General features: G+C 40.6%; 2 protein-coding genes and 1 long non-coding RNA gene across 7 annotated transcripts; 1 reads left to right on the top strand and 2 right to left on the bottom strand.

Moving 5' to 3' along the window:
• Window positions 1–4699: 4699 nt before the first annotated feature.
• Window positions 4700–47869, bottom strand: LOC125887288 (transcription factor 7-like 1). Its single transcript, XM_049573988.1, has 8 exons — window positions 47727–47869; window positions 28547–29011; window positions 27976–28104; window positions 27393–27454; window positions 27178–27264; window positions 26742–26898; window positions 7548–7655; window positions 4700–4720 (listed from the first exon to the last, which is right to left on the bottom strand). The coding sequence occupies exons 2-8, from the start codon at window positions 28871–28873 to the stop codon at window positions 4700–4702; spliced, it is 891 nt and encodes a 296-aa protein (XP_049429945.1). The 5' UTR covers window positions 28874–29011; window positions 47727–47869.
• Window positions 18645–19638, top strand: LOC125887729 (uncharacterized). The gene is made up of 3 exons (XR_007449198.1): window positions 18645–18744; window positions 19421–19515; window positions 19625–19638. It is a non-coding gene; the product is annotated as an uncharacterized LOC125887729 (long non-coding RNA).
• LOC125887727 (transcription factor 7-like 2) lies at window positions 20964–43430 on the bottom strand. 5 transcript variants are annotated; one of them, XM_049574757.1, is made up of 6 exons: window positions 43333–43430; window positions 24429–24499; window positions 23959–24128; window positions 22823–23063; window positions 22636–22706; window positions 20964–21448 (listed from the first exon to the last, which is right to left on the bottom strand). In XM_049574757.1, exons 3-6 carry the CDS (start codon window positions 24067–24069, stop codon window positions 21329–21331), a joined length of 543 nt encoding a protein of 180 aa, XP_049430714.1. In that variant the 5' UTR covers window positions 24070–24128; window positions 24429–24499; window positions 43333–43430; the 3' UTR covers window positions 20964–21328. The 5 variants fall into 5 exon arrangements, with proteins under 5 accessions (XP_049430714.1, XP_049430713.1, XP_049430715.1 ...); XM_049574756.1 differs by lacking the exons at window positions 24429–24499; window positions 43333–43430 and adding exons at window positions 26214–26253; window positions 42255–42675; XM_049574758.1 differs by lacking the exon at window positions 43333–43430 and adding an exon at window positions 26405–26423.
• Window positions 47870–65421: the final 17552 nt, after the last annotated feature.

Here is a 65421-nt window from a genome sequence, read left to right as displayed (position 1 = left end):
GAAACATGAGGTCAAAAATCTAAACCAGTTTTTCCTGGATTCCTTTTATTAATAATGAATCAGCCTCAACAGTTTCTGCCTAAACAGGCCTCTGTCATCTACAGTGGTTAATACTATGTGGCATCTCTCAAATTAAACTAATAGCTTAATTTTTTGGTCCCACTTTCTGATGACTCAGCATTTGTAAAGGGGTTTCAAACATTAATTAATGGCTTTAGTATTGGTAAAAAGGTCATTTACTTTTTCCTTATAGATAATTCATAAGACATTGATAATACTATATTTTGGTATGCCAATCCTTCATCAACATACTAACATTTCTAACTGCAGACATGATGACTTATTAGAAATTAAGAGACACACAAGCAAATAATTCATATAAACCCTTCTTAAAGGGTGACATTTCAGAGAGTAACTGAGTATAGATGTCTGCTAGCAAACTGAAATAAAAACAATAATGATTTAGAAAAGTGTGAAAAGAAAACAGCTTTCAAAGTTACACAAATTCACCAGGATCACAGATATGGATGTATCTCTTTTATGCTAATTCTTGTGGAGTCAAATGACTGATCTAATGACTGCAGAGACTGACGGACTTTACTGAGCAAAAGTGGCTTACAAGTACAAAGTACTAGAACAAGATAAGTGGCCGACTTTTTATGGGAGCATGGTTGGAAATGTAAGACACTAAATTCTCAGGTGGAGAGTCTCTGCATGGAGAGGAGAAATAAGCATCGCTGGTACACAGCTCTTATAAAAGGGATTATCCTCCTGGCCCTTCATCAGCTCCTGGTGCCTCTGGAAGTCTGTGAAATCCGACAGAGCCTGGAGAAAACCACAAAGATGTTGCGTTACACAGATATAACATCCAAGTTCTCACTCAATGAGGCCTGATCATTTCTAACATGCATTCAAACATCAGATTAACTGCACATTTATGGCCAGACACTGAGACACTACAAATATCTCATACTGCTGTACACCAGCCTGATCCACCCAGAGATCAGACGAGTGGGAGGAAGAAGAGCTCATTCTGGAAGATCAGCATCACAGTCAGTGTTGTTTATGCAGCCTCCTCCACCTTCAGGTTCTAGCAGACTGCTGAGGGCCTGAATCTGCACCTACAGCACCCACCAGTCTGCTTTTATGATGTCTATGATGTATTTTGATGCACTTACTTACGTTCATTATTTATTGTGCTTTATGTTTCATGCTGTATTTTTTACTTTTTATATATTTTATGTGTACTCAGATGAAGTGGATAGCTGCAACAGATGTCACAGTTCAGCAGATCTTACACACATTTTGGTTCTGCCCATCACTGACAAATTACTGGGATACAATATTCAAAGTCTTATCAGAGTCCTTTCTAAATCTAAATCTTCAACCCAGTGCCTGGAGGTGCATCTGTGGTGCTCAGGATGACAAAGATCAAACTTTAAATAAAGGCTTAAACATAAAAACAGTTGCTTTCTCAACCCTTTCGACAGGTAGGAGAATCCTGATGAAATGTATGTCACCTCATCCACCAAATTCTTCAGTGTTCGAGGGATTTAGTGACCAAATCTGCCGGGGGGTCTGGGGTTCAGAGAGAATTTTTAAAAATCAAAACTATATGCGAATACGAATATGTACAATTGGGCAATAAGATGTAGCATATCATAATTCCTGCCTTGGTTTGAGGGAATTTGGAAATAGTAACTGGATGGGGGAATGACTGAGGGGGAGGAAATGTAAAGTGTAGAGTGCATGATTTTGTTCATTGTGTTTTTGAGAGGAAACATAACAATAGCCTTTAACCTACTAAAAAATATTAACAGAAATAATGTTTGTAAGCCTCCTTGTTGTTAATCAAACACTGACTAATTAGTTTTTGTACTGGAAATAATCCGTTAGTAAAGACATTACATAAAAAAACAGACACAAATGAGCAGATGTCGCCTATAAAGTAGGCTAAAATGGAAATACTCAGTCTACAAGTAACGTTAGGTAGGCTACCTTCAAAGTGTAGCTACTTAAGTATAGTACTTAAGTAAATGTACTTAGTTACATGGCAACACCACATGGTTATCAGAACATTTGAATGAAAACAGAGAAAGCAACGTTTGAATTGTCCCCAAAGACGGTGGTTCTGGTACAGAACGCTGAAACTGTATAAATACCCAAGTATCTGATCATTTCATCAGAACCAGTCCGACCTTCACAGAATGAACCACTGAGACATTTTCACAGACTTACCTTCAATTCAACTGTCAACCAGTTTTAAAGTCAAGCCAGCAACCTGCACCGTCAGTGACGCAGCAGCCAACAGGTGAGTTGGTAGACTACATTTGTATGCTTTAGCTAACGTTAACTAACGTCAACTTGCAGTAACAGATTGGGTGCGCAAAGTTAAGGCTAGCTTGGATATTTTTAAGCCTCACATACCAGGACTGTGTGCACATGAAGAGGCCTCATCACAGCTGGTTGTGATGACCACAAAGTCTGCATCGGTGCTGTCTGCATTCACGTGACACAAGGCTTCTTGGCCTACTGTGTGTCCTCATCACGTTGAGATGCAGAAGCTGCAACGACACAAACAAACCAACTAATCAATCTTCTGTATCTTCAAAAAAACTTAAAATTTTGAAAACAAGTTTCTGCTGATTGAATCTGCACAAGGAACATTTAAATACTGATATTAAATCAAACAAAATTGTATTTGATAGGGTCACAAATTCTATTGTAATTCTGTCAAGTGTTTCATTAACTTCTTTAAAAATAACTGACATTAACAGTCGATGATGTAATGTAGTCAAATATAATCCAGTGTTGTCACATGTCACCATTGACATAAAAACACACTGTCACAGTAAAGGTCTTACCTTCAGTCCTGGTGGGAGCCTGGTGGGAGCCTTGCTCCTCTATCTCTTCCTCTTTTTGCCCTACACAAAAACAAACACATTAGACTTTCCATCTCATATCAGCTGATAAAAAACTGTATTTCATCACTTCTATTCAGTGTGTATTGATGTATGAGTTGTGTGCGAGCAGGTTGGACTTACAATGTTGTCACTGCGGGACCATTCTGGGTGTCTCTGGGCGTGGAGCACTCTCTCCGTCTCGGCCTGACGGAAATATCTGGCCTGCTCCTCTTTGGTCGGTGCAGCAGGTGAGGCCAGCGACATGGAGGCTGTTTCTGGGGAAACCAGCGTGAAGGCAGGGCTGACCTCACACAGCTGTGGCAGGTGATGCACAGGCACATGTACAGTCTCTGCAGTCTGTGTGTTTGGCTGCTGCACCTGGACTGTCTGTGTGTGAGGAGCCTTGGGTACCAGGACTGTGTGCACATCAAGAGGCCTCATCACAGCTGGTTGTGATGACCACAAAGTCTGCATCGGTGCTGTCTGCATTCACGTGACACAAGGCTTCTTGGCCTACTGTGTGCCCTCATCACGTTGAGATGCAGAAGCTGCAACGACACAAACAAACCAACTAATCAATCTTCTGTATCTTCAAAAAAACTTAAAATTTTGAAAACAAGTTTCTGCTGATTGAATCTGCACAAGGAACATTTAAATACTGATATTAAATCAAACAAAATTTTATTTGATAGGGTCACAAATTCTATTGTAATTCTGTCAAGTGTTTCATTAACTTCTTTAAAAATAACTGACATTAACAGTTGATGATGTAATGTAGTCAAATATAATCCAGTGTTGTCACATGTCACCGTTGACATAAAAACACACTGTCACAGTAAAGGTCTTACCTTCAGTCCTGGTGGGAGCCTGGTGGGAGCCTGGTGGGAGCCTTGCTCCTTTATCTCTTCCTCTTTTTGCCCTACACAAAAACAAACACATTAGACTTTCCATCTCATATCAGCTGATAAAAAACTGTGTTTCATCACTTCTATTCAGTGTGTATTGATGTATGAGTTGTGTGTGAGCAGGTTAGACTTCCAAAGTTGTCACTGGGGGACCATTCTGGGTGTCTCTGGGCGTGGAGTACTCTCTCCGTCTCAGCCTGATGGAAATATTTGGCCTGCTCCTCTTTGGTCAGTGCAGCAGGTGAGGCCAGCGACATGGAGGCTGTTTCTGGGGAAACCAGCGTGAAGGCAGGGCTGACCTCACACAGCTATGGCAGGTGATGCACAGGCACATGTACAGTCTCTGCAGTCTGTGTGTTTGGCTGCTGCACCTGGACTGTCTGTGTGTGAGGAGCCTCGGGTACCAGGACTGTGTGCACATCAAGAGGCCTCATCACAGCTGGTTGTGATGACCACAAAGTTTGCATCAGTGCTGTCTGCATTCACGTGACACAAGGCTTCTTGGCCTACTGTGTGCCCTCATCACGTTGAGATGCAGAAGCTGCAACGACACAAACAAACCAACTAATCAATCTTCTGTATCTTCAAAAAAACTTAAAATTTTGAAAACAAGTTTCTGCTGATTGAATCTGCACAAGGAACATTTAAATACTGATATTAAATCAAACAAAATTGTATTTGATAGGGTCACAAATTCTATTGTAATTCTGTCAAGTGTTTCATTAACTTCTTTAAAAATAACTGACATTAACAGTCGATGATGTAATGTAGTCAAATATAATCCAGTGTTGTCACATGTCACCGTTGACATAAAAACACACTGTTACAGTAAAGGTCTTACCTTCAGGCCTGGTGGGAGCCTGGTGGGAGCCTGGTGGGAGCCTTGCTCCTCTATTTCTTCCTCTTTTTGCCCTACACAAAAACAAACACATTAGACTTTCCATCTCATATCAGCTGATAAAAAAACTGTGTTTCATCACTTCTATTCAGTGTGTATTGATGTATGAGTTGTGTGTGAGCAGGTTAGACTTCCAAAGTTGTCACTGGGGGACCATTCTGGGTGTCTCTGGGCGTGGAGTACTCTCTCCGTCTCAGCCTGATGGAAATATTTGGCCTGCTCCTCTTTGGTCAGTGCAGCAGGTGAGGCCAGCGACATGGAGGCTGTTTCTGGGAAACCAGCGTGAAGGCAGGGCTGACCTCACACAGCTGTGGCAGGTGATGCACCGGCACCTGTACAGTCTCTGCAGTCTGTGTGTTTGGCTGCTGCACCTGGACTGTCTGTGTGTGAGGAGCCTTGGGTACCAGGACTGTGTGCACATCAAGAGGCCTCATCACAGCTGGTTGTGATGACCACAAAGTCTGCATCGGTGCTGTCTGTATTCACGTGACACAAGGCTTCTTGGCCTACTGTGTGTCCTCATCACGTTGAGATGCAGAAGCTGCAACGACACAAACAAACCAACTAATCAATCTTCTGTATCTTCAAAAAAACTTAAAATTTTGAAAACAAGTTTCTGCTGATTGAATCTGCACAAGGAACATTTAAATACTGATATTAAATCAAACAAAATTTTATTTGATAGGGTCACAAATTCTATTGTAATTCTGTCAAGTGTTTCATTAACTTCTTTAAAAATAACTGACATTAACAGTTGATGATGTAATGTAGTCAAATATAATCCAGTGTTGTCACATGTCACCGTTGACATAAAAACACACTTTCACAGTAAAGGTCTTACCTTCAGTCATGGTGGGAGCCTGGTGGGAGCCTGGTGGGAGCCTTGCTCCTCTATCTCTTCCTCTTTTTGCCCTACACAAAAACAAACACATTAGACTTTCCATCTCATATCAGCTGATAAAAAACTGTGTTTCATCACTTCTATTCAGTGTGTATTGATGTATGAGTTGTGTGCGAGCAGGTTAGACTTCCAAAGTTGTCACTGGGGGACCATTCTGGGTGTCTCTGGGCGTGGAGCACTCTCTCCGTCTCGGCCTGACGGAAATATTTGGCCTGCTCCTCTTTGGTCAGTGCAGCAGGTGAGGCCAGCGACATGGAGGCTGTTTCTGGGGAAACCAGCGTGAAGGCAGGGCTGACCTCACACAGCTGTGGCAGGTGATGCACAGGCACATGTACAGTCGCTGCAGTCTGTGTGTTTGGCTGCTGCACCTGGACTGTCTGTGTGTGAGGAGCCTCGGGTACCAGGACTGTGTGCACATCAAGAGGCCTCATCGCAGCTGGTTGTGATGACCACAAAGTCTGCATCGGTGCTGTCTGCATTCACGTGACACAAGACTTCTTGGCCTACTGTGTGCCCTCATCACGTTGAGATGCAGAAGCTGCAACAACACAAACAAACCAACTAATCAATCTTCTGTATCTTCAAAAAAACTTAAAATTGTGAAAACAAGTTTCTGCTGATTGAATCTGCACAAGGAACATTTAAATACTGATATTAAATCAAACAAAATTGTATTTGATAGGGTCACAAATTCTATTGTAATTCTGTCAAGTGTTTCATTAACTTCTTTAAAAATAACTGACATTAACAGTTGATGATGTAATGTAGTCAAATATAATCCAGTGTTGTCACATGTCACCGTTGACATAAAAACACACTGTCACAGTAAAGGTCTTACCTTCAGTCCTGGTGGGAGCCTGGTGGGAGCCTGGTGGGAGCCTTGCTCCTCTATCTCTTCCTCTTTTTGCCCTACACAAAAGCAAACACATTAGACTTTCCATCTCATATCAGCTGATAAAAAAACTGTGTTTCATCACTTCTATTCAGTGTGTATTGATGTATGAGTTGTGTGCGAGCAGGTTGGACTTACAATGTTGTCACTGCGGGACCATTCTGGGTGTCTCTGGGCGTGGAGCACTCTCTCCGTCTCGGCCTGACGGAAATATTTGGTCTGCTCCTCTTTGGTCAGTGCAGCAGGTGAGGCCAGCGACATGGAGGCTGTTTCTGGGGAAACCAGCGTGAAGGCAGGGCTGACCTCACACAGCTGTGGCAGGTGATGCACAGGCACATGTACAGTCGCTGCAGTCTGTGTGTTTAGCTGCTGCACCTGGACTGTCTGTGTGTGAGGAGCCTCAGGTACCAGGACTGTGTGCACATCAAGAGGCCTCATCACAGCTGGTTGTGATGACCACAAAGTCTGCATCGGTGCTGTCTGCATTCACGTGACACAAGGCTTCTTGGCCTACTGTGTGCCCTCATCACGTTGAGATGCAGAAGCTGCAACGACAGAAACAAACCAACTAATCAATCTTCTGTATCTTCAAAAAAACGTAAAATTTTGAAAACAAGTTTCTGCTGATTGAATCTGCACAAGGAACATTTAAATACTGATATTAAGTCAAACAAAATTTTATTTGATAGGGTCACAAATTCTATTGTAATTCTATCAAGTGTTTCATTAACTTCTTTAAAAATAACTGACATTAACAGTTGATGATGTAATGTAGTCAAATATAATCCAGTGCTGTCACATGTCACCGTTCACATAAAAACGCACTGTCACAGTAAAGGTCTTAACTTTAGTCCTGGTGGGAGCCTGGTGGGAGCCTGGTGGGAGCCTGGTGGAAGCCTTGCTCCTCTATCTCTTCCTCTTTTTGCCCTACACAAAAACAAACACATTAGACTTTCCATCTCATATCAGCTGATAAAAAAACTGTGTTTCATCACTTCTATTCAGTGTGTATTGATGTATGAGTTGTGTGCGAGCAGGTTGGACTTACAATGTTGTCACTGCGGGACCATTCTGGGTGTCTCTGGGCGTGGAGCACTCTCTCCATCTCGGCCTGACGGAAATATTTGGCCTGCTCCTCTTTGGTCAGTGAGTTCCACTGCGGACATACGTCAGCACACTCTTAGCACACGCACACACTAACACACAACTACGGTCTAGCTAGTGCACGTACACAAATGCTAGCATAAAAGCATACAAACAGATACAACGCTCAAAATCCTTTAATGTTCGGTTTCTTCTCTGATTATGAGATAGTAAATGAAAAGCACAAATCACCGTAAAGTTGACAAGATTTAAAGTTACACTGAGTGTCTCAAACATACAGAGCGAACACACTTACAATCTGTCCCAGGACTGTGTTTATGGCCGCACTTCCTCTGCCTTGAAGCTCAGCGCCAACATTTGCTCTGTGCTCTTTCAGGAAGAGCATGAAGGCATTCAGAGGCTTCTTCACGTATGGCCCCTCGTTTGACTGCTCTTTCGCGCTTTCTTTTCTACAGGAAAAACAGAGTAAGAGGTCATGTTACTGATGTTACTTTAGAGAGAAACATTAAGATAAGCAGAATAATACAAACATTAATCCTGTCTGTGCTGTGTTGTTAATTTAAACTCATAAAAGAGACCAATAATAATAATAATATTCATGTAGGCATTTTGGTTGACGCATTAAAGACATCTGAAATCAAACTACAGCTGATAGATATTAAATATAAGATGACTGTGATCTGTTCATGAGTCTGGCGTATTTATAGCCTGTGGGGAGAAAACTTACTTTGAACTGGAGGTGTTCAGTGGAGGAACAGCAGGAACGGGAAGAGCAAAATGTCCCTCTGGCACCTTGTACAACACCCCTCCATTCCTACACAGATAAAGAGAGACAGATGAGCACATTAGATAACAGACAGAGTGTATGTGACAACACAAACAGAAGCTCAGTAACTGTGTACACTTGTGTTTGTTTGTTCTATTTATGTGTGTGGTACTTACAGCACTCCAACGAAGCGCAGGCTCTGGCCGTCAGGGAGTCTAGGCACTGGCACACTGTTGTACTGGAGAGTCAAACACACACACACAGTGCAGGTGATGAGACAAGCTGCAATAATGTCATCTGACCACCAGGTGTCAGGATTTACACTGCATTTAAATTATAAAAACTGTGAAGAATTCTGTGAAGCAAAATCATATCTAAAGAACCTACACCACATAGTTGCTGTTGAGGGTCACAGGGGTCAGAAGTGTATATTCATGGTTAGGTCAGGTGACCACATTTCAAAACACAAGGGCCTATTTAATGCTTTTATGCAAAACCATATCTTTGAGGCACTGAGAGGGAGTGGGAAACATACAGTAGGGAAGTAAAATTCTGCAGCATGCTACAAGTGAACCTCATTCACAGTCACACTGTGTGCGGTTAACCAGGGTCTGCTGTCAGGACATCATCAACAAGACACTGATACGGCAATTGATAATAATCCAGCATTGATAATATCCTTCTGCTACAAGGATGCTACTAAACCTGCTACAACCAAACAGTGAAGATGTTCAGAGTGTGTGTGGTTAACCAGGTGTCTTACTGAGTGTGCAGTAGCAGTAGCAGGCTGACAGATAACTGGTGCTGTCTGTGGCAGGGGACCAGCTACTGCAGGCTGACTGACAACTGCCACGGCTGGGATGTTACCAAAAGGGCAATGATATGGCAGGTACTGTGGAGAGAGAGCCATAACACACACTCAATATAGCATTTCACAAACCAACAGTCAAAACATAATACTGGAAATCTGCTTTATCAGACTGTCCAATGAAAATCATATCGAGCACCACAGGAACATGTTACTGTGAGACTAGAGAGATTCTGTTTGCTTGTGTGTATCATCCTTGAGTATTCAAATCCTCATAAATTCACTCGCATGATAATGAGGAGACTGTATTAGCGATTAACATAATCAAGGATGGGAAAGTCACCATCACCATGTGGGTCATCTACATAAAACTTGTCTGGTTTCTTGCTTATAGAAAGAAACATTCAAATTTGCCTTTTTTCTTTCCTTGTTTTGGCATCAACTATTGACAAGTATCCGTATCAATATTGATCTGATCCTAATGAGTCCTGTCCCTGACCTCTACTTAGTATCTTACCTGTCCCTGGCTATATGCACCGGCCTGACCATGCAGGTGGACTGGCTGCATGATCCCCCACTGAGGCAAAGGTCCAGCGTACATTGTGGGAGCAGCCGTCCAAGAACTCTGCTGCTCAACCGTACGAGGAATTGCTCCCAGGGGCGTACAGTCACTGTGTCCTATACGATGCCTCTCTGCCAGCTGAGGCTGGGTGATGTTTTCGAGCCCAGCGTAGACAGGAGGAGGAAGTGAAGGTGGAGGAGACGGAGGGTTGGGAGCATTGGCCCTGGCAAAGATGCTGTTTGCCGTCTCCATCAGAGTGGACATTGGCTCTCCTCTCTCCATCTCCTCAATGACTTGCTCCAACTCTCCAATAACATCCACTTTGGTAGTGGAGATGTTTTGTGGAGGAGGAGAAGCAGCAGGGTGACCAACTGCTGCTGTGGTTGGGACGCCATTTACAGGCTGCAGATTTGGCAGGTGCTGTGGGGAAAGAGGAAGAGTTGATAAACACAGTCAATATACCATTTCATAAACAAACACTCATCTTTAAATGCACGTAACAGCACAGTCTTTACTGTGAATGGACACAGAACACATAACAACACAATACATCAGACTGTCCAGTGAAAATCAAACAGAGCACCACAGGAACATATTACTGTGAGTGTAGAGAGATTATGTTTGCTTATGTCTATCATCCTTGAGTATTCAAATCTTTACCAAATCTGCTCCCAGGGTGATGAAATCCCCATATTCTTCACCCTGTCTTTCAGCTGACTGAAGCTGGGTGTTGATTCCCAGCCCAGCAAAGACAGGGGAGGATGAAGGTGGAGAAGGTGGAGGGTTGGGTTCGTTGACCCTGGCAAGTGTTTGGTCCACGGTCGCCATCAGAGCGGAATGTTGCTCTCCCTTCTCCATCTCCTCGATGATACGCTGCAGCTCTCTTATGACATCCATTTTGGATGCAGGGAGGTTTGGCGTGACGCCTCTCCTCAGCTTGTCACTGGACCTCGTTGATGGTCACAGGACTCCTGACACACTATTACAGAAAGCTGGTTCGGAGACAAAGAGGAGAAACATTACATATTATAGCCTGTATCGTATTATACTCTTTCAGGGATTTGTTTTATGTTTTAGTTCACTACATTAATGTGACAGTTTCTTTACAAATATGGATTTTACACACAAAATATATGATCTGTTAGGAAAGATTTAACTACTAACCAACATATAAAGTTCTTATGACTTCACCTGGTGCAACTACATCATTAAACTGCTCATTACATGCAAATGCATCAGTAGCTATGTTTCCATCCAAAAGTGATTTGAATAATTGGGAAATGCGCATTAAAAGAAATACAAATCCTGTGTGTTTCCATTAAATATACGGACTTTGGTGAAAACTACGAACTCATTTTCCGCAGAACTGGAAACAAAACAAGTCTCGCATTCTTCTTCTTCTACATTTTCTGGCGGTTGGCAACCAGCTTGTAAATGCATTACCGCCTTCCCGACCTGGAGTGTGTATCACCATGGAGGGAAGTGCGCTATGTCAGACTTCGAACATAACTGTTTCCATCCCCCATTTTGCGAATCAATGTTTTTTTTTGAATCAACCAAAACACAGCTAAAGCGAACGTATTTTAGTTTGTGCGAATCAGGGGATTTTAATTCGAGTTTTGGTGTTTCCATCATAATTTTCCTATTTGATATTTTTAGATGCGCATCTAAACAGACTGATGGAAACATGGCTAATAATACTCCAATATTTTAATGTAGCCTAAACAATACAATGACTCCTCTGTATTTCAGTTCAGTAAGATCTGAAGGCAGCTGTAGCATTGCAAATAATTTAAGTGGAACATCTGAATACAAGTGGTGTACATTTATTCAAATGTTATTTTAAGCTAGTGGAGGATTTCCATGTTTGCGCTACACTGGCTTATATTTTAATTTCAGCACATTTCAGAGGCAAAGTAAATGTTGTTTCCCCCCAGACCCCCCTGAAGGGTCACGGAGGCTGGCCATAGAAAATGGCGCCCTAATGCTGATTACGGCCCTGAGCTGGAGGATAACGTTACGTTTCTGTCGTGAGTAAAAACAACATTTTTAGCTAACGTTAGCTGTGTGTGTTAGCTAAAAGTTAAAAAAAATATCCCAGTTAGCCTTAACTTTGCGCACCCAATCTGTTACTGCAAGTTGACGTTAGTTAACGTTAGATAAAACATACCGTTACTGTAACATTAGTCTACCAACTCACCTGTTGGCCGCTGCGTCACTGACGGTGCAGGTCGCTGGCTTGACTTTAAAATGGTATCGACAGTTGAATTTAAGGTAAGTCTGTGAAAATGTCTCCGTGGTTTACTCTGTGAAGGTTGGACTGGTTCTGATGAAATGATCAGATACTTGGGTATTTATACAGTTTCAGCGTTCTGTACCAGAACCACCGTCTTTGGGGACAATTCAAACGTCGCTTTCTCTGTTTTCATTCAAATGTTCTGATAACCAGTGTTGCCATGTAACTAAGTACATTTATTCAAGTACTATACTGAAGTAGCTACACTTTGAAGGTAGCCTACCTAACGTTACTTGTAGACTGAGTATTTCCATTTTATCCTACTTTATAGGCGACATCTGTTCATTTATGTCTGTTTTTATAATGTGTTACCCACACACGCTTACAAACATTATTTCTGTTAATATTTTTAGTAGGTTAAAGGCTATTGTTATGTTTCCTCTCAAAAACACAATGAATCATGCACTGTACACTTTACATTTCCTCCCCTCAGTCATTCCCCATCCAGTTACTATTTCCAAATTCCCTCAAACCAAGGCAGGAATTATGATATGCTACATCTTATTGCCCAATTGTACATATTCGTATTCGCATATAGTTTTGATTTTTAAAAATTCTCTCTGAACCCCAGACCCCACAGCAGATTTGGTCACTAAATCCCTCGAACACTGAAGAATTTGGTGGATGAGGTGACATACATTTCATCAGGATTCTCCTACCTGTCGAAAGGGTTAAGAAAGCAACTGTTTTTTTGTTTAAGCCTTTATTTAAAGTTTGATCTTTGTCACCCTGAGCACCACAGATGCACCTCCAGGCACTGGGTTGAAGATTTAGATTAAAGGACTCTGATAAGACTTTGAATATTGTATAGGCCCTACCAGTAATATGTCAGTGATGGGCAGAACCAATACGTGTGTAATATCTGCTGAACTGTGACATCTGTTGCAGCTATCCACTTCATCTGAGTACATTTCTAAAAGACCTTTTGGTGAACTATATTAAATATTTATATATATATATATATTTAATATATCATACAACAAATTCAGCTTGAACCTTACAGTCCTTACAGAGCCTTACCAGTCTAGTTTCCACTGAGCTAAATAGCAGAACTGTATAAAATCAGATGCACATCTGTTAACCTTATGTATTTATTTTTAAATCAATTTGATTTATTGACTTCCTTGTGGTCACTGACTGTGCACTGACTTTTCTTTGATATTAAAACATTTGACACAAGAAAATTAATAATGCTTACCAGAACGCCATTGATTGAGCTGATGCTGATGAAATGAAAAAAACAAATCAAAGGTCTGAAAATATGTAACTATGTCCCTCACATGCAGGTGGGATCCTTTGTTGGCCACTGTTTTAGTAAAGCATCCCTTCTGGCTGTAAGGGCAGCAGGGGCAGACAGTGGAGCTGCAGGTGTCTTCCAGAAATTGCAAATGAAATGTGGGTCTGGGATTTACTGACCAGTGGGTGCTGTAGGTGCAGGTTCAGGCCCTCAGCAGTCTGCCAGAACCTGAAGGTGGAGGAGGCTGCATAAACACTATTGACTGTGATGCTGCCCATGTGGAAAAGATATAGATAAATCTTAAAAAGAAAGTTTGTATCCCTTTTGTCTGAAACTTGTATGTAATGCATACGGCAGTGAAACCAGATATAAGATCCTTATTAAATTTGTACAAAATGAAACTTGTGTGATTTGGGTACTTAAAAGAACATTATATGACAGTAATTCCACATACAATATCCTTAGTAGAAAAATGTAATATCAAACTTATATGAGTTGGACAATAATCAGTGAAACTAAACTCTTGTAAGTATGATAGAAAACACTTACAAGATTTACTTGTGGTGCCACAAACATGAAACAACATAATCTGATAATAAAATTGAAGGGAAAAGCATATGAGTTGACTGAAAGCAGGTTTTCAACATGTAATGACAAAGGACTGTTAAAATGTTGCTAAGTTTAGCATTTTTGCTAAACCAGGCATCATATTCTTCTCTCTAAACTAATTAATTTTCCTTAAATTATTACAAGGGTAATATTGTTTAACATTTTAGGAGCAATTATATCCAATAAGTTAGGAAAAATGATTAAATCAACACAGCAAATATTCAAAATCCCTGTCGAATGTATTCAGTGTAACGCAGAAATTGAAAAAGACTATTCATCCCATTCTTGTAGAAATAGTTATATATATATATATACTGTAGATGCAACTCTCAAGAGGTGGCAGGGACCCAACTCTCCAGCACTGGCATCACAATCAATGCCAAGATCACAGAGCTCCATGCCAAAAGTAAAGCATCCCCTTAAATTGAGCTTTGTTGCTGTTTGTTGTGTAATTTCAGTACTCAGATTGTTGAAAACAAACACACTGTTCCATGTGAAATGATTATTGTTCAGCAGTGGTAAATATTAGTCAATATAAGTGACTATGCCTAATTTGTTTTGCGAATAAAGTTCGTTGAATTCAAAATTTGCCTAACAGCCATTTTTCAGTATTACAGGTATTGAAAGACAACATTTATAGACTGCATTTATGTAATTTGAATGGTAGAAAGTAGTTGTTCTGGGAGCTGACCAAGCAGTTAGTGCATTGCTAGTTTGTTACACAGTTTGATCCAATTGCAGTAGTAAAGGGACAAATTAAGTCTTGTCACTTTCATATGTGAGTCATGTGTTTCTTATGACAGAAACTTATATGAAACTGACTGTATAGATTTGTATATATAAAGTATGTATTTTTTATAATCTTATTTCAAATTTCATAGGCTGACATTTAAAAATTCTTATAGAAAAACATATATATGTTTATATAGCCTACTGGTTTTTATTAAATGACATATAATGAGCTTATATAAAGCATATAAATAAAGCATAATTCCCCTGCAAAATATATTGACTTTACATACAGAAAACATATATATATAATGGTATTTGTTCATATATGTAAAACATATGTCTTTAAAACAGACATATAGGAAAAACTGCAAAAATTATATGTAACATGTATGGAAAACATACTTTGACGTGTACTTTCCGTATATACCGCATACATAGATTTCACCTGATTCTTATGTAATTCTTTTTATTTTCTTGTATGAAAAAAAAATGCAAAAGTGGCCACTTTCAAGAGTAAATCATATAAGCCTCATATGATGCACAATACATAAAACATAAACTGAAGGTGATGGAACTTCTTATAAGTTTTTTCTATTTCTTTTCCATATGGCTGATCTTCCAGAAGGAGCTCTTCTTCCTCCCACTCGTCTGATCTCTGGGTGGATCAGGCTGGTGTACAGTAGTATGAGATATTTGTAGTGTCTCAGTGTCTGGCCATAAATGTGCAGTTAATCTGATGTTTGAATGCATGTTAGAAATGACCAGGCCTCATTGAGTGAGAACTTGGATGTTATATCTGTGTAACGCAACATCTTTATGGTTTTCTCCAGGCTCTGTCGGATTTCACAGACTTCCAGAGGCACCAGGAGCTGATGAAGGGCCAGGAGGATAATCCCTTTTATAAGAGCTGTGTACCAGCGATGCTTATTTCTCCTCTCCATGCAGAGACACTCCACCTGAGAATTTAGTGTCTTACATTTCCAACCATGCTCCCTTAAAAAGTCGGCCACTTATCTTGTTCTAGTACTTTGTACTTGTAAGCCACTTTTGCTCAGTAAAGTCCGTCAGTCTCTGCAGTCATTAGATCAGTCATTTGACTCCACAAGAATTAGCATAAAACAGATACATCCATATCTGTGATCCTGGTGAATTTGTGTAACTTTGAAAGCTGTTTTCTTTTCACACTTTTCTAAATCATTATTGTTTTTATTTCAGTTTGCTAGCAGACATCTATACTCAGTTACTCTCTGAAATGTCACCCTTTATGAAGGGTTTATATGAATTATTTGTGTGTCTCTTAATTTCTAATAAGTCATCATGTCTGCAGTTAGAAATGTTAGTATGTTGATGAAGGATTGGCATACCAAAATATAGTATTATCAATGTCTTATGAATTATCTATAAGGAAAAAGTAAATGACCTTTTTACCAATACTAAAGCCATTAATTAATGTTTGAAACCCCTTTACAAATGCTGAGTCATTAGAAAGTGGGACCAAAAAATTAAGTCTGTAGGAAGTCTGTATCAAATTTAAAGAAATTTCCATCAAGTTCGTCTTGAGATGTCTTGTTCACTAGAATTCACAATGTGACCTTTGACCTCTGATCACCAAAATCTCATCAGTTCATTGCTGAGTCTAAGTACAAGATTTGAGGAAATTCCCTCAAGGCATTTTTGAGAATGGGACATATGAATGGACGGACGACTTGGAAACATAATGCCTCCAGCTATAGCTATCGTCAGCACAGAGGCATAAAGATAGTGACATTTAATTTGGAGATGCCTCCAGATGTTGTCACTCAACCTCTGAACCTGTATGAGTATTATGTGATGTGCAGACTGAAAAGATTAACATAGCAACATACTGTAGCCTTTATGCTCTGTGGATCCCAATAGAGGATCACTCCTGATTGGGTTAAATCTCTCCTAACATGAAATACATTTAGCCTACAGGGACATAGACTCACAAGTCAGTCTTTAGACGCTTTGCTTAACTAAAGACTGATGACTTTCTCCCTGATTTTGTGTTTAGATGGGCGAATACAATTTCAGAGTTTAAAAAACTCCCTACGTTGCAGAACCAATAGTAAATCTGCAGGGCAGTCCTTCGGTGAACTCTAGTGCTTGAAAACAGAGTCCCACTAGAAACACGTGTAGCGGTACAAAATGGCTCAGCCGTACTGCAGAGAAAACGCTGTCAAAGTTAGTGGATGTTTGTGCGTTTGCGGCGAACACATTCTCGCCAACTAAAAGAAACAAACATAATCTTTTACAAGGCCATGATTCATTAACTATAGACTATAGAGGGGATCAAGACTATAGACTTGATTGTCAAAGTCAGACTATAGACTATAGAGGACAAGGCGATTTCCTCTATAGTCTATAGTCTGGGTAGAAAACCAGCAGAGCTATATATATAACTTATATATATATATACATATATATATATATATATATATATCTCACATTTTTCACATCACTGTATCACCGTTTAGACTAATCCGATGTTTGTAAAGTCTATAAACACAATGATTGAACGAACATTACTATTTCTATGTGCACGTTTAGCTGGGCTAACCGTTAGCTGTTAGCCCTGTTAGCCGTTAGCGGTGTCTGTAATAGATAATAACTCGTTAAACGGTCCGTGAAAAAAAAATCTTTTCCAGCGGATATCTTAGTTACAACATGATTGAGCTAGCAAAGCAGTTTTGTGTTGCTATGTGTGGTATTTATTCAGTTTTGGGAAATCACGATGTCTAGAAAGCATCAGTGGCTGCAGCTGACAGGGACAGCTAACACTAGCAGCAAAGCTAACATCAGGACGTCATCTGTTAAAAGCCTCCCGTTTTCGGATACGACATGAAACTACTCCAGTTAGCTCAATCACGTTGTAACTAAGACATCCGCTGGGAAAAAAATATTTTCTTCACGGATGAGCACACGTTTGATAAAATCTCTCGGCATCAATTTTCAAGCTCTCTGTGTGTTTGTTTCCTTGCTGACGAGAAAAGGGGGAGCGCACATTTCCGAGAAGGCATGTCCTTTTCAAAAACGCAAGAGGCGTTGCTTTGTTGCCGGCCGTTTTTGCTGGTGTGTTAAACACACTTTAGAAAGGAGTGTCCCCAGACTATCAGAAGGCGGAGATCTCTGATTGTCTGGTGGCCAGACTAGCTGCTGTTAGCCTTTAGCGAGTCTGCTGGCGCTAGCTAGAAGCCAGTGCTCAGCTCTCGGTGTGTCTGTGTGGAGAAACTCCGTGGTTTCATCAATAACTGCTTCTAGGAGCAAGGTGATAATCCTCTAAGTGTATTTCTTTGTAATTCAATCTACAGTCAAAGTTAATTAAGTTACTTTGTTCTTACTGGTTTACTTGTTCATTTAGAAACCCTGTGGATTTACTGGGCATTAGCGCCATTTGTGTCTGTGCCTCGCCGAACACAGAGATTGGTGAGCATGATTATTACTTTTCAAAGAGGGATTTCATTGTATTTGGCACTGAAATGAGTTCATGATTGTATTGTAAACATATTTCATGTATAGCTGCTAAGATTTATTGACAAGTTTTAAAGTATTTTCAATTTTTTTTGCGCTTGTGTAAAATATTGTAATATAAAATTAAAATGTTCAAGTTCATACCAGGCACTGTTAAAGGGCATATGAAAAAAAAACTGTGACAGGTATGTGCAGTATTGTACATATGAGGGGGGGTGAGAGTGAGAGACATCCCTCAGTTGGGACCCACGGTACAATACCAGTGAAAGTATCAGGGTTCTGACTAGTATCAGGATACCACAGAGAAAAATGAGGCAGATGTGCCTTTTGTCATTTATAAAAAGATAAATCACTTTTCTATAATACATCAATGATATTTCAATGGAATAGATTACTTATTGACTTATTTGTACTTCAAAAACAGCATCAATAAGTGGTTAACATAGGGGGGATCAAAATAAAATAAATAAAAATCAACCAGCCACCCTCCTTCCCTAACTAGTCCCTTCATAAGTAACGAACAGTCCCTAAAGTTTCTCCTCTGATACGCCACATACTGTGTGCCGTCATGGCTCAGCTGTTCAGGTACTTTTGGGCAGTCATGACAACAAGTTATTCACCTGGAGCCAAACTTCTTCGCCGGTAAGCTGTTATAATACGCCGCCTTATTTGACAGGAATACGTATTCCTGTCCGTGTCTGTGACCCCCATTCAACCCACAACCGGCGGGATTCGCCGTTACTGTTTATCGCCACACTGCCTGTCACCGCACACTGTTTGATTGCGTTATCAAAACATGGCGCTATTATTCGGCCTTGCTTTTCACTTATTCCACCGAATACCGAATGTGTGTTTTTTTGCAATATTCGGCCGAATATATTTGGTGCGTCCCTAAATAGGAGCCTTCCCCCACTTCCCACTCACCTCACCGCTGCTCTCCTCACTATACTGGCTGCTGCGCTGTTCAAGTGCACAGATGTCTCAGAGTGGTGGTGCATTTGCAAAAATGTTTTGAAGGAGCAGCAGCGGCGGCAATAATTTAGCAGCAGCGACACGCCGCTGCTAAATGAATGTAGCAGAAACACTGCATTATTGTTGTAGTAGGGAGGCAAAGAAGGAAAACAGCACCTGAAACATTTTCCTGTCTATTTTATGTATGATTGACCTGTGCTGTCATGCCCAACAAAATCAACATATCTGTAATTTTGATAATCAGGGTTTGTCACCCTTATAGTTTATAGTAATTGCAAGCAATAGCATTGGTTTCTTTGAAATCTGAACAATGTCACAATAATACACCTATGTTCCATCATCACAGGGACTCCTCAGCAAACCAGACAGCTCATTCGGTACAGAGCAGATAATGAGCAGCGTTTTCAAAGATCCAGAAGTGCTGCCAAACCACTTTTGGGAGTGAGTCATTTGTTTTAAAGTTGCTTGATCGCATACGAACATCTGTGTTTTGTCATTGTTGTGACTATTAATTTACTATTCATTACCATTCATATTTGTTATGATACAGGACATTGATCAAAGAACTTGGTCTGGAGGAACAATCACCCCACAGCAGGTGTCCAACAAGGCGGAAAATTTAAAGAAAACATCCAAGGGAATCAGAGAAATTTGTGTCGAGCTTACAGAGTTGCATGACAGTTCATGTTTCCGTGTATTCTTTAACCTATCACAATTACTGAAGGTCTACTGTAAAAAATAAAAAGTCTTACAGCATCATTTGTAATTCTTCTCATTATTTGTAATATTGAGTTTTCACCATGTGTGTATGTGTGTGTTTATTGCAGGAGCTCAAAACCCCCAAAACAGGCTCAGGAACTGATGGTGGGGAAGTAACAGCTGCCACCTGGCAGTTCTATGGGGACATGCATGAGGTGTTGGGTGCCAGGCCTTCAATGGACCCTCCTGTTGTGGTCGCATCTTATGGTCCTGATGCTGATCCCACAGCAATTGTTGCCGTAAGGTTTTAAGATTAGCTACAATCTACAATCACGTTTACATAAATACATACATTCACATTGACATAAATAAAAGAAATATATTGTGAACGTAGTTATTATATATTATATGCAACAAATAGCCATGTCACCCAGTTCAAATAATTTCTGTTCTCTTCTTTTAGGAGATCGTCAAGCCCACAATTTGTGCCACAGAGCCCAGCCCATCCACCTCAGGCACATCTTCTGAGGCACCCTGTACCTCAGCCTCTCCCATGGCTACCCCAAGCTCCCCAAGCCCTCCAACCCCTTCTCCTAAAAAGAAGAAGAGGAAGACAAATCCCATAGTGGATTTCCTTATGGCAGAAAGTGAAAAGGAGCAGAAACGCCGTGAGGAGAGCGAGGCAAAAACGGAGAGATTCCTGAACCTGTTTGAGCACCTTATCGACAAGATCCCAGATAATTAAGTTCACGTTGTCATGGCTGTTATGTGCAATATGTTCATAACAGATCCTGTTTTTGTGATGGTTGATTTGTTCATATGTTGACTGCACTATTAATACATATTTTTATACTGTTCAGAATATTTACTTTAATACTGTACATAATTAGTTTTACACCATTCATATTTATTTTTATACTGTTTATAGTATTTACTTCTTTACTATATTATATTTATGTTAATGTTGACGTCAATGGCATAATAAAATGCAATTTTTGTTTCTAACAGAATGTGAGCATGAATAACACTTTTTCTTATGTATTCATAACACTTTTCCACCTGGCTAGTAGTGACATTCCTGAGACTGACAACCATACAGTAAAATTCCTGAGACAGATAGTTAAATATGAAAAGATTTATTACACAAAAAGTAAAGTGTTATTTCAGTAAACAAACTTAGAAATCCTCTGTGTGCATCCAAGCACAATTGTAACACAGCAAATGGTTTTAAACATTCAACAACAAGTTTCCAAAAAAAGTTAAAGAACAAACTATATACATTTATGGGGCTTGCACATGGCCTGAGGCCAAGGCAGCCAGTCCATCCCTTGTAGCATTCCCAGAGCTCTCCTTATCTGCTAGGGGCTCATGGGGAGGTTGGGGGTTAAGGATGTCCTGGTCAACATCTGCATCTGGCTCCAGCATGTCCCCATTATCCAGACACACATTGTGTAGGAAGGCACATGACGCAACAACCAGAGGTGCAAATGTGGGTTTAACCTCCACAGCTCTGAACAGTGTGTGAGGAGCCTCGGGTACCAGGACTGTGTGCACATCAAGAGGCCTCATCACAGCTGGTTGTGTGACCACAAAGTCTGCATCGGTGCTGTCTGCATTCACGTGACACAAGGCTTCTTGGCCTACTGTGTGCCCTCATCACGTTGAGATGCAGAAGCTGCAACGACACAATCAAACCAACTAATCAATCTTCTGTATCTTCAAAAAAACTTAAAATTTTGAAAACAAGTTTCTGCTGATTGAATCTGCACAAGGAACATTTAAATACTGATATTAAATCAAACAAAATTGTATTTGATAGGGTCACAAATTCTATTGTAATTCTGTCAAGTGTTTCATTAACTTCTTTAAAAATAACTGACATTAACAGTTGATGATGTAATGTAGTCAAATATAATCCAGTGTTGTCACATGTCACCGCTGACATAAAAACACACTGTCACAGTAAAGGTCTTACCTTCAGTCCTGGTGGGAGCCTGGTGGGAGCCTTGCTCCTCTATCTCTTCCTCTTTTTGCCCTACACAAAAACAAACACATTAGACTTTCCATCTCATATCAGCTGATAAAAAACTGTATTTCATCACTTCTGTTCAGTGTGTATTGATGTATGAGTTGTGTGCGAGCAGGTTGGACTTACAATGTTGTCACTGCGGGACCATTCTGGGTGTCTCTGGGCGTGGAGCACTCTCTCCGTCTCGGCCTGACGGAAATATCTGGCCTGCTCCTCTTTGGTCGGTGCAGCAGGTGAGGCCAGCGACATGGAGGCTGTTTCTGGGGAAACCAGCGTGAAGGCAGGGCTGACCTCACACAGCTGTGGCAGGTGATGCACAGGCACATGTACAGTCGCTGCAGTCTGTGTGTTTGGCTGCTGCACCTGGACTGTCTGTGTGTGAGGAGCCTCGGGTACCAGGACTGTGTGCACATGAAGAGGCCTCATCACAGCTGGTTGTGATGACCACAAAGTCTGCATCGGTGCTGTCTGCATTCACGTGACACAAGGCTTCTTGGCCTACTGTGTGCCCTCATCATGTTGAGATGCAGAAGCTGCAACGACACAAACAAACCAACTAATCAATCTTCTGTATCTTCAAAAAAACTTAAAATTGTGAAAACAAGTTTCTGCTGATTGAATCTGCACAAGGAACATTTAAATACTGATATTAAATCAAACAAAATTGTATTTGATAGGGTCACAAATTCTATTGTAATTCTGTCAAGTGTTTCATTAACTTCTTTAAAAATAACTGACATTAACAGTTGATGATGTAATGTAGTCAAATATAATCCAGTGCTGTCACATGTCACCGCTGACATAAAAACACACTGTCACAGTAAAGGTCTTACCTTCAGTCCTGGTGGGAGCCTGGTGGGAGCCTGGTGGGAGCCTTGCTCCTCTATCTCTTCCTCTTTTTGCCCTGCACAAAAACAAACACATTAGAGTTTCCATCTGATATCTGCTGATAAAAAACTGTGTTTCATCACTTCTATTCAGTGTGTATTGATGTATGAGTTGTGTGCGAGCAGGTTAGACTTCCAATGTTGTCACTGCAGGACCATTCTGGGTGTCTCTGGGCGTGGAGCACTCTCTCCATCTCAGCCTGACGGAAATATTTGGTCTGCTCCTCTTTGGTCGGTGCAGCAGGTGAGGCCAGCGACATGGAGGCTGTTTCTGGGGAAACCAGCGTGAAGGCAGGGCTGACCTCACACAGCTGTGGCAGGTGATGCACAGGCACATGTACAGTCGCTGCAGTCTGTGTGTTTGGCTGCTGCACCTGGACTGTCTGTGTGAGGAGCCTCGGGTACCAGGACTGTGTGCACATGAAGAGGCCTCATCACAGCTGGTTGTGATGACCACAAAGTCTGCATCGGTGCTGTCTGCATTCACGTGACACAGGCTTCTTGGCCTACTGTGTGCCCTCATCATGTTGAGATGCAGAAGCTGCAACGACACAAACAAACCAACTAATCAATCTTCTGTATCTTCAAAAAAACTTAAAATTGTGAAAACAAGTTTCTGCTGATTGAATCTGCACAAGGAACATTTAAATACTGACATCAAATCAAACAAAATTGTATTTGATAGGGTCACAAATTCTATTGTAATTCTGTCAAGTGTTTCATTAACTTCTTTAAAAATAACTGACATTAACAGTTGATGATGTAATGTAGTCAAATATAATCCAGTGTTGTCACATGTCACCGTTGACATAAAAACACACTGTCACAGTAAAGGTCTTACCTTCAGTCCTGGTGGGAGCCTGGTGGGAGCCTGGTGGGAGCCTTGCTCCTCTATCTCTTCCTCTTTTTGCCCTACACAAAAACAAACACATTAGTCTTTCCATCTGATACCTGCTGATAAAAAACTGTATTTCATCACTTCTATTCAGTGTGTATTGATGTATGAGTTGTGTGCGAGCAGGTTGGACTTCCAAAGTTGTCACTGCGGGACCATTCTGGGTGTCTCTGGGCGTGGAGCACTCTCTCCGTCTCAGCCTGACGGAAATATCTGGCCTGCTCCTCTTTGGTCAGTGCAGCAGGTGAGGCCAGCGACATGGAGGCTGTTTCTGGGGAAACCAGCATGAACGCAGGGCTGACCTCACACAGCTGTGGCAGGTGATGCATAGGCACATGTACAGTCGCTGCAGTCTGTGTGTTTGGCTGCTGCACCTGGACTGTCTGTGTGTGAGGAGCCTCACATACCAGGACTGTGTGCACATCAAGAGGCCTCATCACAGCTGGTTGTGATGACCACAAAGTCTGCATCGGTGCTGTCTGCATTCACGTGACACAAGGCTTCTTGGCCTACTGTGTGCCCTCATCACGTTGAGATGCAGAAGCTGCAACGACACAAACAAACTAACCAATCAATCTTCTGTATCTTCAAAAAAACTTAAAATTGTGAAAACAAGTTTCTGCTGATTGAATCTGCACAAGGAACATTTAAATACTGATATTAAATCAAACAAAATTGTATTTGATAGGGTCACAAATTCTATTGTAATTCTGTCAAGTGTTTCATTAACTTCTTTAAAAATAACTGACATTAACAGTTGATGATGTAATGTAGTCAAATATAATCCAGTGTTGTCACATGTCACCGCTGACATAAAAACACACTGTTACAGTAAAGGTCTTACCTTCAGTCCTGGTGGGAGCCTGGTGGGAGCCTGGTGGGAGCCTTGCTCCTCTATCTCTTCCTCTTTTTGCCCTACACAAAAACAAACACATAAGACTTTCCATCTGATATCTGCTGATAAAAAACTGTGTTTCATCACTTCTATTCAGTGTGTATTGATGTATGAGTTGTGTGCGAGCAGGTTGGACTTCCAAAGTTGTCACTGCGGGACCATTCTGGGTGTCTCTGGGCGTGGAGCACTCTCTCCGTCTCAGCCTGATGGAAATATTTGGCCTGCTCCTCTTTGATCGGTGCAGCAGGTGAGGCCAGCGACATGGAGGCTGTTTCTGGGGAAACCAGCGTGAAGGCAGGGCTGACCTCACACAGCTGTGGCAGGTGATGCACAGGCACATGTACAGTCGCTGCAGTCTGTGTGTTTGGCTGCTGCACCTGGACTGTCTGTGTGTGAGGAGCCTCACATACCAGGACTGTGTGCACATGAAGAGGCCTCATCACAGCTGGTTGTGATGACCACAAAGTCTGCATCGGTGCTGTCTGCATTCACGTGACACAAGGCTTCTTGGCCTACTGTGTGCCCTCATCACGTTGAGATGCAGAAGCTGCAACGACACAAACAAACTAACCAATCAATCTTCTGTATCTTCAAAAAAACTTAAAATTGTGAAAACAAGTTTCTGCTGATTGAATCTGCACAAGGAACATTTAAATACTGATATTAAATCAAACAAAATTGTATTTGATAGGGTCACAAATTCTATTGTAATTCTGTCAAGTGTTTCATTAACTTCTTTAAAAATAACTGACATTAACAGTCGATGATGTAATGTAGTCAAATATAATCCAGTGTTGTCACATGTCACCGTTGACATAAAAACACACTGTCACAGTAAAGGTCTTACCTTCAGTCCTGGTGGGAGCCTGGTGGGAGCCTGGTGGGAGCCTTGCTCCTCTATCTCTTCCTCTTTTTGCCCTACACAAAAACAAATACACTAGACTTTCCATCTGATATCTGCTGATAAAAAAACTGTTTCATCACTTCTATTCAGTGTGTATTGATGTATGAGTTGTGTGCGAGCAGGTTGGACTTCCAAAGTTGTCACTGGGGGTCCATTCTGGGTGTCTCTGGGCGTGGAGCACTCTCTCCGTCTCAGCCTGACGGAAATATTTGGTCTGCTCCTCTCTGGTCGGTGCAGCAGGTGAGGCCAGCGATATGGAGGCTGTTTCTGGGGAAACCAGCGTGAAGGCAGGGCTGACCTCACACAGCTGTGGCAGGTGATGCACAGGCACATGTACAGTCGCTGCAGTCTGTGTGTTTGGCTGCTGCACCTGGACTGTCTGTGTGTGAGGAGCCTCGGGTACCAGGACTGTGTGCACATGAAGAGGCCTCATCACAGCTGGTTGTGATGACCACAAATTCTGCATCGGTGCTGTCTGCATTCACGTGACCTTGGCCTACTGTGTGCCCTCATCACGTTGAGATGCAGAAGCTGCAACGACAGAAACAAACCAACTAATCAATCTTCTGTATCTTCAAAAAAACGTAAAATTTTGAAAACAAGTTTCTGCTGATTGAATCTGCACAAGGAACATTTAAATACTGATATTAAGTCAAACAAAATTGTATTTGATAGGGTCACAAATTCTATTGTAATTCTATCAAGTGTTTCATTAACTTCTTTAAAAATAACTGACATTAACAGTTGATGATGTAATGTAGTCAAATATAATCCAGTTGTCACATGTCACCGTTCACATAAAAACACACTGTCACAGTAAAGGTCTTAACTTTAGTCCTGGTGGGAGCCTGGTGGGAGCCTGGTGGGAGCCTTGCTCCTCTATCTCTTCCTCTTTTTGCCCTACACAAAAACAAACACATTAGACTTTCCATCTCATATCAGCTGATAAAAAAACTGTGTTTCATCACTTCTATTCAGTGTGTATTGATGTATGAGTTGTGTGCGAGCAGGTTGGACTTACAATGTTGTCACTGCGGGACCATTCTGAGTGTCTCTGGGCGTGGAGCACTCTCAGCCTGACGGAAATATTTGGCCTGCTCCTCTTTGGTCAGTGAGTTCCACTGGACATACGTCAGCACACTCTTAGCACACGCACACACTAACACACAACTACGGTCTAGTGCACGTACACAAATGCTAGCATAAAAGCATACAAACAGATACAACGCTCAAAATCCTTTAATGTTCGGTTTCTTCTCTGATTATGAGATAGTAAATGAAAAGCACAAATCACCGTAAAGTTGACAAGATTTAAAGTTACACTGAGTGTCTCAAACATACAGAGCGAACACACTTACAATCTGTCCCAGGACTGTGTTTATGGCCGCACTTCCTCTGCCTTGAAGCTCAGTGCCAACATTTGCTCTGTGCTCTTTCAGGAAGAGCATGAAGGCATTCAGAGGCTTCTTCACGTATGGCCCCTCGTTTGACTGCTCTTTCTCGCGCTTTCTTTTTCTACAGGAAAAACAGAGTAAGAGGTCATGTTACTGATGTTACTTTAGAGAGAAACATTAAGATAAGCAGAATAATACAAACATTAATCCTGTCTGTGCTGTGTTGTTAATTTAAACTCATAAAAAGAGACCAATAATAATAATAATATTCATGTAGGCATTTTGGTGGACGCATTAAAGACATCTGAAATCAAACTACAGCTGATAGATATTAAATATAAGATGACTGTGATCTGTTCATGAGTCTGGCGTATTTATAGCCTGTGGGGAGAAAACTTACTTTGAACTGGAGGTGTTCAGTGGAGGAACAGCAGGAACGGGAAGAGCAAAATGTCCCTCTGGCACCTTGTACAACACCCCTCCATTCCTACACAGATAAAGAGAGACAGATGAGCACATTAGATAACAGACAGAGTGTATGTGACAACACAAACAGAAGCTCAGTAACTGTGTACACTTGTGTTTGTTTGTTCTATTTATGTGTGTGGTACTTACAGCACTCCAACGAAGCGCAGGCTCTGGCCGTCAGGGAGTCTAGGCGCTGGCACACTGTTGTACTGGAGAGTCAAACACACACACAGTGCAGGTGATGAGACAAGCTGCAATAATGTCATCTGACCACCAGGTGTCAGGATTTACACTGCATTTAAATTATAAAAACTGTGAAGAATTCTGTGAAGCAAAATCATATCTAAAGAACCTACACCACATAGTTGCTGTTGAGGGTCACAGGGGTCAGAAGTGTATATTCATGGTTAGGTCAGGTGACCACATTTCAAAACACAAGGGCCTATTTAATGCATTTATGCAAAACCATATCTTTGAGGCACTGAGAGGGAGTGGGAAACATACAGTAGGGAAGTAAAATTCTGCAGCATGCTACAAGTGAACCTCATTCACAGTCACACTGTGTGCGGTTAACCAGGGTCTGCTGTCAGGACATCATCAACAAGACACTGATACGGCAATTGATAATAATCCAGCATTGATAATATCCTTCTGCTACAAGGATGCTACTAAACCTGCTACAACCAAACAGTGAAGATGTTCAGAGTGTGTGGTTAACCAGGTGTCTTACTGAGTGTGCAGTAGCAGTAGCAGGCTGACAGATAACTGGTGCTGTCTGTGGCAGGGGACCAGCTACTGCAGGCTGACTGACAACTGCCACGGCTGGGATGTTACCAAAAGGGCAATGATATGGCAGGTACTGTGGAGAGAGAGCCATAAAACACACACTCAATATAGCATTTCACAAACCAACAGTCAAAACATAATACTGGAAATCTGCTTTATCAGACTGTCCAATGAAAATCATATCGAGCACCACAGGAACATGTTACTGTGAGACTAGAGAGATTCTGTTTGCTTGTGTGTATCATCCTTGAGTATTCAAATCCTCATAAACTCACTCGCATGATAATGAGGAGACTGTATTAGCGATGAACATAATCAAGGATGGGAAAGTCACCATCACCATGTGGGTCATCTACATAAAACTTGTCTGGTTTCTTGCTTATAGAAAGAAACATTCAAATTTGCCTTTTTTCTTTCCTTGTTTTGGCACGAAGCATCAACTATTGACAAGTATCCGTATCAATATTGATCTGATCCTAATGAGTCCTGTCCCTGACCTCTACTTAGTATCTTACCTGTCCCTGGCTATATGCACCGGCCTGACCATGCAGGTGGACTGGCTGCATGATCCCCCACTGAGGCAAAGGTCCAGCGTACATTGTGGGAGCAGCCGTCCAAGAACTCTGCTGCTCAACCGTACGAGGAATTGCTCCCAGGGGCGTACAGTCACTGTGTCCTATACGATGCCTCTCTGCCAGCTGAGGCTGGGTGATGTTTTCGAGCCCAGCGTAGACAGGAGGAGGAAGTGAAGGTGGAGGAGACGGAGGGTTGGGAGCATTGGCCCTGGCAAAGATGCTGTTTGCCGTCTCCATCAGAGTGGACATTGGCTCTCCTCTCTCCATCTCCTCAATGACTTGCTCCAACTCTCCAATAACATCCACTTTGGTAGTGGAGATGTTTTGTGGAGGAGGAGAAGCAGCAGGGTGACCAACTGCTGCTGTGGTTGGGACGCCATTTACAGGCTGCAGATTTGGCAGGTGCTGTGGGGAAAGAGGAAGAGTTGATAAACACAGTCAATATACCATTTCATAAACAAACACTCATCTTTAAATGCACGTAACAGCACAGTCTTTACTGTGAATGGACACAGAACACATAACAACACAATACATCAGACTGTCCAGTGAAAATCAAACAGAGCACCACAGGAACATATTACTGTGAGTGTAGAGAGATTATGTTTGCTTATGTCTATCATCCTTGAGTATTCAAATCTTTACCAAATCTGCTCCCAGGGTGATGAAATCCCCATATTCTTCACCCTGTCTTTCAGCTGACTGAAGCTGGGTGTTGATTCCCAGCCCAGCAAAGACAGGGGGAGGGGATGAAGGTGGAGAAGGTGGAGGGTTGGGTTCGTTGACCCTGGCAAGTGTTTGGTCCACGGTCGCCATCAGAGCGGAATGTTGCTCTCCCTTCTCCATCTCCTCGATGATACGCTGCAGCTCTCTTATGACATCCATTTTGGATGCAGGGAGGTTTGGCGTGACGCCTCTCCTCAGCTTGTCACTGGACCTCGTTGATGGTCACAGGACTCCTGACACACTATTACAGAAAGCTGGTTCGGAGACAAAGAGGAGAAACATTACATATTATAGCCTGTATCGTATTATACTCTTTCAGAGATTTGTTTTATGTTTTAGTTCACTACATTAATGTGGCAGTTTCTTTACAAATATGGATTTTACACACAAAATATATGATCTGTTAGGAAAGATTTAACTACTAACCAACATATAAAGTTCTTATGACTTCACCTGGTGCAACTACATCATTAAACTGCTCATTACATGCAAATGCATCAGTAGCTATGTTTCCATCCAAAAGTGATTTGAATAATTGAAAACATTAAAAGAAATACAAATCCTGTGTGTTTCCATTAAATATACGGACTTTGGTGAAAACTACGAACTCATTTTCCACAGAACTGGAAACAAAACAAGTCTCGCATTCTTCTTCTTCTACATTTTCTGGCGGTTGGCAACCAGCTTGTAAATGCATTACCGCCTTCCCGACCTGGAGTGTGTATCACCATGGAGGGAAGTGCGCTATGTCAGACTTCGAACATAACTGTTTCCATCCCCATTTTGCGAATCAATGTTTTTTGAATCAGCAAAACACAGCTAAAGCGAACGTATTTTAGTTTGTGCGAATCAGGGGATTTTAATTCGAGTTTTGGTGTTTCCATCATAATTTTCCTATTTGATATTTTTAGATGCGCATCTAAACAGACTGATGGAAACATGGCTAATAATACTCCAATATTTTAATGTAGCCTAAACAATACAATGACTCCTCTGTATTTCAGTTCAGTAAGATCTGAAGGCAGCTGTAGCATTGCAAATAATTTAAGTGGAACATCTGAATACAAGTGGTGTACATTTATTCAAATGTTATTTTAAGCTAGTGGAGGATTTCCATGTTTGCGCTACACTGGCTTATATTTTAATTTCAGCACATTTCAGAGGCAAAGTAAATGTTGTTTCCCCAGACCCCCCTGAAGGGTCACGGAGGCTGGCCATAGAAAATGGCGCCCTAATGCTGATTACGGCCCTGAGCTGGAGGATAACGTTACGTTTCTGTCGTGAGTAAAAACAACATTTTTAGCTAACGTTAGCTGTGTGTGTTAGCTAAAAGTTAAAAAAATATCCCAGTTAGCCTTAACTTTGCGCACCCAATCTGTTACTGCAAGTTGACGTTAGTTAACGTTAGATAAAACATACCGTTACTGTAACATTAGTCTACCAACTCACCTGTTGGCCGCTGCGTCACTGACGGTGCAGGTCGCTGGCTTGACTTTAAAATGGTATCGACAGTTGAATTTAAGGTAAGTCTGTGAAAATGTCTCCGTGGTTTACTCTGTGAAGGTTGGACTGGTTCTGATGAAATGATCAGATACTTGGGTATTTATACAGTTTCAGCGTTCTGTACCAGAACCACCGTCTTTGGGCACAATTCAAACGTCGCTTTCTCTGTTTTCATTCAAATGTTCTGATAACCAGTGTTGCCATGTAACTAAGTACATTTATTCAAGTACTATACTGAAGTAGCTACACTTTGAAGGTAGCCTACCTAACGTTACTTGTAGACTGAGTATTTCCATTTTATCCTACTTTATAGGCGACATCTGTTCATTTATGTCTGTTTTTTATAATGTGTTACCCACACACGCTTACAAACATTATTTCTGTTAATATTTTTTAGTAGGTTAAAGGCTATTGTTATGTTTCCTCTCAAAAACACAATGAACACAATCATGCACTGTACACTTTACATTTCCTCCCCCTCAGTCATTCCCCCATCCAGTTACTATTTCCAAATTCCCTCAAACCAAGGCAGGAATTATGATATGCTACATCTTATTGCCCAATTGTACATATTCGTATTCGCATATAGTTTTGATTTTTAAAAATTCTCTCTGAACCCCAGACCCCACAGCAGATTTGGTCACTAAATCCCTCGAACACTGAAGAATTTGGTGGATGAGGTGACATACATTTCATCAGGATTCTCCTACCTGTCGAAAGGGTTAAGAAAGCAACTGTTTTTGTTTAAGCCTTTATTTAAAGTTTGATCTTTGTCACCCTGAGCACCACAGATGCACCTCCAGGCACTGGGTTGAAGATTTAGATTAAAGGACTCTGATAAGACTTTGAATATTGTATAGGCCCTACCAGTAATATGTCAGTGATGGGCAGAACCAATACGTGTGTAATATCTGCTGAACTGTGACATCTGTTGCAGCTATCCACTTCATCTGAGTACATTTCTAAAAGACCTTTTGGTGAACTATATTAAATATTTATATATATATATTTAATATATCATACAACAAATTCAGCTTGAACCTTACAGTCCTTACAGAGCCTTACCAGTCTAGTTTCCACTGAGCTAAATAGCAGAACTGTATAAAATCAGATGCACATCTGTTAACCTTATGTATTTATTTTTAAATCAATTTGATTTATTGACTTCCTTGTGGTCACTGACTGTGCACTGACTTTTCTTTGATATTAAAACATTTGACACAAGAAAATTAATAATGCTTACCAGAACGCCATTGATTGAGCTGATGCTGATGAAATGAAAAAAAAAACAAATCAAAGGTCTGAAAATATGTAACTATGTCCCTCACATGCAGGTGGGATCCTTTGTTGGCCACTGTTTTAGTAAAGCATCCCTTCTGGCTGTAAGGGGCAGCAGGGGCAGACAGTGGAGCTGCAGGTGTCTTCCAGAAATTGCAAATGAAATGTGGGTCTGGGATTTACTGACCAGTGGGTGCTGTAGGTGCAGGTTCAGGCCCTCAGCAGTCTGCCAGAACCTGAAGGTGGAGGAGGCTGCATAAACACTATTGACTGTGATGCTGCCCATGTGGAAAAGATATAGATAAATCTTAAAAAGAAAGTTTGTATCCCTTTTGTCTGAAACTTGTATGTAATGCATACGGCAGTGAAACCAGATATAAGATCCTTATTAAATTTGTACAAAATGAAACTTGTGTGATTTGGGTACTTAAAAGAACATTATATGACAGTAATTCCACATACAATATCCTTAGTAGAAAAATGTAATATCAAACTTATATGAGTTGGACAATAATCAGTGAAACTAAACTCTTGTAAGTATGATAGAAAACACTTACAAGATTTACTTGTGGTGCCACAAACATGAAACAACATAATCTGATAATAAAATTGAAGGGAAAAGCATATGAGTTGACTGAAAGCAGGTTTTCAACATGTAATGACAAAGGACTGTTAAAATGTTGCTAAGTTTAGCATTTTTGCTAAACCAGGCATCATATTCTTCTCTCTAAACTAATTAATTTTCCTTAAATTATTACAAGGGTAATATTGTTTAACATTTTAGGAGCAATTATATCCAATAAGTTAGGAAAAATGATTAAATCAACACAGCAAATATTCAAAATCCCTGTCGAATGTATTCAGTGTAACGCAGAAATTGAAAAAGACTATTCATCCCATTCTTGTAGAAATAGTTATATATATATATATACTGTAGATGCAACTCTCAAGAGGTGGCAGGGACCCAACTCTCCAGCACTGGCATCACAATCAATGCCAAGATCACAGAGCTCCATGCCAAAAGTAAAGCATCCCCTTAAATTGAGCTTTGTTGCTGTTTGTTGTGTAATTTCAGTACTCAGATTGTTGAAAACAAACACACTGTTCCATGTGAAATGATTATTGTTCAGCAGTGGTAAATATTAGTCAATATAAGTGACTATGCCTAATTTGTTTTGCGAATAAAGTTCGTTGAATTCAAAATTTGCCTAACAGCCATTTTTTCAGTATTACAGGTATTGAAAGACAACATTTATAGACTGCATTTATGTAATTTGAATGGTAGAAAGTAGTTGTTCTGGGAGCTGACCAAGCAGTTAGTGCATTGCTAGTTTGTTACACAGTTTGATCCAATTGCAGTAGTAAAGGGACAAATTAAGTCTTGTCACTTTCATATGTGAGTCATGTGTTTCTTATGACAGAAACTTATATGAAACTGACTGTATAGATTTGTATATATAAAGTATGTATTTTTTATAATCTTATTTCAAATTTCATAGGCTGACATTTAAAAATTCTTATAGAAAAAACATAAAGAAAACATAGTTTATCACGACATTATATCCCTTAACATACAAAAAAACTAAATGTAATGGTACATATTCATATATGTTTATATAGCCTACTGGTTTTTATTAAATGACATATAATGAGCTTATATAAAGCATATAAATAAAGCATAATTCCCCTGCAAAATATATTGACTTTACATGGCCACTTTCAAGAGTAAATCATATAAGCCTCATATGATGCACAATACATAAAACGTAAACTGAAGGTGATGGAACTTCTTAGAAGTTTTTTCTATTTCTTTTCCATATGGCTGATCTTCCAGAAGGAGCTCTTCTTCCTCCCACTCGTCTGATCTCTGGGTGGATCAGGCTGGTGTACAGCAGTATGAGATATTTGTAGTGTCTCAGTGTCTGGCCATAAATGTGCAGTTAATCTGATGTTTGAATGCATGTTAGAAATGATCAGGCCTCATTGAGTGAGAACTTGGATGTTATATCTGTGTAACGCAACCTTTGTGGTTTTCTCCAGGCTCTGTCGGATTTCACAGACTTCCAGAGGCACCAGGAGCTGATGAAGGGCCAGGAGGATAATCCCTTTTATAAGAGCTGTGTACCAGCGATGCTTATTTCTCCTCTCCATGCAGAGACTCCACCTGAGAATTTAGTGTCTTACATTTCCAACCATGCTCCCTTAAAAGTCGGCCACTTATCTTGTTCTAGTACTTTGTACTTGTAAGCCACTTTTGCTCAGTAAAGTCCGTCAGTCTCTGCAGTCATTAGATCAGTCATTTGACTCCACAAGAATTAGCATAAAACAGATACATCCATATCTGTGATCCTGGTGAATTGTGTAACTTTGAAAGCTGTTTTCTTTTCACACTTTTCTAAATCATTATTGTTTTTATTTCAGTTTGCTAGCAGACATCTATACTCAGTTACTCTCTGAAATGTCACCCTTTATGAAGGGTTTATATGAATTATTTGCTTGTGTGTCTCTTAATTTCTAATAAGTCATCATGTCTGCAGTTAGAAATGTTAGTATGTTGATGAAGGATTGGCATACCAAAATATAGTATTATCAATGTCTTATGAATTATCTATAAGGAAAAAGTAAATGACCTTTTTACCAATACTAAAGCCATTAATTAATGTTTGAAACCCCTTTACAAATGCTGAGTCATTAGAAAGTGGGACCAAAAAATTAAGTCTGTAGGAAGTCTGTATCAAATTTAAAGAAATTTCCATCAAGTTCGTCTTGAGATGTCTTGTTCACTAGAATTCACAATGTGACCTTTGACCTCTGATCACCAAAATCTCATCAGTTCATTGCTGAGTCTAAGTACAAGATTTGGAGAAATTGCATCAAGGCATTTTTTAGAATGGGACATGAATGGACGGACGACTTGGAAACATAATGCCTCCAGCTATAGCTATCGTCAGCACAGAGGCATAAAGATAGTGACATTTAATTTGGAGATGCCTCCAGATGTTGTCACTCAACCTCTGAACCTGTATGAGTATTATGTGATGTGCAGACTGAAAAGATTAACATAGCAACATACTGTAGCCTTTATGCTCTGTGGATCCCAATAGAGGATCACTCCTGATTGGGTTAAATCTCTCCTAACATGAAATACATTTAGCCTACAGGGACATAGACTCACAAGTCAGTCTTTAGACGCTTTGCTTAACTAAAGACTGATGACTTTCTCCCTGATTTTGTGTTTAGATGGGCGAATACAATTTCAGAGTTTAAAAAACTCCCTACGTTGCAGAACCAATAGTAAATCTGCAGGGCAGTCCTTCGGTGGCTCGCTGAACTCTAGTGCTTGAAAACAGAGTCCCACTAGAAACACGTGTAGCGGTACAAAATGGCTCAGCCGTACTCGCAGAAAACGCCGTCAAAGTTAGTGGATGTTTGTCGCGTTTGCGGCAACACATTCTCGCCAACTAAAAGAAACAAACATAATCTTTTACAAGGCCATGATTCATTAACTATAGACTATAGAGGGGATCAAGACTATAGACTTGATTGTCAAAGTCAGACTATAGACTATAGAGGACAAGGCGATTCCCTCTATAGTCTATAGTCTGGGTAGAAAACCAGCAGAGCTATATATATAACTTATATATGTATATATATATCACATTTTTCACATCACTGTATCACCGTTTAGACTAATCCGATGTTTGTAAAGTCTAAACACAATGATTGAACAAACATTACTATTTCTGTGTGCACGTTTAGCTGGGCTAACCGTTAGCCGTTAGCCCTGTTAGCCGTTAGCGGTGTCTGTAATAGATAACTCGTTAAACGGTCCGTGAAAAAAAAATCTTTTCCAGCGGATATCTTAGTTACAACATGATTGAGCTAGCAAAGCAGTTTTGTGTTGCTATGTGTGGTATTTATTCAGTTTTGGGAAATCACGATGTCTAGAAAGCATCAGTGGCTGCAGCTGACAGGGACAGCTAACACTAGCAGCAAAGCTAACATCAGGACATCATCTGTTAAAAGCCTCCCGTTTTCGGATATGACATGAAACTACTCCAGTTAGCTCAATCACGTTGTAACTAAGACATCCGCTGGAAAAAAAATATTTTCTTCACGGATGAGCACACAAAATCTCTCGGTATCAGTTTTCAAGCTCTCTGTGTGTTTGTTTCCTTGCGGACGAGAAAAGGGGGAGCGCACATTTCCGAGAAGGCGTGTTCTTTTCAAAAACGCAAGAGGCGTTGCTTTGTTGCCGGCCGTTTTTGCTGGTGTGTTAAACACACTTTAGAAAGGAGTGTCCCCAGACTATCAGAAGGCGGAGATCTCTGATTGTCTGGTGGCCAGACTAGCTGCTGTTAGCCTTTAGCGAGTCTGCTGGCGCTAGCTAGAAGCCAGTGCTCAGCTCTCGGTGTGTCTGTGTGGAGAAACTCCGTGGGTTTCATCAATAACTGCTTCTAGGAGCAAGGTGATAATCCTCTAAGTGTATTTCTTTGTAATTCAATCTACAGTCAAAGTTAATTAAGTTACTTTGTTCTTACTGGTTTACTTGTTCATTTAGAAACCCTGTGGATTTACTGGGCATTAGCGCCATTTTGTGTCTGTGCCTCGCCGAACACAGAGATTGGTGAGCATGATTATTACTTTTCAAAGAGGGATTTCATTGTATTTGGCACTGAAATGAGTTCATGATTGTATTGTAAACATATTTCATGTATAGCTGCTAAGATTTATTGACAAGTTTTAAAGTATTTTCAATTTTTTTTGCGCTTGTGTAAAATATTGTAATATAAAATTAAAATGTTCAAGTTCATACCAGGCACTGTTAAAGGGCATATGAAAAAAAACTGTGACAGGTATGTGCAGTATTGTACATATGAGGGGGGGTGAGAGTGAGAGACATCCCTCAATTGGGACCCACGGTACAATACCAGTGAAAGTATCACGGTTCTGAGTAGTATCAGGATACCACAGAGAAAAATGAGGCAGATGTGCCTTTTGTCATTTATAAAAAGATAAATCACTTTTCTATAATACATCAATGATATTTCAATGGAATAGATTACTTATTGACTTATTTGTACTTCAAAAACAGCATCAATAAGTGGTTAACATAGGGGGGATCAAAATAAAATAAATAAAAATCAACCAGCCACCCTCCTTCCCTAACTAGTCCCTTCATAAGTAACGAACAGTCCCTAAAGTTTCTCCTCTGATACGCCACATACTGTGTGCCGTCATGGCTCAGCTGTTCAGGTACTTTGGGCAGTCATGACAACAAGTTATTCACCTGGAGCCAAACTTCTTCGCGGTGGCTGTTATAATACGCCGCTGTATTTGACAGGAATACGTATTCCTGTCCGTGTCTGTGACCCCCATTCAACCCACAACCGGCGGGATTCGCCGTTACTGTTTATCGCCACACTGTCCGTCACCGCACACTGTTTGATTGCGTTATCAAAACATGCCGCTATTATTTGGCCTTGCTTTTCACTTATTCCACCGAATACCGAATGTGTGTTTTTTTGCAATATTCGGCCGAATATATTTGGTGCGTCCCTAAATAGGAGCCTTCCCCCACTTCCCACTCACCTGCTCTCCTCACTATACTGGCTGCTGCACTGTTCAAGTGCACAGATGTCTCAGAGTGGTGGTGCATTTGCAAAAATGTTTTGAAGGAGCAGCAGCGGCGGCAATAATTTAGCAGCAGCGACACGCCGCTGCTAAATGAATGTAGAAACACTGCATTATTGTTGTAGTAGGGAGGCAAAGAAGGAAAACAGCACCTGAAACATTTTCCTGTCTATTTTATGTATGATTGACCTGTGCTGTCATGCCCAACAAAATCAACATATCTGTAATTTTGATAATCAGGGTTTGTCACCCTTATAGTTTATAGTAATTGCAAGCAATAGCATTGGTTTCTTTGAAATCTGAACAATGTCACAATAATACACCTATGTTCCATCATCACAGGGACTCCTCAGCAAACCAGACAGCTCATTCGGTACAGAGCAGATAATGAGCAGCGTTTTCAAAGATCCAGAAGTGCTGCCAAACCACTTTTGGGAGTGAGTCATTTGTTTTAAAGTTGCTTGATCGCATACGAACATCTGTGTTTTGTCATTGTTGTGACTATTAATTTACTATTCATTACCATTCATATTTGTTATGATACAGGACATTGATCAAAGAACTTGGTCTGGAGGGAACAATCACCCCACAGCAGGTTTCCAAAAAGTGGGAAAATTTAAAGAAAAAATACAAGGTAATCAGAGAAATTTGTTTCTAGCTTACAGAGTTGCATGACAGTTCATGTTTCCGTGTATTCTTTAACCTATCACAATTACTGAAGGTCTACTGTAAAAAATAAAAAGTCTTACAGCATCATTTGTAATTCTTCTCATTATTTGTAATATTGAGTTTTCACCATGTGTGGATGTGTGTGTTTATTGCAGGAGCTCAAAACCCCCAAAACAGGCTCAGGAACTGATGGTGGGGAAGTAACAGCTGCCACCTGGCAGTTCTATGGGGACATGCATGAGGTGTTGGGTGCCAGGCCTTCAATGGACCCTCCTGTTGTGGTCGCATCTTATGGTCCTGATGCTGATCCCACAGCAATTGTTGCCGTAAGGTTTTTAGATTAGCTACAATCTACAATCATGTTTACATAAATACATACATTCACATTGACATAAATAAAAGAAATATATTGTGAACGTAGTTATTATATATTATATGCAACAAATAGCCATGTCACCCAGTTCCGGCAAATAATTTCTGTTCTCTTCTTTTAGGAGATCGTCAAGCCCACAATTTGTGCCACAGAGCCCAGCCCATCCACCTCAGGCACATCTTCTGAGGCACCCTGTACCTCAGCCTCCCATGGCTACCCCAAGCTCCCAAGCCCTACAACCCCTTCTCCTAAAAAGAAGAAGAGGAAGACAAATCCCATAGTGGATTTCCTTATGGCAGAAAGTGAAAAGGAGCAGAAACGCCGTGAGGAGAGCGAGGCAAAAACGGAGAGATTCCTGAACCTGTTTGAGCACCTTATCGACAAGATCCCAGATAATTAAGTTCACGTTGTCATGGCTGTTATGTGCAATATGTTCATAACAGATCCTGTTTTTGTGATGGTTGATTTGTTCATATGTTGACTGCACTATTAATACATATTTTTATACTGTTCAGAATATTTACTTTAATACTGTACATAATTAGTTTTACACCATTCATATTTATTTTTATACTGTTTATAGTATTTACTTCTTTACTATATTATATTTATGTTAATGTTGACGTCAATGGCATAATAAAATGCAATTTTTGTTTCTAACAGAACGTGAGCATGAATAACACTTTTTCTTATGTATTCATAACACTTTTCCACCTGGCTAGTAGTGACATTCCTGAGACTGACAACCATACAGTAAAATTCCTGAGACAGATAGTTAAATATGAAAAGATTTATTACACAAAAAGTAAAGTGTTATTTCAGTAAACAAACTCAGAAATCCTCTGTGTGCATCCAAGCACAATTGTAACACAGCAAATGGTTTTAAACATTCAACAACAAGTTTCCAAAAAAAGTTAAAGAACAAACTATATACATTTATGGGGCTTGCACATGGCCTGAGGCCAAGGCAGCCAGTCCATCCCTTGTAGCATTCCCAGAGCTCTCCTTATCTGCTAGGGGCTCATGGGGAGGTTGGGGGTTAAGGATGTCCTGGTCAACATCTGCATCTGGCTCCAGCATGTCCCCATTATCCAGACACACATTGTGTAGGAAGGCACATGACGCAACAACCAGAGGTGCAAATGTGGGTTTAACCTCCACAGCTCTGAACAGTGTGTGAGGAGCCTTGGGTACCAGGACTGTGTGCACATGAAGAGGCCTCATCACAGCTGGTTGTGATGACCACAAAGTCTGCATCGGTGCTGTCTGCATTCACGTGACACAAGGCTTCTTGGCCTACTGTGTGCCCTCATCACGTTGAGATGCAGAAGCTGCAACGACACAAACAAACCAACTAATCAATCTTCTGTATCTTCAAAAAACTTAAAATTTTGAAAACAAGTTTCTGCTGATTGAATATGCACAAGGAACATTTAAATACTGATATTAAATCAAACAAAATTGTATTTGATAGGGTCACAGATTCTATTGTAATTCTGTCAAGTGTTTCATTAACTTCTTTAAAAATAACTGACATTAACAGTTGATGATGTAATGTAGTCAAATATAATCCAGTTGTCACATGTCACCGCTGACATAAAAACACACTGTCACAGTAAAGGTCTTACCTTCAGTCCTGGTGGGAGCCTGGTGGGAGCCTGGTGGGAGCCTGGTGGGAGCCTTGCTCCTCTATCTCTTCCTCTTTTTGCCCTACACAAAAACAAACACATTAGTCTTTCCATCTGATACCTGCTGATAAAAAACTGTATTTCATCACTTCTGTTCAGTGTGTATTGATGTATGAGTTGTGTGCGAGCAGGTTGGACTTACAATGTTGTCACTGCGGGACCATTCTGGGTGTCTCTGGGCGTGGAGCACTCTCTCCGTCTCGGCCTGACGGAAATATCTGGCCTGCTCCTCTTTGGTCGGTGCAGCAGGTGAGGCCAGCGACATGGAGGCTGTTTCTGGGGAAACCAGCGTGAAGGCAGGGCTGACCTCACACAGCTGTGGCAGGTGATGCACAGGCACATGTACAGTCGCTGCAGTCTGTGTGTTTGGCTGCTGCACCTGGACTGTCTGTGTGTGAGGAGCCTCGGGTACCAGGACTGTGTGCACATGAAGAGGCCTCATCACAGCTGGTTGTGATGACCACAAAGTCTGCATCGGTGCTGTCTGCATTCACGTGACACAAGGCTTCTTGGCCTACTGTGTGCCCTCATCACGTTGAGATGCAGAAGCTGCAACGACACAAACAAACCAACTAATCAATCTTCTGTATCTTCAAAAAAACTTAAAATTTTGAAAACAAGTTTCTGCTGATTGAATATGCACAAGGAACATTTAAATACTGATATTAAATCAAACAAAATTGTATTTGATAGGGTCACAAATTCTATTGTAATTCTGTCAAGTGTTTCATTAACTTCTTTAAAAATAACTGACATTAACAGTTCATGATGTAATGTAGTCAAATATAATCCAGTGTTGTCACATGTCACCGTTGACATAAAAACACACTGTCACAGTAAAGGTCTTACCTTCAGTCCTGGTGTGGAGCCTGGTGGGAGCCTGGTGGAGCCTTGCTCCTCTATCTCTTCCTCTTTTTGCCCTACACAAAAACAAACACATTAGTCTTTCCATCTGATACCTGCTGATAAAAAACTGTATTTCATCACTTCTATTCAGTGTGTATTGATGTATGAGTTGTGTGCGAGCAGGTTAGACTTACAATGTTGTCACTGCGGGACCATTCTGGGTGTCTCTGGGTGTGGAGCACTCTCTCCGTCTCGGCCTGACGGAAATATCTGGCCTGCTCCTCTTTGGTCGGTGCAGCAGGTGAGGCCAGCGACATGGAGGCTGTTTCTGGGGAAACCAGCGTGAAGGCAGGGCTGACCTCACACAGCTGTGGCAGGTGATGCACAGGCACATGTACAGTCGCTGCAGTCTGTGTGTTTAGCTTCTGCACCTGGACTGTCTGTATGTGAGGAGCCTCACATACCAGGACTGTGTGCACATGAAGAGGCCTCATCACAGCTGGTTGTGATGACCACAAAGTCTGCATCGGTGCTGTCTGCATTCACGTGACACAAGGCTTCTTGGCCTACTGTGTGCCCTCATCACGTTGAGATGCAGAAGCTGCAACGACACAAACAAACTAACCAATCAATCTTCTGTATCTTCAAAAAAACTTAAAATTGTGAAAACAAGTTTCTGCTGATTGAATCTGCACAAGGAACATTTAAATACTGATATTAAATCAAACAAAATTTTATTTGATAGGGTCACAAATTCTATTGTAATTCTATCAAGTGTTTCATTAACTTCTTCAAAAATAACTGACATTAACAGTTCATGATGTAATGTAGTCAAATATAATCCAGTGTTGTCACATGTCACCGTTGACATAAAAACACACTGTCACAGTAAAGGTCTTACCTTCAGTCCTGGTGGGAGCCTGGTGGGAGCCTGGTGGGAGCCTGGTGGGAGCCTTGCTCCTCTATCTCTTCCTCTTTTTGCCCTACACAAAAACAAACACATTAGTCTTTCCATCTGATATCTGCTGATAAAAAACTGTGTTTCATCACTTCTATTCAGTGTGTATTGATGTATGAGTTGTGTGCGAGCAGGTTGGACTTCCAAAGTTGTCACTGGGGGTCCATTCTGGGTGTCTCTGGGCGTGGAGCACTTTCTCCGTCTCAGCCTGACGGAAATATCTGGCTTGCTCCTCTTTGGTCGGTGCAGCAGGTGAGGCCAGCGACATGGAGGCTGTTTCTGGGGAAACCAGCGTGAAGGCAGGGCTGACCTCACACAGCTGTGGCAGGTGATGCACAGGCACATGTACAGTCGCTGCAGTCTGTGTGTTTGGCTGCTGCACCTGGACTGTCTGTGTGTGAGAGCCTCGGTACCAGGACTGTGTGCACATGAAGAGGCCTCATCACAGCTGGTTGTGATGACCACAAAGTCTGCATCGGTGCTGTCTGCATTCACGTGACACAAGGCTTCTTGGCCTACTGTGTGCCCTCATCACGTTGAGATGCAGAAGCTGCAACGACACAAACAAACCAACTAATCAATCTTCTGTATCTTCAAAAAAACTTAAAATTTTGAAAACAAGTTTCTGCTGATTGAATCTGCACAAGGAACATTTAAATACTGATATTAAGTCAAACAAAATTGTATTTGATAGGGTCACAAATTCTATTGTAATTCTGTCAAGTGTTTCATTAACTTCTTTAAAAATAATTGACATTAACAGTTGATGATGTAATGTAGTCAAATATAATCCAGTTGTCACATGTCACCGTTCACATAAAAACACACTGTCACAGTAAAGGTCTTAACTTTAGTCCTGGTGGGAGCCTGGTGGGAGCCTGGTGGGAGCCTGGTGGGAGCCTTGCTCCTCTATCTCTTCCTCTTTTTGCCCTACACAAAAACAAACACATTAGACTTTCCATCTCATATCAGCTGATAAAAAAACTGTGTTTCATCACTTCTATTCAGTGTGTATTGATGTATGAGTTGTGTGCGAGCAGGTTGGACTTACAATGTTGTCACTGCGGGACCATTCTGGGTGTCTCTGGGCGTGGAGCACTCTCTCCATCTCGGCCTGACGGAAATATTTGGCCTGCTCCTCTTTGGTCAGTGAGTTCCACTGCGGACATACGTCAGCACACTCTTAGCACACGCACACACTAACACACAACTACGGTCTAGCTAGTGCACGTACACAAATGCTAGCATAAAAGCATACAAACAGATACAACGCTCAAAATCCTTTAATGTTCGGTTTCTTCTCTGATTATGAGATAGTAAATGAAAAGCACAAATCACCGTAAAGTTGACAAGATTTAAAGTTACACTGAGTGTCTCAAACATACAGAGCGAACACACTTACAATCTGTCCCAGGACTGTGTTTATGGCCGCACTTCCTCTGCCTTGAAGCTCAGCGCCAACATTTGCTCTGTGCTCTTTCAGGAAGAGCATGAAGGCATTCAGAGGCTTCTTCACGTATGGCCCCTCGTTTGACTGCTCTTTCTCGCGCTTTCTTTTTCTACAGGAAAAACAGAGTAAGAGGTCATGTTACTGATGTTACTTTAGAGAGAAACATTAAGATAAGCAGAATAATACAAACATTAATCCTGTCTGTGCTGTGTTGTTAATTTAAACTCATAAAGAGACCAATAATAATAATAATATTCATGTAGGCATTTTGGTGGACGCATTAAAGACATCTGAAATCAAACTACAGCTGATAGATATTAAATATAAGATGACTGTGATCTGTTCATGAGTCTGGCGTATTTATAGCCTGTGGGGAGAAAACTTACTTTGAACTGGAAGTGTTCAGTGGAGGAACAGCAGGAACGGGAAGAGCAAAATGTCCGTCTGGCACCTTGTACAACACCCCTCCATTCCTACACAGATAAAGAGAGACAGATGAGCACATTAGATAACAGACAGAGTGTATGTGACAACACAAACAGAAGCTCAGTAACTGTGTACACTTGTGTTTGTTTGTTCTATTTATGTGTGTGGTACTTACAGCACTCCAACGAAGCGCAGGCTCTGGCTGTCAGGGAGTCTAGGCGCTGGCACACTGTTGTACTGGAGAGTCAAACACACACACACAGTGCAGGTGATGAGACAAGCTGCAATAATGTCATCTGACCACCAGGTGTCAGGATTTACACTGCATTTAAATTATAAAAACTGTGAAGAATTCTGTGAAGCAAAATCATATCTAAAGAACCTACACCACATAGTTGCTGTTGAGGGTCACAGGGGTCAGAAGTGTATATTCGTGGTTAGGTCAGGTGACCACATTTCAAAACACAAGGGCCTATTTAATGCTTTTATGCAAAACCATATCTTTGAGGCACTGAGAGGGAGTGGGAAACATACAGTAGGGAAGTAAAATTCTGCAGCATGCTACAAGTGAACCTCATTCACAGTCACACTGTGTGCGGTTAACCAGGGTCTGCTGTCAGGACATCATCAACAAGACACTGATACGGCAATTGATAATAATCCAGCATTGATAATATCCTTCTGCTACAAGGATGCTACTAAACCTGCTACAACCAAACAGTGAAGATGTTCAGAGTGTGTGTGGTTAACCAGGTGTCTTACTGAGTGTGCAGTAGCAGTAGCAGGCTGACAGATAACTGGTGCTGTCTGTGGCAGGGGACCAGCTACTACAGGCTGACTGACAACTGCCACGGCTGGGATGTTACCAAAAGGGCAATGATATGGCAGGTACTGTGGAGAGAGCCATAAAACACACACTCAATATAGCATTTCACAAACCAACAGTCAAAACATAATACTGGAAATCTGCTTTATCAGACTGTCCAATGAAAATCATATCGAGCACCACAGGAACATGTTACTGTGAGACTAGAGAGATTCTGTTTGCTTGTGTGTATCATCCTTGAGTATTCAAATCCTCATAAACTCACTCGCATGATAATGAGGAGACTGTATTAGCGATTAACATAATCAAGGATGGGAAAGTCACCATCACCATGTGGGTCATCTACATAAAACTTGTCTGGTTTCTTGCTTATAGAAAGAAACATTCAAATTTGCCTTTTTTCTTTCCTTGTTTTGGCATGAAGCATCAACTATTGACAAGTATCCATATCAATATTGATCTGATCCTAATGAGTCCTGTCCCTGACCTCTACTTAGTATCTTACCTGTCCCTGGCTATATGCACCGGCCTGACCATGCAGGTGGACTGGCTGCATGATCCCCACTGAGGCAAAGGTCCAGCGTACATTGTGGGAGCAGCCGTCCAAGAACTCTGCTGCTCAACCGTGCAGGAATTGCTCCCAGGGGCGTACAGTCACTGTGTCCTATACGATGCCTCTCTGCCAGCTGAGGCTGGGTGATGTTTTCGAGCCCAGCGTAGACAGGAGGAGGAAGTGAAGGTGGAGGAGACGGAGGGTTGGGAGCATTGGCCCTGGCAAAGATGTTGTTTGCCGTCTCCATCAGAGTGGACATTGGCTCTCTCCTCTCCATCTCCTCAATGACTTGCTCCAACTCTCCAATAACATCCACTTTGGTAGTGGAGATGTTTTGTGGAGGAGGAGAAGCAGCAGGGTGACCAACTGCTGCTGTGGTTGGGACGCCATTTACAGGCTGCAGATTTGGCAGGTGCTGTGGGGAAAGAGGAAGAGTTGATAAACACAGTCAATATACCATTTCATAAACAAACACTCATCTTTAAATGCACGTAACAGCACAGTCTTTACTGTGAATGGACACAGAACACATAACAACACAATACATCAGACTGTCCAGTGAAAATCAAACAGAGCACCACAGGAACATATTACTGTGAGTGTAGAGATTATGTTTGCTTATGTCTATCATCCTTGAGTATTCAAATCTTTACCAAATCTGCTCCCAGGGTGATGAAATCCCCATATTCTTCACCCTGTCTTTCAGCTGACTGAAGCTGGGTGTTGATTCCCAGCCCAGCAAAGACAGGGGGAGGGGATGAAGGTGGAGAAGGTGGAGGGTTGGGTTCGTTGACCCTGGTGAGTGTTTGGTCCACGGTCGCCATCAGAGTGGAATGTTGCTCTCCCTTCTCCATCTCCTCGATGATACGCTGCAGCTCTCTTATGACATCCATTTTGGATGCAGGGAGGTTTGGCGTGACGCCTCTCCTCAGCTTGTCACTGGACCTCGTTGATGGTCACAGGACTCCTGACACACTATTACAGAAAGCTGGTTCGGAGACAAAGAGGAGAAACATTACATATTATAGCCTGTATCGTATTATACTCTTTCAGAGATTTGTTTTATGTTTTAGTTCACTACATTAATGTGACAGTTTCTTTACAAATATGGATTTTACACACAAAATATATGATCTGTTAGGAAAGATTTAACTACTAACCAACATATAAAGTTCTTATGACTTCACCTGGTGCAACTACATCATTAAACTGCTCATTACATGCAAATGCATCAGTAGCTATGTTTCCATCCAAAAGTGGTTTGAATAATTGGGAAATGCACATTAAAAGAAATACAAATCCTGTGTGTTTCCATTAAATATACGGACTTTGGTGAAAACTACGAACTCATTTTCCACAGAACTGGAAACAAAACAAGTCTCGCATTCTTCTTCTTCTACATTTTCTGGCGGTTGGCAACCAGCTTGTAAATGCATTACCGCCTTCGACCTGGAGTGTGTATCACCATGGAGGGAAGTGCGCTATGTCGAACTTGAACATAACTGTTTCCATCCCCCATTTTGCGAATCAATGTTTTTTTTCGAATCAACCAAAACACAGCTAAAGCGAACGTATTTTAGTTTGTGCGAATCAGGGGATTTTAATTCGAGTTTTGGCGTTTCCATCATAATTTTCCTATTTGATATTTTTAGATGCGCATCTAAACAGACTGATGGAAACATGGCTAATAATACTCCAATATTTTAATGTAGCCTAAACAATACAATGACTCCTCTGTATTTCAATTCAGTAAGATCTGAAGGCAGCTGTAGCATTGGTATTTACAAACAATTTCAGTGGAACATCTGAATACAAGTGGTGTACATTTATTCAAATGTTACTGGAGGATTTCCATGTTTGCGCTACACTGGCTTATATTTTAATTTCAGAACATTTCAGAGGTAACTTAAATGTTGTTTCCCCCCAGACCCCCCTGAAGGGTCACGGAGGCTGGCCATAGAAAATGGCGCCCTAATGCTGATTACGGCCCTGAGCTAAGGGATAACGTTACGTTTCTGTCGTGAGTAAAAACAACATTTTTAGCTAACGTTAGCTGTGTGTGTTAGCTAAAAGTTAAAAAAAATATCCCAGTTAGCCTTAACTTTGCGCACCCAATCTGTTACTGCAAGTTGACGTTAGTTAACGTTAGCTAAAACATAACGTTACTGTAACATTAGTCTACCAACTCACCTGTTGGCCGCTGCGTCACTGACGGTGCAGGTCGCTGGCTTGACTTTAAAATGGTATCGACAGTTGAATTTAAGGTAAGTCTGTGAAAATGTCTCCGTGGTTTACTCTGTGAAGGTCGGACTGGTTCTGATGAAATGATCAGATACTTGGGTTTCAGCGTTCTGTACCAGAACCACCGTCTTTGGGGACAATTCAAACGTCGCTTTCTCTGTTTTCATTCAAATGTTCTGATAACCAGTGTTGCCATGTAACTAAGTACATTTACTCAAGTACTATACTTAAGTAGCTACACTTTGAAGGTAGCCTACCTAACGTTACTTGTAGACTGAGTATTTCCATTTTATCCTACTTTATAGGCGACATCTGTTCATTTATGTCTGTTTTTTATAATGTGTTACTCACGGATTATTTCCTTTAGACAAACTAATTAGCCTAGTCAGTGTTTGATTAACAACAAGGAGGCTTACAAACATTATTTCTGTTAATATTTTTTAGTAGGTTAAAGGCTATTGTTATGTTTCCTCTCAAAAACACAATGAACACAATCATGCACTGTACACTTTACATTTCCTCCCCCTCAGTCATTCCCCCATCCAGTTACTATTTCCAAATTCCCTCAAACCAAGGCAGGAATTATGATATGCTACATCTTATTGTCCAATTGTACATATTCATATTCGCATATAGTTTTGATTTTTAAAAATTCTCTCTGAACCCCAGACCCCTCGGCAGATTTGGTCACTAAATCCCTCGAACACTGAAGAATTTGGTGGATGAGGTGACATACATTTCATCAGGATTCTCCTACCTGTCGAAAGGGTTGAGAAAGCAACTGTTTTTTTGTTTAAGCCTTTATTTAAAGTTTGATCTTTGTCACCCTGAGCACCACAGATGCACCTCCAGGCACTGGGTTGAAGATTTAGATTAAAGGACTCTGATAAGACTTTGAATATTGTATAGGCCCTACCAGTAATATGTCAGTGATGGGCAGAACCAAAATGTGTGTAAGATCTGCTGAACTGTGACATCTGTTGCAGCTATCCACTTCATCTGAGTACATTTCTAAAAGACCTTTTGGTGAACTATATTAAATATTTATATATATATATTTAATATATCATACAACAAATTCAGCTTGAACCTTACAGTCCTTACAGAGCCTTACCAGTCTAGTTTCCACTGAGCTAAATAGCAGAACTGTATAAAATCAGATGCACATCTGTTAACCTTATGTATTTATTTTTAAATCAATTTGATTTATTGACTTCCTTGTGGTCACTGACTGTGCACTGACTTTTCTTTGATATTAAAACATTTGACACAAGAAAATTAATAATGCTTACCAGAACGCCATTGATTGAGCTGATGCTGATGAAATGAAAAAAAAAACAAATCAAAGGTCTGAAAATATGTAACTATGTCCCTCACATGCAGGTGGGATCCTTTGTTGGCCACTGTTTTAGTAAAGCATCCCTTCTGGCTGTAAGGGGCAGCAGGGGCAGACAGTGGAGCTGCAGGTGTCTTCCAGAAATTGCAAATGAAATGTGGGTCTGGGATTTACTGACCAGCGGGTGCTGTAGGTGCAGGTTCAGGCCCTCAGCAGTCTGCCAGAACCTGAAGGTGGAGGAGGCTGCATAAACACTATTGACTGTGATGCTGCCCATGTGGAAAAGATATAGATAAATCTTAAAAAGAAAGTTTGTATCCCTTTTGTCTGAAACTTGTATGTAATGCATACAACAGTGAAACCAGATATAAGATCCTTATTAAATTTGTACAAAATGAAACTTGTGTGATTTGGGTACTTATAAGAACATTATATGACAGTAATTCCACATACAATATCCTTAGTAGAAAAATGTAATATCAAACTTATATGAGTTGGACAATAATCAGTGAAACTAAACTCTTGTAAGTATGATAGAAAACACTTACAAGATTTACTTGTGGTGCCACAAACATGAAACAACATAATCTGATAATAAAATTGAAGGGAAAAGCATATGAGTTGACTGAAAGCAGGTTTTCAACATGTAATGACAAAGGACTGTTAAAATGTTGCTAAGTAGAGCATGAGTAGGGAGTAGACGTGCCTTCCACAGCTCCTGCAGAAATCTATCAAATTTTTATATTTTGGACCTCGTAACTGTTCCAACTTCGTTGGAAGCGCATACTTAGTGACTTTAATAATCCTATGAAGAGATAAATGCCTCCCAAACCTGCCCAAGAGCGAAGAGAGAGAGCCAGAACTCGACGCAACTCGGACTCCACGGCTAGCGTTAGCTCAGAAACAGATGCTAAAGCTAATGCTAACAACATGGAAGCGCTAGCGAATGCAGTAACAGCCGTGCAAGCCTCTATCAACTCGTTTCGGGAGGAGAACCGGGCGTCTATTGCTTCTCTACATTCGATTCTGAGTGTGTATGGCCAATTACTGATATGGAGGACGGACTGAATGAGTTCGACAAGAGAATGAGCAGTGTGGAAGCTTCACAAACTTTGCTGGCTAAGGAGAACGGTGCTCTGAGGGAGAAGGTGGCATACCTGGAAAACTACACCAGGCGGCAGAATATTCGCATGGTGGGGATACCGGAAAATGTGGAGGGCCCGCGACCAACAGAATTCATCGCCAAACTACTCATTGAAGTGCTCGGGGAAGATAATTTTGAGAAACCGCCGTCGGTGGATAGAGCCCACAGAAGTTTGGCCCCAAAATCAGCAGATGGTGACAACAGACCGCGGCCATTCATTGTCAAGCTCCATCACTTTCAAACCAAAGAATTGATCCTACGCCTCGCCAGACAGAGGGGCCCACTCTCTTACAACGGATCAAAATTCCACATCTTTCCTGACTACAGCCCGGATGTCAACAAACGACGCGCAGCCTTCTCCGAGTCCAAAAAGAAGCTCCACGCCGCTAAGATTGACCCTGAGGAGGCGCTGACCTACGTGAATAACAGTATTACTGTTGCTGACGGATGCCCCGCTTTACATGTTACGGACAATGGTGATTAAGGTAATGAGCGGGTCAATGATACCAATAGACATTTAAAAGAGACGGTGATTTCATTAAAGATATGATTATTCTGTCATATTTTGTGACAGTATTTTTTACGTTTTATTTTATTATTTAATTAGTATTATTTATGTCGCTGTGAACGTTCTGTGTGTGAATGTGTGTTCACATCACATGCAACGCTACATATGTACAACCATCCTAAGTTTTTTTTTTTTTTTTTTTTTTTTATTATTATGATCACCACCGGTCTCATTACATTGGCTTTCTACAACCTATGGGTATCATGGTTTCAGTAATGTAAAATGATGTCACAGGTCATTTACCATACCGTTTGAGAGGTTCATCAATGGCTGAAAAAGGTATTCACCACTGCAGGTAGCATGCAAATGCAGGTTTGCCGTAGTTTGAAGTTGTTTGGGAGGGGCAGCCTTCTAAAGGCTTGTTCATGTGTTAAATGTAGTAGTTTAGATGTGGTATTTGTCTTATATACAGTTTGTGCATCTATTTGTCTTTGTTACCATCTAAATGGGGCAGACACAGGTTTTTTTGATTTGAGTACTTCTGATGACACAGGATAATTCACACCTAGTCCCAGGTAGAGATGACATGAAAATTATAAGCTGGAATGTGAAGGGTCTGAATCAGGCAATCAAGAGAAAAGGGTTCTCTCTCACTTACAATATCTTGGGGTTGGAATAGCTTTCCTACAGGAAACCCACCTTCAGAATCGAGACCAGTCCAAAATTCATAAAGATTGGGTGGGGCAAATGTTCCATTCACAATTTAACTGCAAAGGTAGAGGAGTAGCTATACTTATTCATAAAAAATTCCTTTCATTGTATCAGACACTGTCTTGGACCGAATGGCAGATATGTAATGGTTGTGGGAGAGCTGTTCCAACTCCGCTTAATATTGGTCAATATTTATGGCCCGAACTTTGATGATGATCATTTTTTTAAAAAGATGCTAAGCTCCATCCCTAATCTGGATAGTCATCACTTGATAATGTCTGGGGATTACAACATGGTGATGGATTCTATCTTGGATCGCTCCTCTCAGTCTGCACCAAGACCATCTAAATCTGTGCAAACAATTCAGTCATTCATAGATATACATAAACTTATAGATCCATGGAGATTTAAGCATCCCACCAGCAGAGAGTATTCATTTTACTCTAATGTACACAAGTCATTTTCCAGGATAGATTTTTTTTTGGTTGACCCTATTTGCTGAGTGTTATTACAGATTGTAAGTATGACCCAATTATTATTTCTGATCATGCCCCTGTGAGTATTAAGGTAACTCTTCCGACTCAGAGGACAAACGGACATGGCGGCTTGACACACTCCTGTTGGCTGATTCAGACTTTGTAAAGTTCATTTCAGAACAAATAGATTTTTCTGCAGGTAAACAGGACTGATGACATCTCAGCCTCAACGCTTTGGGAAACACTTAAAGCGTATCTCAGAGGGCAGATTATATCTCGCTCTGCTTATATTAGGAAAATGAAGCATAAGAACACTGTAGAGCTGTCTTTAGAAATTAAGGCTCTGGACGGACTCATGTCTGGTCCCCGACCCTGATTTGATTAGAAAAAGAGTAGGCTTACAAACTGAAATTGATCTCTTAACTACCACCCAAGCGGAGAGGCTCATCTTTAAATCCCGTAGTAGATTCTATGAAGAGGGGGATAAACCTTCCAAATTATTAGCTGACCAACTTCGTCAAAAAGCTGCGTCCCGTATTATTTTGCAAATTATGCTACCTGATGGCTCCTCAACAGAGGATCATCAAGCTATTAATAACTGCTTAAAAGAGGTCTATTCTAAACTATATTCTTCTGAGTCAACATCAGGTCACAACCAATTTGACGCCTTTTTTTCCTAATCTGAACATTCCGACAATTGACTCTGGCTTTAAAGAACGATTGGAACAAACTCTGACGCTGGAGGAAATCAACAATGCAATAATGTCTCTTCAGAGTGGAAAAGCCCCTGGCCCAGATGGGTTTCCAACCGATTTTTATAAAAAATTTAAAGATAAACTTGCCCCCCTTCTTCTTGCAGTTTATGCAGAAGCACTTGAGAACAACATTCTTCCACCTACGCTCCGTCAGACATCTATTACACTGTTATTAAAGAAGAATAAGGACCCTCGAGATTGCTCATCTTACAGACCAATCAGCTTGAATCAGCTTCATATCATTTCGGGGGGCCAGACTGGGTTTATCCAAGACAGACAGTCCTATTTTAACCTGAGACGATTGTTTAATATCATCTATACTAAATCTAACACTCCATCCCCAGAAGCAGTAATATCGCTTGATGCCGAAAAGGCGTTTGATCGGGTCGAGTGGGAGTATCTTTTTCATACACTTAGCAGGTTTGGTTTTGGCCCTAATTTTATTCAACTTGTTAAGCTCATTTACACTGATCCAACTGCCTCAGTTTATACCAACGGCATCTCATCTGAGTACTTTCCTCTTCACAGAGGGACAAAACAAGGGGATCCAGTGAGTCCGTTGCTTTTCATTATAGCTATAGAGCCACTTGCCATAGCTCTTAGATGCAATAATAGTATACAAGGTATTTCACGTGGTGGCCTAACTCACACTGTCTCGCTTTATGCAGCGATCTGTTATTATATGTCACCAACCCTGTCACATCTATCCCCGAAATCCTTCGAGTCTTGCAGGAATTTGGAAATATATCTGGATATAAATTAAATTTTACTAAAAGCGAATATTTCCCCATTAATAGTAATGCTAGAGAATATCCCAATCTGCCATTTAAGTTATCTGCTGAGTCCTTTACATATCTGGGTGTAAAAGTCACCAAATCCTATTACAGTCTATTTAAAAGTAACCTTACTCCTCTGTTAGAACAGTGCAAACAAGATATTAAAAGATGGTCTATTCTGCCACTATCTCTGATATTTAGAGTAAATTCTGTAAAAATGAATATTGTACCAAAGTTTCTGTATTTGTTTCAGGCGATACCTGTTTTCATACCAAAATCTTTTTTCAAGGCATTTAATCAAATGGTTTCTTCTTTTATATGGAATAATAAATCAGCTCGTATAAGAAAAGAATTTATGGAAAGACCAAAATGTGTAGGTGAGCTTTCACTTCCAAATTTGCGCACGTATTATTGGGCTGCGAATTTTAATGCCATCTCTCTGTGGTTAAAAGACTGGAAGGATAAGATCCCTGCATGGCTCCAGATTGAAAAGGTTACAAGCAGTCCACATTCACTCCCTGCCTTACTCTGTGCATCCCTACCATCGCTAGTTAATAATATTAAGGATAATATAGTTGTAACTCAATCACTACGCATTGTAAAGCAGTTCAAAAGATATCTGGGTATTCAGAGTATTTCGGTTCACTCACCAATAATACGTAATCATCTTTTTCAACCATCTTTAGTGGACAATGGCTTCAAAATTTGGTATGACAAGGGAATTCGTAGTATTGAAGATTTGTATGTTAATGATACTTTTGCTAGCTTTGAACAGTTATCCAGAAAATTCGGTCTGACCAGTAATCATTTTTTCGATACTTGCAAATTAGAGATTTTACTCGTAAAAAGTTTGCTAATTTCCCTACCCTTCCCTCTCCTTCCTGTTTGGATTCTCTATTAAGGGTCAATATGCTGAATAAGAGGAGAACATCATTTATCTATTCCCGTATCATGGATAGCTGCAACCTCTCCATTTCCCATATTCGAGAACAGTGGGAAAGTGATTTGGGGGTCCCACTGTCCGATGAAGAATGGGATATGGCTCTTACTAGAGTCCACTCTTCTTCCATATGCTCCAGACATGCTTTAATACAGTTTAAAGTGTTGCATCGGTTACACTTCTCGAAAGCTAAACTAGCAAGAATATTTCAGAATATAGATCCATCGTGCGATAGATGTAAACAGACCCCGGCTACCTCCTATCATATGTTCTGGTCTTGTCCGAAACTTGTCTCTTTTTGGTCATCCTTTTTTGAAGTCATCTCTAATGCGTATGGTTATAACATTTCACCTTCTCCCTTGGTTGCTGTTTTCGGTTGGTTCTCTGAACCGTCCGGATCTCCTCCCCCCGCTCATTTACAGAGGGTCATTGCTTTCTCCTCCTTGTTAGCTAGACGTTTGATTTTATTTAAATGGAAGGCTATTGCTCCTCCATCACACCACCACTGGATTAGGGATGTTATGCAGAATGTAAAGCTGGAAAAGATCAGATGTACCCTCAACGGTTCCATCCACAGATTCCACAAAACCTGGGACCCTCTAATAACTTATGTGAACAATTTACGTGGTCTGGAACTGGAACTCTGAGCTTTTATACCTGCCCTTGGATAAGGAATACTAGGTGCACTTGTTTTTTTTTGTTTGTTTGTTTGTTTTTTTTGTCTGTCAGTTGTCTTTTGATTTGATTTTGATCAGGTTGATTTTCAGTTTGGTCTGTCTTTGTTTTTGTCTCTTTTTGGGATTGTTTTTGCTATGGCTATTTGTAAAACAGAATATGATTGTTTTATAGGATATTTGGAAAATTACAAATAAAGTGTTCAAAAAAAAAAAAAAAAAAAATGTTGCTAAGTTTAGCATTTTTGCTAAACCAGGCATCATATTCTTCTCTCTAAACTAATTAATTTTCCTTAAATTATTACATGGGTAATATTGTTTAACATTTTAGGAGCAATTATATCCAATAAGTTAGGAAAAATGATTAAATCAACACAGCAAATATTCAAAATCCCTGTCGAATGTATTCAGTGTAACGCAGAAATTGAAAAAGACTATTCATCCCATTCTTGTAGAAATAGTTATATATATATACTGTAGATGCAACTCTCAAGAGGTGGCAGGGACCCAACCCTCCAGCACTGGCATCACAATCAATGCCAAGATCACAGAGCTCCGTGCCAAAAGTAAAGCATCCCCTTAAATTGAGCTTTGTTGCTGTTTGTTGTTTGTTGTGTAATTTCAGTACTCAGATTGTTGAAAACAAACACACTGTTCCATGTGAAATGATTATTGTTCAGCAGTGGTAAATATTAGTCAATATAAGTGACTATGCCTAATTTGTTTTGCGAATAAAGTTCGTTGAATTAAAAATTTGCCTAACAGCCATTTTTTCAGTATTACAGGTATTGAAAGACAACATTTATAGACTGCATTTATGTAATTTGAATGGTAGAAAGTAGTTGTTCTGGGAGCTGACCAAGCAGTTAATGCATTGCTAGTTTGTTACACAGTTTGATCCAATTGCAGTAGTAAAGGGACAAATTAAGTCTTGTCACTTTCATATGTGAGTCATGTGTTTCTTATGACAGAAACTTATATGAAACTGACTGTATAGATTTGTATATATAAAGTATGTATTTTTTATAATCTTATTTCAAATTTCATAGGCTGACATTTAAGAATTCTTATAGAAAAAACATAAAGAAAACATAGTTTATCACGACATTATATCCCTTAACATACAAAAAAAACTAAATGTAATGGTACATATTCATATATGTTTATATAGCCTACTGGTTTTTATTAAATGACATATAATGAGCTTATATAAAGCATATAAATAAAGCATAATTCCCCTGCAAAATATATTGACTTTACATACAGAAAACATATATATAATGGTATTTGTTCATATATGTAAAACATATGTCTTTAAAACAGACATATAGGAAAAACTGCAAAAATTATATGTAACATGTATGGAAAACATACTTTGACGTGTACTTTCCGTATATACCGCATACATAGATTTCACCTGATTCTTATGTAATTCTTTTTATTTTTTTGTATGAAAAAAAATGCAAAAGTGGCCACTTTCAAGAGTAAATCATATAAGCCTCATATGATGCACAATACATAAAACATAAACTGAAGGTGATGGAACTTCTTAGAAGTTTTTTCTATTTCTTTTCCATATGGCTGATCTTCCAGAATGAGCTCTTCTTCCTCCCACTCGTCTGATCTCTGGGTGGATCAGGCTGGTGTACAGTAGTATGAGATATTTGTAGTGTCTCAGTGTCTGGCCATAAATGTGCAGTTAATCTGATGTTTGAATGCATTTTAGAAATGATCAGGCCTCATTGAGTGAGAGCTTGGATGTTAATCTGTGTAACGCAACATCTTTGTGGTTTTCTCCAGGCTCTGTCGGATTTCACAGACTTCCAGAGGCACCAGGAGCTGATGAAGGGCCAGGAGGATAATCCCTTTTATAAGAGCTGTGTACCAGCGATGCTTATTTCTCCTCTCCATGCAGAGACACTCCACCTGAGAATTTAGTGTCTTACATTTCCAACCATGCTCCTTAAAAAGTCGGCCACTTATCTTTTTCTAGTACTTTGTAATTGTAAGCACAGTTTTCTCAGTAAAGTCCGTCAGTCTCTGCAGTCATTAGATCAGTCATTTGACTCCACAAGAATTAGCATAAAACAGATACATCCATATCTGTGATCCTGGTGAATTTGTGTAACTTTGAAAGCTGTTTTCTTTTCACACTTTTCTAAATCATTATTGTTTTCATTTCAGTTTGCTAGCAGACATCTATACTCAGTTACTCTCTGAAATGTCACCCTTTATGAAGGGTTTATATGAATTATTTGCTTGTGTGTCTCTTAATTTCTAATAAGTCATCATGTCTGCAGTTAGAAATGTTAGTATGTTGATGAAGGATTGGCATACCAAAATATAGTATTATCAATGTCTTATGAATTATCTATAAGGAAAAAGTAAATGACATTTTACCAATACTAAAGCCATTAATTAATGTTTGAAACCCTTTACAAATGCTGAGTCATCAGAAAGTGGGACCAAAAAATTAAGTCTGTAGGAAGTCTGTATCAGATTTAAAGAAATTTCCATCAAGTTCGTCTTGAGATGTCTTGTTCACTAGAATTCACAATGTGACCTTTGACCTCTGATCACCAAAATCTCATCAGTTCATTGCTGAGTCTAAGTACAAGATTTGGGGAAATTGCCTCAAGGCATTTTTGAGAATGGGATATATGAATGGACGGACGACTTGGAAACATAATGCCTCCAGCTATAGCTATCGTCAGCACAGAGGCATAAAGATAGTGACATTTAATTTGGAGATGCCTCCAGATGTTGTCACTCAGCCTCTGAACCTGTATGAGTATTATGTGATGTGCAGACTGAAAAGATTAACATAGCAACATACTGTAGCCTTTATGCTCTGTGGATCCCAATAGAGGATCACTCCTGATTGGGTTAAATCTCTCCTAACATGAAATACATTTAGCCTACAGGGACATAGACTCACAAGTCAGTCTTTAGACGTTTTGCTTAACTAAAGACTGATGACTTTCTCCCTGATTTTGTGTTTAGATGGGCGGATACAATTTCAGAGTTTAAAAAACTCCCTACGTTGCAGAACCAATAGTAAATCTGCAGGGCGGTCCTTTGGTGGCTCGCTAAACTCTTGTGCTTGTAAATAGAGTCCCACTAGAAACACGTGTAGCGGTACAAAATGGCTCAGCTATACTCGCAGAAAACGCTGTCAAAGTTAGTGGATATTTGTCGCATTTGCGGCGACACATTCTCGCCAACTAAAAGAAACAAACAATCTTTTACAAGGCCATGATTCATCCGTCCGGCCGGATTATAGACTATAGAGGGAATCACCTTGTTTACAAGGCAATTCCCTCTATAGTCTATAGTCCGGGTAGAAAACCAGCAGAACTATATATATATATATATATATATATATATATATATATATATCACATTTTTCACATTACTGTATCACCGTTTAGACTAATCCGATGTTTGTAAAGTCTATAAACACAATGATTGAACAAACATTACTATTTCTATGTGCACGTTTAGCTGGGCTAACCGTTAGCCGTTAGCCCTGTTAGCCGTTAGCGGTGTCTGTAATAGATAATAACTCGTTAAACGGTCCATGAAAAAAAAAATCTTTTCCAGCGGATATCTTAGTTACAACATGATTGAGCTAGCAAAGCAGTTTTGTGTTGCTATGTGTGGTATTTATTCAGTTTTGAGAAATCACAATGTCTAGAAAGCATCAGTGGCTGCAGCTGACAGGGACAGCTAACACTAGCAGCAAAGCTAACATCAGGACGTCATCTGTTAAAAGCCTCCCGTTTTCGGATACGACATGAAACTACTCCAGTTAGCTCAATCACGTTGTAACTAAGACATCCGCTGGAAAAAAAAATATTTTCTTCACGGATGAGCACACGTTTGATAAAATCTCTCGGCATCAATTTTCAAGCTCTCTGTGTGTTTGTTTCCTTGCTGACGAGAAAAGGGGGAGCGCACATTTCCGAGAAGGCATGTCCTTTTCAAAAACGCAAGAGGCGTTGCTTTGTTGCCGGCCGTGTTAAACACACTTTAGAAAGGAGTGTCCCCAGACTATCAGAAGGCGGAGATCTCTGATTGTCTGGTGGCCAGACTAGCTGCTGTTAGCCTTTAGCGAGTCTGCTGGCGCTAGCTAGAAGCCAGTGCTCAGCTCTCGGTGTGTCTGTGTGGAGAAACTCCGTGGGTTTCATCAATAACTGCTTCTAGGAGCAAGGTGATAATCCTCTAAGTGTATTTCTTTGTAATTCAATCTACAGTCAAAGTTAATTAAGTTACTTTGTTCTTACTGGTTTACTTGTTCATTTAGAAACCCTGTGGATTTACTGGGCATTAGCGCCATTTTGTGTCTGTGCCTCGCCGAACACAGAGATTGGTGAGCATGATTATTACTTTTCAAAGAGGGATTTCATTGTATTTGGCACTGAAATGAGTTCATGATTGTATTGTAAACATATTTCATGTATAGCTGCTAAGATTTATTGACAAGTTTTAAAGTATTTTCAATTTTTTTTGCGCTTGTGTAAAATATTGTAATATAAAATTAAAATGTTCAAGTTCATACCAGGCACTGTTAAAGGGCATATGAAAAAAAACTGTGACAGGTATGTGCAGTATTGTACATATGAGGGGGGGTGAGAGTGAGAGACATCCCTCAGTTGGGACCACGGTACAATACCAGTGAAAGTATCAGGGTTCTGACTAGTATCAGGATACCACAGAGAAAAATGAGGCAGATGTGCCTTTTGTCATTTATAAAAAGATAAATCACTTTTCTATAATACATCAATGATATTTCAATGGAATAGATTACTTATTGACTTATTCGTACTTCAAAAACAGCATCAATAAGTGATGAACATGGGGGGGATCAAAATAAAATAAATAAAAATCAACCCCTAACTAGTCCCTTCATAAGTAACGAACAGTCCCTAAAGTTTCTCCTCTGATACGCCACATACTGTGTGCCGTCATGGCTCAGCTGTTCAGGTACTTTTGGGCAGTCATGACAACAAGTTATTCACCTGGAGCCAAACTTCTTCGCCGGTAAGCTGTTATAATACGCCGCCTTATTTGACAGGAATACGTATTCCTGTCCGTGTCTGTGACCCCCATTCAACCCACAACCGGCGGGATTCGCGTTACTGTTTATCGCCACACTGCCTGTCACCGCACACTGTTTGATTGCGTTATCAAAACATGGCGCTATTATTCGCCTTGCTTTTCACTTATTCCACGAATACCGAATGTGTGTTTTGCAATATTCGCCGAATATATTTGGTGCGTCCCTAAATAGGAGCCTTCCCCACTTCCTCACCTCACCGCTGCTCTCCTCACTATACTGGCTGCTGCGCTGTTCAAGTGCACAGATGTCTCAGAGTGGTGGTGCATTTGCAAAAATGTTTTGAAAGAGCAGCAGCGGCGGCAATAATTTAGCAGCAGCGACACACCGCTGCTAAATGAATGTAGCAGAAACACTGCATTATTGTTGTAGTAGGGAGGCAAAGAAGGAAAACAGCACCTGAAACATTTTCCTGTCTATTTTATGTATGATTGACCTGTGCTGTCATGCCCAACAAAATCAACATATCTGTAATTTTGATAATCAGGGTTTGTCACCCTTATAGTTTATAGTAATTGCAAGCAATAGCATTGGTTTCTTTGAAATCTGAACAATGTCACAATAATACACCTATGTTCCATCATCACAGGGACTCCTCAGCAAACCAGACAGCTCATTCGGTACAGAGCAGATAATGAGCAGCGTTTTCAAAGATCCAGAAGTGCTGCCAAACCACTTTTGGGAGTGAGTCATTTGTTTTAAAGTTGCTTGATCGCATACGAACATCTGTGTTTTGTCATTGTTGTGACTATTAATTTACTATTCATTACCATTCATATTTGTTATGATACAGGACATTGATCAAAGAACTTGGTCTGGAGGGAACAATCACCCCACAGCAGGTTTCCAAAAAGTGGGAAAATTTAAAGAAAAAATACAAGGTAATCAGAGAAATTTGTTTCTAGCTTACAGAGTTGCATGACAGTTCATGTTTCCGTGTATTCTTTAACCTATCACAATTACTGAAGGTCTACTGTAAAAAATAAAAAGTCTTACAGCATCATTTGTAATTCTTCTCATTATTTGTAATATTGAGTTTTCACCATGTGGATGTGTGTGTTTATTGCAGGAGCTCAAAACCCCCAAAACAGGCTCAGGAACTGATGGTGGGGAAGTAACAGCTGCCACCTGGCAGTTCTATGGGGACATGCATGAGGTGTTGGGTGCCAGGCCTTCAATGGACCCTTCTGTTGTGGTCGCATCTTATGGTCCTGATGCTGATCCCACAGCAATTGTTGCCGTAAGGTTTTAAGATTAGCTACAATCTACAATCACGTTTACATAAATACATACATTCACATTGACATAAATAAAAGAAATATATTGTGAACGTAGTTATTATATATTATATGCAACAAATAGCCATGTCACCCAGTTCCGGCAAATAATTTCTGTTCTCTTCTTTTAGGAGATCGTCAAGCCCACAATTTGTGCCACAGAGCCCAGCCCATTCACCTCAGGCACATCTTCTGAGGCACCCTGTACCTCAGCCTCTCCCATGGCTACCCCAAGCTCCCCAAGCCCTCCAACCCCTTCTCCTAAAAAGAAGAAGAGGAAGACAAATCCCATAGTGGATTTCCTTATGGCAGAAAGTGAAAAGGAGCAGAAACGCCATGAGGAGAGTGAGGCAAAAACGGAGAGATTCCTGAACCTGTTTGAGCACCTTATCGACAAGATCCCAGATAATTAAGTTCACGTTGTCATGGCTGTTATGTGCAATATGTTCATAACAGATCCTGTTTTTGTGATGGTTGATTTGTTCATATGTTGACTGCACTATTAATACATATTTTATACTGTTCAGAATATTTACTTTAATACTGTACATAATTAGTTTTACACCGTTCATATTTATTTTTATACTGTTTATAGTATTTACTTCTTTACTATATTATATTTATGTTAATGTTGACGTCAATGGCATAATAAAATGCAATTTTTGTTTCTAACAGAATGTGAGCATGAATAACACTTTTTCTTATGTATTCATAACACTTTTCCACCTGGCTAGTAGTGACATTCCTGAGACTGACAACCATACAGTAAAATTCCTGAGACAGATAGTTAAATATGAAAAGATTTATTACACAAAAAGTAAAGTGTTATTTCAGTAAACAAACTTAGAAATCCTCTGTGTGCATCCAAGCACAATTGTAACACAGCAAATGGTTTTAAACATTCAACAACAAGTTTCCAAAAAAAGTTAAAGAACAAACTATATACATTTATGGGGCTTGCACATGGCCTGAGGCCAAGGCAGCCAGTCCATCCCTTGTAGCATTCCCAGAGCTCTCCTTATCTGCTAGGGGCTCATGGGGAGGTTGGGGGTTAAGGATGTCCTGGTCAACATCTGCATCTGGCTCCAGCATGTCCCCATTATCCAGACACATTGTGTAGGAAGGCACATGATGCAACAACCAGAGGTGCAAATGTGGGTTTAACCTCCACAGCTCTGAACAGGGTGGATCTCCATCTGGTCTTCATCATTCCAAAAGCTCTTTCAATTATGCTGCACCCCCTGGAATGATAATAATTGAAGCGCCCCTGCATGTGTCCAATGTCGGGCTCCTTTTAAGGTGTGATGAGGCAGATTGGTGTGTCCAAACAAGGATAGCCACCATCACCCAGAAGGATGTAACCTGTGGGAGGGTACCGTCTTGCCCTGTAGAAGCTACTGTTCTTCATGATGCGAGTGTCATGAACTGACCCTGGATAGCCAACAAAGATGTCAAGGAATCTTCCATCTGAATCACAAATCACCTGCATGTTAAGTGAAAAGAACCCTTTGTAGTTGAGATAGTCGATTCGGTGCTGTAGAGGGGGTTTGATCCTGATGTGGCAGCCATCTATTGCACCCACAACGTTGCTGAAGGCAGGGCTTCCTGATAGCTGGACAAATCCTTGTCCAACTGCATGAAGCTCTCCTGCCTGGGGGAAACAAATGGCACGCTTCAGGTTGTGCCATATGTGTTGTGCAACTTTGTGGATAATGCGGTGGACAGTGGGTTTTGGCACATTGAAGATGCCGGATACAACCCGATAGGACAGTCCATGAGCCAGCCAGTAAACTTAGATCAGGACTTCCAGATGATTTCCCTAGCCATGGTCCTGATCCCTCTGGAGTAGCCTCTGCAGACCATGCATGGCTTTTCTGCTGAGGCGGAAGTCCTGCTTCAACTCGGCCTCCACATTGAACCACAAACGCAGGATCGGCACGTCGTGATTCATCTTGCAATAGGACGTAGGATGACCAGTCTGGAAATAGCAATAAGTTCACATTATTTATTTAGTGTGAATTGGAAGGACTTGTATTTTGTTAAAATGCGGAAAACGTCCCCCGAACCAACTGCATATGGCATAAACACATTAGTAACGTTAGCTACATACGATATATGTGTACGGTATTCACACAGTTAACACAAAAATCAATAAAGCCAACGATCGTTTGTTTGAAATTTGGGCTGCCACTAATGATTATTTTCATTGACGACTAATCTGTCGATTATTTCATTATTTCATCATTTAATCGAAAAATGTGTTAAAATGTTGAAAAATGTCGGTCTGTCTCGCCCAAACCCCAAAATTATGTCATCTAATGTCTTGTTTCCTACTCACACCAAAGTGATTTAGTTCACTGTCATGGGAGAGAGTGTGTAAAGCTGCCAATATCTGAACGTAAGAAGCTGCAGTAAGAGTATTTTGGGGTACTTTTATAGTGCTTTTCTATGAAAAATGACTCAAAGCGATTAGTCGACTACTAAAATAGTCACCGATTATTTTAATAGTCGATTAGTCATCAATTAGTCGACTAATCGTGGCAGCCCTATTTGACATTACATGTGTGTAACAAACGGGTTGATCCAATATTTACATTATTTACCACTATACTAGCTTGCTGGCATGTTGTGTAGCTAACGTTGGGCTAACTACAACAAAACTTGTTTACAGTCTATCATGCATACCTCAAGCTGATTCACCAGCGCTCCAAGACGTCGGAGACGTAGTCTTCTCCTTACATTCTTCCGATTTGCTGCTGACAACTGCAACAAGATGCCTATAGCCCACGCAAGAGAAATCACCACAGCTGAAGACGGCATTTTGAGGTTTCCCCGGCAACATACTCGTTGCGTCTTTTTATGATGTCACTGACGACTAATGATGACATTTCCGGATATGAAGGGTTGTCCCATTTCATAGGGGAATATTTAAACCCCTACCCCTTGTAACTTTGTTGCAAGGGGCAAGGGGCACTCGAAAAAGAGGGGTAGGGGTAGGGGCGAAAGTGAGAAATGGGATTGGGCCTAACTTGTAGCTGTTTTTTCGTTATCTTTTGAATTTAATATGAATTATGGAACCGTTTTTGTCAATGTTTGTTTCCCCCGTTTTGTACAATAAATTATTGTTTCAACAAGTTTCTTTTGGAGTGCGTGACACACTTGTGTTTGGAAAACGGCTGCGGACTGTCACCTGCTCAACACTCGATGCCATGACAATAATAGCCAATAATGTCAAAATATCATTTACAGACCGATTTAACAGATGATCACTGCTGGCCGACCTGCAGGTCCATTTGCGGTTCTCGCGGGTTGTGGGTCGACCCGCGCATCACTACTCAGCTCAGTCTATAAATGCTGTACACAACAGTAAGGCTATAGACGTTATATTCTATTCAGGGCAGCAGAACCAGCAGCACATCAGCACCTACAGTGCACGGCACTGCTGATTAACCATTTTATTGCAGCACAGAGTGTCTGCCAGCAACCAATTACTTGCAGGGGCTTCCTACAACTTGTTTCAATGGTTCCAATTTAATCAGAAGACAAATTCAAAGTGTTCAATTTATTAAAAGAAAAAAAACAAAAAACGTGAACCCTGCAGCACAGTGAACCCTCTTCTTCAGAGAGGATCTTTGCCTCCCAGTTTGTTCCTGGCGGCATAGCAGAGCGAACCGTCTTTCTTCTCAGAAGATCTTTGTCCCATGAGAGCAGGCAGCATGCTCTCCGCGTCCACATTTAAAACAACTTTCGCTGGCGATTTGACAGTCACTAGAAGCACATTATGACCCTTTGAAAAAGTTTCTGTGTGGTACCTGTGTTGTACATGAGCTAACGTTAGCGGCTAAGGACTGAGAGGCTGTCTGGTATGTGTGTGTATGTGTCCGAGTCGGTGCTGCTTGCCCAATGGGGCATGTCTGCGCAGGGTCTG

Source organism: Epinephelus fuscoguttatus, linkage group LG4 (genome assembly GCF_011397635.1).
Source record: "Epinephelus fuscoguttatus linkage group LG4, E.fuscoguttatus.final_Chr_v1".
In the NCBI taxonomy this organism is placed as follows: domain Eukaryota; kingdom Metazoa; phylum Chordata; class Actinopteri; order Perciformes; family Serranidae; genus Epinephelus; species Epinephelus fuscoguttatus.
This window is presented reverse-complemented; position numbering and strand designations above follow the sequence as displayed.

Coding starts and splice junctions, on each gene's coding strand:
- LOC125887727 (XM_049574757.1), bottom strand. CDS start 24,069: ATGCAGACAGCACCGATGCAGACTTTGTGGTCATCACAACCAGCTGTG. Junction 22,707..22,822: donor CTGCAGTGACAACATTGGAA/GTCTAACCTGCT, acceptor GTTTTTGTGCAG/GGCAAAAAGAGGAAGAGATA. Junction 21,449..22,635: donor GGCTCCCACCAGGACTGAAG/GTAAGACCTTTA, acceptor GTGTCGTTGCAG/CTTCTGCATCTCAACGTGAT.
- LOC125887288 (XM_049573988.1), bottom strand. CDS start 28,873: ATGGAGAGAGGAGAGCCAATGTCCACTCTGATGGAGACGGCAAACAGC. Junction 28,105..28,546: donor GTGCATATAGCCAGGGACAG/GTAAGATACTAA, acceptor CTCTCTCCACAG/TACCTGCCATATCATTGCCC. Junction 27,455..27,975: donor CTACTGCTACTGCACACTCA/GTAAGACACCTG, acceptor TTGACTCTCCAG/TACAACAGTGTGCCAGCGCC.